The 72,089-nt window shown below is 35.2% G+C and overlaps 3 protein-coding genes and 3 long non-coding RNA genes across 9 annotated transcripts; 1 reads left to right on the top strand and 5 right to left on the bottom strand.

Annotated features, from left to right (window-relative positions):
* Nucleotides 1–32,557: 32,557 nt before the first annotated feature.
* Nucleotides 32,558–36,557, top strand: LOC114316523 (ACT domain-containing protein ACR10). The gene is made up of 6 exons (XM_028263177.2): nt 32,558–33,197; nt 33,490–33,708; nt 34,174–34,279; nt 34,908–35,241; nt 35,447–35,731; nt 36,065–36,557. The coding sequence occupies exons 1-6, from the start codon at nt 33,044–33,046 to the stop codon at nt 36,200–36,202; spliced, it is 1,236 nt and encodes a 411-aa protein (XP_028118978.1). The 5' UTR covers nt 32,558–33,043; the 3' UTR covers nt 36,203–36,557.
* Nucleotides 36,558–37,960: 1,403 nt separating this feature from the next.
* LOC145788910 (uncharacterized) lies at nt 37,961–38,917 on the bottom strand. The gene is made up of 3 exons (XR_014363676.1): nt 38,826–38,917; nt 38,592–38,735; nt 37,961–38,509 (listed from the first exon to the last, which is right to left on the bottom strand). It is a non-coding gene; the product is annotated as an uncharacterized LOC145788910 (long non-coding RNA).
* A 2,605-nt stretch (nt 38,918–41,522) lies between these two features.
* LOC145789078 (uncharacterized) lies at nt 41,523–42,628 on the bottom strand. Its single transcript, XR_014363677.1, has 2 exons — nt 41,940–42,628; nt 41,523–41,859 (listed from the first exon to the last, which is right to left on the bottom strand). It is a non-coding gene; the product is annotated as an uncharacterized LOC145789078 (long non-coding RNA).
* A 3,518-nt stretch (nt 42,629–46,146) lies between these two features.
* On the bottom strand, nt 46,147–48,057 carry LOC114316501 (uncharacterized). Its single transcript, XM_082917904.1, has 4 exons — nt 47,923–48,057; nt 46,893–46,974; nt 46,684–46,760; nt 46,147–46,266 (listed from the first exon to the last, which is right to left on the bottom strand). The coding sequence occupies exons 1-4, from the start codon at nt 48,055–48,057 to the stop codon at nt 46,147–46,149; spliced, it is 414 nt and encodes a 137-aa protein (XP_082774030.1).
* Nucleotides 48,058–48,794: 737 nt separating this feature from the next.
* LOC145820943 (putative LRR receptor-like serine/threonine-protein kinase At1g63430) lies at nt 48,795–52,773 on the bottom strand. 4 transcript variants are annotated; one of them, XM_082917611.1, is made up of 5 exons: nt 52,736–52,767; nt 52,030–52,235; nt 49,612–49,715; nt 49,195–49,243; nt 48,795–49,031 (listed from the first exon to the last, which is right to left on the bottom strand). In XM_082917611.1, the coding sequence occupies exons 1-4, from the start codon at nt 52,749–52,751 to the stop codon at nt 49,204–49,206; spliced, it is 366 nt and encodes a 121-aa protein (XP_082773737.1). In that variant the 5' UTR covers nt 52,752–52,767; the 3' UTR covers nt 48,795–49,031; nt 49,195–49,203. The 4 variants fall into 4 exon arrangements, 3 of the variants coding, with proteins under 3 accessions (XP_082773737.1, XP_082773736.1, XP_082773735.1); XM_082917610.1 differs by having other exon boundaries at nt 49,183–49,243; XR_014362988.1 differs by lacking the exon at nt 52,030–52,235 and having other exon boundaries at nt 49,183–49,243; nt 52,736–52,773.
* A 1,176-nt stretch (nt 52,774–53,949) lies between these two features.
* Nucleotides 53,950–55,646, bottom strand: LOC114314911 (uncharacterized). The gene is made up of 6 exons (XR_014363678.1): nt 55,385–55,646; nt 55,104–55,245; nt 54,542–54,723; nt 54,384–54,454; nt 54,160–54,271; nt 53,950–53,999 (listed from the first exon to the last, which is right to left on the bottom strand). It is a non-coding gene; the product is annotated as an uncharacterized LOC114314911 (long non-coding RNA).
* Between the last annotated feature and the right edge of the window lie 16,443 nt (nt 55,647–72,089).

Below are 72,089 nucleotides of genomic sequence, written 5' to 3' on the forward strand. Positions count from 1 at the left end.
GCTCGTGTGAGTGAGCCAATCTTGCCTGCTGACATCATCATCTGCTAATCATTATGACACAAACCATAATAGTGTCAACATTCCATCATCTCAAAATAAGTGATCGATTTTTAAAAAAAATTGACCACAGCTTGCGCAATTATGGATTCCAAATATAAACCTTATCAGCACCTCTTGCGATAAGTATACACAACGGAATCCACCATGTGCGCCTCACATGAAATGATTTAAGATCACTACCTCTTGCGCAATAACCTCTCTAAAGATATTTTTGGTGACCAATTTGCGTTTATTCTTAATGCGCCCAACTAGCGCAGATGCGCCCAACTAGCGCATTGAATTTTACAAGGAGCAAATTAAAATGCTTCTAATAAAGCATTTTATCCACAGTCTAATGAGCAAGGTCAATGTCTAAACAACTCAGTTGACCATTTACCAAAGATAACACTTATCATGCCGAATACGCCCACATAGCGTACTTTAGGCTCCCATTACAAAGAAAATCAAGGAATATAGGTCCTCCCAAAGACAATCCGAGGATTCACTCAATAGCTAAGGCTCTGGCTTTTACCGATAGGTAAGTCAATGGATTTGCAATTTTGCATCTAGAATCATTCTAGGATATTCTCTATGTAAGTCATCGAAGACAAACCGAGAATTTTCCTAAAACAATCCCTAAGGATCGTACATCCGAGCATATAAATTACATCACCCATGTCCATCATATCTAAAATAGAGGACTGCCCACCCTAGATGGCGACTACCTTATAAATTCCTGGCTCATAATGACTAAGTAAGGAAAAACTTCTTTTGGACCATTGATCATGCCTCAGTGGTCTTCATCGATCATCGTTGCCCTATCATGGCTTGACGAAATCTAAGAACCACTGTTTGGATAACTGCTTTAGGCTGTAAAAGATTTATTGGAACCAGCAACCTTTTTTTTTTGCGCTCCTAGCTTTTCACTATAAAAGCAGAAGGTAAATCCTTACGGATCTACTTATCCAATTCTCTAATGAGAAATCAGGTCACAATGTCCACAAATCAATGTTCCGAACTTATGTCAATTATAGCCTAAGTCAAAATAACCTCACTCCCCAGGAGGAAGTCTTCTCATGGTCTACACTTTCCTCAATAATGGTGCGACCATTCGGTATCTAGCGAGCCTTATGCCTCAAAAATGACTATCCAAATTACGCATAACTTTATAACAGTTTTGCGTCATAATGGAAAGTCAACCAAATTATAAAAAATGGTTAATCCTCAAAGACTTTGTCTTAAACTGCGCAACATTGATCCACTTTCTAAAAACAGGAGACTAGAGCCTTTGGCATTATCCTAGGCTCTTTATCATCTTGCGGAGCAATCATGAATGTTTCCCTCTCAATCACCCAGTGATGACGTGGAAAATTTTCACATTTGCTACCACGCAACTAAGAATGTAGAGTATTCTGTTCTAATGGAGTAATCCATTAGTAGACACATCGCTCCCACTGTCCCTAGGATATTGGAAATTTCTTTCCATTCTCAACTAGGCTACATAGAGCGCTATGCTTGGAATTCTCCATCTTATAGAGTTCCGAAAACTCTATTCACGTCACCTTTACTAATAAAACTTTATGTGACTTAGTTACACTACCACAAAGCTGCTTACCTATATGCACATGACCCGGAGGGTTTGCATGACCGCATACAATAATGCGCCACACGACCCTTTGTATTTACAAGACAGCATACAATAATGCGCTATAGAACCCTAGGTCTTAACTTCGCAATCTTATGAGAAGTAGAATAAAGATAAGCTGCTTAATGGTTACAGATCGCCCATAGATGGCTCTCTGCTAACCCATTACTCAAAATGGAGTGTAAAAACTGATATGGAGGGCACTTAGTTAGGGATATAGGCAACAAACTAGTGCAATTCCCAATTGGGAAACATTTTGCGCCATTATCTACCTAACATTAACAATATTTAATTCCTTATCTCTACTACACCAGTGTGTTGTTGAGTACTAGGAATAATCAATGTTCTAAGCATCCATCTCTCTTCACAGAGTTTTTCTGAAAAAATAACTCAAATAGATACTCGCCACCTTGGTCAAAACTAAAAGCACAAAAAACTCTTATCTAATTGATCTCGACCTCATATGTGCAATGTCAAAAAATCATCTCAAAACTTTTGACTTATGGGAGATCAAATAGTCTTGACTCAGATGCGTATCGTAATCTATAAATGTGTCGAGATTGAGGCTTAGCTATTGTACCCTCACACATATCTAGTCACAAAATATCATAGTGGACTAAATGCGCCAAAACAAATGACCTTCTGCGGCTTTCCTACTTACTTGTGCGCACCCATTGCGAACAAAGTTACACATTCACATGAGAGCAGGATGTCATAAGCGAGTGGGCCCGAGAAGGCCTACTCAAACCATCGTGTCATCATCTCATTAATGTGATTAAGTATAATAAGCCACTGGTTCATGACCAATGTCATAAACTAATTCCAATCATCTTAATGTGTGAGTTCTCGAAGACAAGTTTTAAAGGTTTAGGCCCAACTAGGTAATGACTCACGACTAAGTCATATTCACTAGATCATAAAAAGGATGTCATGGAGATATCAACTGCGCCTAAGTCGCAAATTTAACTAGTAAGTGCTAATCCCCTGCACCTTCAAGTCAATTTTATTCTCCATACACTTTAATACATCTAGTTGAAAGATGACGATACTCCTGTTGCCATCTCTATTTCTCGCTTCATAGTTACTTGCAATTAATTCTACTATCCACAAGAAGGAGAGAATAAGCTATCAACTATGATAGCTCCTGAAGTAACTTAAGCGCGAATTAGGCTAAAGAGTCTAATTCAACACAATGCTCATACAAGCGATGCGTTAAATTCTTAGAGTCATAACAACCTTGTCAGCCTTAACCTTTTCATTACTATGCTGCAACGTTTGCGCTTAGTGGTAAATGTTATTCAAAACGTTAGCCTAGTAAAGGAATCACACAAAGAAGCACCTCATCCATGTTTCACACTCAAGTGTGGAAACAGTAAGTGTCCACACTTAGACAAGTTGGCAATGCTAATAGATTTTGCAGCCACTAAGCGCTAATCTTTTCACTCAGTGTTAATAGATTTTGCAGCTTCTAAGCGCTAATCTTTTAACTTCACGTGATATTTCAACGCACACTATTATAGTGCATGAAATTTCGCTCAATCCTCTCCCAATAATTGGGTAGAGAGCAAAACACTGCTCGTACTGGCTACTCGTCTTACACTTAATGACTAATTTATTTAAGCTCGCATTTCTTGGATGACGTGACTCTTGAATGTTACTTCATCCAATGATGTAACATTATTTACAAGTCAAATTACAAAGTCAATCCGCGCAGCTCATTAGTCAAGATCATATACAGATCTATCGAGGGCTTACTAATTTCATAACTCCAAAACTCGCCAACCAAAACTATGTAGCGTGCCGCTAACTATAGCGCACACATTAGTTTTTATTGTGCCAAACAAGGCAACAAAAACACGGCGACTTTGAGTCATGTTTCCTTACTTTGGCTCAATTAAGGTTTGACCTAAAGTCTCCAAGACTTTTCTCATCTAAAGAATGGGATTAGTTTGTTCACATTTGAACATCTCTACTAAGTCTAGGTCAACCAAATTAACTTCCATAAGCTAAATCAATTTAGAGAGAAATTCGCATTGGGATTAATTTGATTAGCATAATATAATTTTGCCGCAAAAATCTAAATTAAATAGTGACAATATTACACAAGTCGCAAGATCGAAAATCCGCTATGCTCGTAATCATCTCTTGCACCACAAGTGACAATTATCCAAAATTTAGTTTAATTTATGCGCAAAATATTGGTTTTCGGGAGTTAATCTACAAAGATTTCTCTCAACCGAATAACCTCCCACTGACTATGGCATATACAAAGCATGATAAATTCCATACAATAGCATTTTAATGTAAATCTACAAATAACTCATGCTATATTTATTTAATAATGGAATTCTAATAAATAAATAAATAATCATGCTCTTCTAATTACAACATATTACAAACCCAAAAAAATATGCTGTATTCAATATTTAAATTATGCCATAACAGAAAGTACATCATCCTGAAATTTTCTGGAATTTTCTGGTATTTTCTGGAATTTTAAATAACTAATTAAACACACATAAAATTAGAAATAAAAAATCCAGAAACTAGTAAACAGAAACAATATTCAGATTATGCCATAATTAAAATGTACATTGTTCTGAAATATTCTGAAATTTTTCTGAAATATTCTGGAATTTTAAATGACTAATAAATACACATAAAATTAGAAATAAAAAATCCAGAAACTGATAAAATGAGACAATATTACCAGTAGATATTAAAACATTTCAGAAGTCCACAATAAAAATTTCAACCCCAGAAAATTAATCATGCAACACCAGATGCATTTTAAAGCAAAAAAAATGCATTATTAACACAGGAAAAATATTACATATTTTCGTAAAATTTTCAAAATTTTACATAATATATAAAAATTAATTCTGAGTCTAAGGGTACCAACCATGCTTAAAACAAAGCTATAACGAATAAATTATGGCCAATTAACGCAATTCAGAATTAAAAAACAAACAAACAGAGCCTTAGAGAAAAGCCAGCGCGGAAAAACGGCTCGGCTCGGCTCGGCGCCGCTCAGCGCAAGTCGGCTCAAGGATCGGCTCGGCGCGCGGCTCAGCCTCGGCTCGGCCCGCGGCTCAGCCTCGGCTCGGCGCTCGGCTCCGCACGCGGCGCGCGTGCGGGCGCGGACGGCGCGCGTGCGTAGACAGCACCGCCGACGCGCGCGTGATGGCGCGTGCAGGCGCGTCAGAAGGGCATCCGGCGCGTGTAGGCGCGTGGAAGCGCGTGGGCGCGCGTGGCTTCGGCGTGGTGGCGCGTGAATGCCACGCGCCGCCTTCCAGGGTACTGACAGTTCCGATTTTTGTACTGCCGGACTCCTTTTTCCAAAATAAAATCATTTATGCTCTAAAAAATGACATTAATGATCATAAAAATGAAATATTTTGGATCTCACTATCTTTTATAAATATACATATGATAAAAGAAAGCACGAAAATATCCATCAATGGCTCTGATACCAATGTAAATCAAAACACAAAATATGCAGCGGAATAAAATCATCAGATCATACCTTTTGATGATAAAACCTCGTGGATAAATCACGTGCTTCCAGAATCAGATCAATCAATCCCAGCAGTGGGGTGATATTACAATGGTGAATATCACCCACACAAACCACAGTGTCAAAGACTTGATCGTTGTGTTTTTGGGAGAGAGTCAGTGTATGGGTTGAAACAGACTCAACGTTGTTTGTCTCTTGGATTACCCATAACCATATAACAAATATTTAATATATTATAATATCTATCCATATCAGTTAAGATACAGATAATATCTAATATATATTATATCTATCTATATCAGTTCAAACTGATAACGTCTGTTTCAAGAGTGGTTATCCTAAATAGGTTTGATTTCAAAATCAAAACCTATTTGGATAAGGATTCAAAATCAAATTTAATGGTCATGCCACATGGGCGCCCATTACTAACAATAGATGAATTTACGGCTTATGTGATTTTTTTAATTTTATAATATGCATTGAATTGCAATTTTCTCATAAAGTTTAAGGTTATCATGCAGTTTTCATTGTCAATTCATGCTTATGTAAGAATTAAGATTGGTAACTTGAATCTGTGGCTCGAAAAATGGCTCGAATTCGAAGACAGAGACAGAGAGAAAGGAGAAAAGAGGAAGAGGGAAGAGGGAGAGAAGAGAGGAAGAAGAGAAAGAGGAGGAGAGAGGGAGAAAGAGAGGAGGAGAGGAGATCACCGCCGCCGTCGCCTCGCCGTCGCCGGTCGTCACAGCACCAGCGATCGTCGTAGCACCACCGTCGTCGCCTCTGGCCCCGCCTCCGCCTCCTCTTCCCCCTGTGAATATGCCCCCTCCAATCTTCCTCCTCCCTCCTCCCTCCTCCTCTTCTTCCATTCTCTTCTCCTTCTCTTCTTCTTCACCCTTCTTCTTCGTCTTCCTTCTGCAACAAAAACCAGAAAAAAGAAAAGAACAAAAAAAAAAAGACACCAAAACGATATTATTTTGATATCAAGCCACAGATTCAAGCTACGAAATAAGAGCTCCTTAGGTAATTAAGGGAAAACATGTCGTCATGGCGTGACATCACATGAGATCATCTCACTTTTAGTGGGCATATTTTAATTGTGGTGGTGGAATGCAACCCTTCTGCGTATCCCTATCCGACTGGTCGGCTTGTCTTAATCTCTCTCTTGCCCCCCTTGTTTCTTTTTAAGTGCACACAAAAGTCCATCAATTCATGATCATCAGCAACTTTTCTACAACAGTTTAAAAAAACCAAAAAACAAAGACTTTTCCGCAACTTTATCCTAAAGATTTTTACTTTTATATAACTAAATTGCCAATGAAATTTAGACTACAACAGTTATTTTTCATATGTACGCTTAGGAAAACGTTTGAAGTTCATAATTTCTCCTCTTTTTTTTTTCCCCTAAATTAAAAGCACACCTTCTGATATTTACTTAAATTATAAATTATTCTTATAATTTTAAAAATTATATTATAATCTCTAAAATTTATAATTTCATAATAAATAGGTCTTTTTATTAATAAATCATTAAGTTAATTAACAATTTTTAACAATGTTAAAATTTTATTTCAATTAATGATTCAGATAATTTCATTATTGTACAAGTGAACGGTTAGAAATTTCACTTTTTCAATTAATTCTATTAAATAAAAAATTATGACAGAGAGATATTTGTAATTTTTCAAGCTATAAGAAGCAATTTATATTTTAAGCAAATCTCACGGAACAAGTTCCATTTGGACAATCAACACTATAGAAGTTTTGGATTTTCTCTCATTTTGGAACAAGTTCCACATTATGACTCTAATGTAACACTCTAATAACATAACACTCTAATGTAACATATTAAAAAACTCTTTGGTACACTTTTTCCAAATATAACAACGTAACTCTCCTCATAAACGTAACATTCCAATGTAACAAAAAAAAAAAAAAAAACTTATTAGTATGTTTTTCTCAAACGTAACACTCTTATGTAACATACAAAAAAAATAAATAAATAAATAAAAATTTCTTAGTGTACTTTTTTCAAACATAACACTTCAATTAATGTAATCCCAAACGTAACGTAATACTCCAATATAACACACAAAAATACTAAAAAACTCTTTAATGTACTTTTTTGTAACGTAACACTCACAGTTTGAAATTATACATTTGATCAAAACTTACTAAGAAATTTTTGTGTTTCTCTTAGAATGGTTTGAAGAATCTCACATAATTTTCTTGGAATATTATATTGGAGTGTTACGTTTGAAAAAATACAATAAAGAGTTATTTTGTGTGTTACATTTGAATGCTATACTAAGAAGTTTTTTTAGAGTGCTATATTAGAGTGTTACGTTTGAGAAAAGTACACTAAGATTTTTTTTTTTTTGAGTGTTACATTGGAATGTTACGTTTGAGTGTTATATTGGAGTGTTACAGTTTGAAATTATACATTTGCCCAAAGTTCACTAATGCTGTGTTTGGTTAGGAGATTTGGGAAGGGATTTGAAAAAGAAAAGGGAAAAGATGTGTGAAATTAAGTAAAATGTAAGTATATTTTATTCACATTTTGCATTCTTTTTTCATTTTCCTTTCCAAATCCTTTCCCAAATTCCTCAACCAAACACAGTGTGAGGGGTTTTTGTACTCCTTTTGAAATGTTTGAAGAATCTTACATCCTTTTGAATGTTTGAAGGATCTCATATTTTAAGTCATTTTTATATTCTTTTTGAAAATTTTCCAAATAAAAAAGATTGCCATATAAAAATTCATGGCAAAGTTGACTCTCATAGATTGTGTACCTTATCTTTCTAGCAGGAAAAAAGAAGAAGAAGGAAACATAATAGAAATAAGGATATAATCGTAAATCTAATTTCTAAATAATATATTAAATATACCTTTCCAAATCAATGAGATTAATTGGTCTATAGAAAAATCTTTGAGATTAAATAGATCATCATTCCTTAAATTGAGATTTATAAGTAAATTTTTCATTATCCTATCTACTTTTTTATATATTTTTTCATAAATAATTTGAAGTCATTAAATTAACGAGTCCTGCTAGGTAACTTGAAAATTTTGAGGCTCGAATGGCTCGAAATCTCAAAATGACGTCGTTTTGGGTTTTTTTTTTTTTTTCATAACTCGCAGGAGAAGAAGAAGAAAGAAGAAAGAAGAGAAGAGGAGATCTGGAAAATCCATGAAACACACAAATCAAATCCCCCTCCCCACACACACAGATCTGGAAAATCAAAAGGCATCCACAAATCAAACCCCCCCCACACACATACAGATCTGGAAGCCAAATCCATGAAACACACACACACACACACACACACATAATGGTGGTCGTAGCAGTGGTGGCAATGGAGTGGTGTAGCGGCGACAGTGGTGGTTGTAGCAGTGACGGAAGAGAAAGAGGAAAAGGTGACGGAGGCGACGGTGGCGACGTCAACAGCGACGACGTGAGAAGATCGGCTCTCCGTCCCTCTTCTCTCTTTCTTCTCTCTTCTCTCTCATTCTCCCTCCTTCTGTTTCGTTTCACAGATAAGAGAGGAAAAAAAAAAATTCAAAATGACATCGTTTTGAATTTGAGCCACTCGAGCCTCTGGACTTTTGAGCTCTCAAGAATTTTTGTAAATTAACCAATTCCCAAACGAAAACATTTTGTCTATCCAAAGTACATAATAAAATATACCTTTTATTTTGCATATTCATTTTCCCATGAAATTGTTGGAACAATCTTCTGTGTAAATAAAATAAATTGAAACTAATACAAACAAAATAAATAAATAACGTACCGAATTTATTTATTGAACCGAATTAAAAATAAAAGACCAAGTCGAGTGTGTGACACTCTGTCCTTAAGACAGATTTGTCCCACTACGGTGCTGATGGTTGAGTGGCGTCTATCTCTCAGAATACAATGATCTTAACCAATTTGTAGTAGCACTCCAAAACAAATTGTTCGGCGAACCAAACCTGTGTTCTAACTTTCTGAATATTTATTCTAAGCTAAAATGAAGAATAATGCACAAAAGAAAAATTGGACAGCACAAAGAAACGTAATAGACTGTTTTTTCCGAATCAGAAATTGGGTACCAAGACTGCTGGAATTGATAGGTATATATAGGCACGAAACTTAAGACCCGAACAGGTTCCAATTTTGAAGTGAAAAGGTGCATCAATATGTTTGAACAGGAAAACCAACTTTTCAAAGTTAGTTTGACCGTTGCACATGGAATTGATTTCCTTCCAAACAATTTGAAAAGTAAACCGTAGTGGACCAAGTCAAACTTGTATCAACTTTATTTATTTAAACTATTGAAATATATATATATATATATATATATATTGAACTATTTGAATAGTTTAATAAATAAAGGAAGAGGTACAAATTTTAAGAAATTATTTAGGAATCTAAAATTAGAAATTAGAAATGAATTATATTCTCATAATTACAAATTTTAGAAAACCACTCAGGAACCCAAAATTTGAATTTAGAATTAAATTAAATTCCCACAATAATTTTTATTGAAAAAATTCAAATGAATTTTATCTAAAAAATTAATGTTAAACCCGAAAATGACGTCGACTTTCTATTCACTCATAAATGGTTTTGACGTTCCGTCTTCACTGTGTGACTTGCCATGCGGCAAGGAACACTTCACCTCTTCGGACCCACCCCAAAAGACGTTTGGGGCCCACTCAAATTTGGGCTCAAAGTTGGCCCAACATAAGCCATATAAAACACCATTTTTCCAACAATCCCTCACATGAATGGAATTTGACGGAGAGAAAATGCAACAACATGATCTATTACAGAGAATACAAAAATTGAAAATATACTGCAAAGGATAGGTAGCTTTTGGCTTTGAACCTTCCCTTGTGAGACACTATCGAATTTACTAGTTAACTAGTGAACATGATGTCTTGAACTGTTCAGCCATTTGTGTAAACCAAGACAATAGAACTCACACAGTATATTTCTAGACACAGTTTAGTTCTCACTATTGTATTCATTTTGGCCCTGAACAACCTGGTCTTTCATGAGTGCTCTAAAGAATTATAGCCCTTCACAAATCTCATAGAACCGGCCCAGTTCACACTCACATAAGTGATTCTTATGAAGAGTATCCTACCATACTCCACTAGGTTTACTTAGATATAAGAATCATTAAAATTTTACTTAACCTCAAACGCTGCAGACATCACTATTTCATCAAAGAAATTGGTAGGAGTAAGACTCCCCAGTGATCTTTCTGAGTCATACACAACTCGGTTATCCCTTTGAACCTAGATCTTGGGATCTCCAATCAACTAGGTTGGGTTGCCGTTATGGTAACTCTTATTTAATAGGCTTAAGTCTCATTCCCCTCGATGAGTTCTCAACTAACTCTTTTGCTAACACTTTGGTTAGTGGATCTGCTATGTAGTCTTTAGACTTAATATATTCTATGGAAATAATTCCATTATAGAGTAGTTGTCTCACGGTGTTATGTCGACGACGAATGTGTCATGACATACCGTTATACATATGACTCTGTGCTCTACCTATAGCTGATTGACTATCGCAATGTATGCATATAGCAGGCACCGATTTTGGCCATATTGGAATATCTTCAAGGAAGTGGCGAAGCCATTCTGCTTCTTCCCCAGCTTTGTTTAAAGCTATGAATTTAGATTCCATAGTAGACCTAGCAATGCAAGTTTGTTTGGAAGATTTCCAAGATACAGCCGCCCGACCAAAAGTAAAGACATACCCACTAGTGGACTTTAAGTCTCTTGTATCCGATATCCAATTTGCACCACAGTATTCTTCAAGTACTGCTGGATATCTAGTATAATTAAGCCCAATGTTACACGTAAATTAGAGATATCTAAGAACCCTTATAATTGCTTTCCAGTGTTCTACTCCCGAATTACTCGTATATCTACTTAATTTACTTACTGCATAAGCTATATCTGGGCGAGTGCAGTTCATCAAATACATTAAGTTTCTAATAATTTGGGTATACTCTAATTGAGAAATACTTTTCTGTACATTCTTAGAAAGATACAAATTAACATTTACAGGTGTTCTAGCAAGATGATTATCATCTTTGCTGAATTTGTCAAGTATTTTCTCAATGTAATGAGATTGTGACAAAGCATATCCTTCTGATGTTTTGGTAATTTTCATACCAAGAATTACATTAGCAATGCCCATGTCTTTCATGTCAAAATGTTTATTCAACATTTTCTTGGTAGTTTTAATCATGTCGTTATTACTACCTATGATGAGCATATCATCTACATAAAGACATACAATGACATAACCTTTGTCTGTGTTTTTAACATAAACACATTTGTCACACTCATTAATTTTGAATCCATTTGACATCATTGTCTTGTCAAATTTCTCATACCATTACTTCAGCACTTGTTTTAAACCATATAATGATTTAACCAATTTACACACTTTCTTTTCTTTTCCTGGAACAGAAAAACCTTCTGGTTGTTTTATGTAAATTTCTTCATTTAACTCACCATTTAAGAAAGCAATTTTCACATTCATTTGATGAATTTCTAGATTGTATAGAGATACAATAGCAATTAGCATTCTAATGGATGTTATTCTAGTAACCGGTGGGTATGTGTCAAAGTAATCAAGACCTTCTTTTTGTCTAAATCCTTTGACCACAAGTCTTGCATTGTATTTGTCAATTGATCCATCCGTTTTCAATTTTCTTTTGAAAATCCACTTGTACCCAAGAGGTTTACAACCTGGTGGCAAGTCCACTAATTTCCAAATGTAATTTTGCAAGATGGATTCAACTTGACTGTTGACAGCTTCTTTCCATAAAGGAGCTTCAGGACTAGACATAGCCTCTTTAAAAGTTAAAGGCTCATTTTCTAACAAAAATGTTAGGAAATTTGGACCAAAAGATTTTGAGGTTCTAACACGTTTATTATGCCTAGGTTCCTCTTCCTCATTTTGGTCTAACTCTGGTTCTTGTTCTTTATCATGTTCTTGATCCTGACTAGTAATAGCATCATAAGATCTTTTATTACTACTAGTCCCTAGTCCAGTCTTGTTTGGAAATACATGCTCAAAGAAAGATGCATTCCGAGACTCAATAATAGTATTTATATGCATTTCGGTATATTCTGATTTACGAATAAAAAACCGATATGCACTACTATTCTTAGCCTAACCAATGAAAATGTAATCAATGGTCTTAGGACCTATCTTAGTCTTTTTAGGACTAGGAATAACCACTTTAGCAAAACACCCCCACACTTTTAAGTATTTGTAGGATGGTACTCTTCTATGCCACAATTCATAAGGTGTTTGATTCACTTTCTTTCGGGGTACTTTATTAAGTATATAATTAGCAGAAAGTATTGCTTCCCCCCACAAGTTCTGAGGTAATCCAGAACTAATTAACAGGCATTCATCATTTCTTTTAAAGTCCTACTTTTTCTTTCAGCAATTCCATTTTGCTGAGGTGAGTAAGGAGCGGTGGTTTGATGAATTATTCTATGTTCTTTACAAAATTCACCAAAAGGTGATTCATATTTACCACCTTTATCACTTCTAAGTTTATTGATTTTTTTACTAAGTTGATTTTCAACTTCATTCTTATATTGAATGAAAGTTTCCAAAGTTTCATCATTAGTTCGAATTAAATAAACATAACTATATCTAGTATAGTCATCTATAAAAGTGATAAAATGCTTTTTCCCACCTCTAGTTTGAATTGATTTAAAATCACAAATGTCACTATGAATTAATTCAAGTGGTTTCATATTTCTTTCAAATGAATGAAAATGAGTTTTGGATAATTTTGCCTCAACACAAATTTCACATTTATGATTTGAATCAATTGTAAATTTAGGTAAACATTCCATATTAATTAATTTACGCAAAGATCCATAATTAATATGTCATAGTCTACCATGCCATAAATTTGAATACTCAAGCAAGTAAGAAGAAGATGTATTATTATTAATAACTGAGGGTTCAACGATCATTACATTTAATTTGAAAAGGCCATCAGACATGTAACCTTTTTCAACATACATTCTATTCTTTGTAAGTACAAATTTATCACTCTCAAATACTAGCCTAAACCCATTCTTACTCAACAAAGATTTCGGAAACAAGATTCTTGCGAATGTCCGGTACATGCAGCACATTGTTGAGAGTGAGTTCCTTTCTTGATGTCATCTTAAGAACAATCTTTCCTTGTCCTTTACCTTTGGAAGTTGAGGAGTTCTCCATAAAAATTTGTTCACCATTGTCCACTGTTGAATAAGATGTGAATATCTTTTTGTCGGCATATATATGACGAGTAGCATCAGTGTCCACTCACCATTCTTTAGGATTTCCGACAAGATTTGTCTTGGAAACAACTGCAGAAAGATTAATATCATCGACACCATTGAAAATATTGTCCACTTCGGTCATATGGGCTTGAGCAGGCTTTTTACTTGTTCTCTTTTTTGCTTTTACCTTTGCTACGACAATCTTTGCCCCGATGTCCCTCTTTGTCACAAATGTAACATTTGCCATTAAACTTGTACTTTTTATTTTTCCCCCCTTTAGAGCCTTGTGATGAACTTTCTCCAGAAGATTTTCGTTTCTTGGTTTTTGAAGCATGTTCCACCACATTTGCCTTAGACTCCATAGGATGCTTACCAGTCCACTTTTCAGAATTGCGCTTGTCCTCCTCAATCCTTAAACGCACAATTAACTCGTCCATAAAAATTTCTTTGCGCTTGTGTTTGAGGTAGTTCTTGAATTCCTTCTAGCCTTTTGGTAATTTTTTAATTAAGGCCACAACTTAGAAGGATTCACTAAGAAACATGCCTTCTGCTTGAATATCATGCAGAATGAGTTGGAAATCTTGAACTTGGCTAATCACAGTTTTTGAATCAACCATTACAAAATCCAAGAATCTGCCAATCATCTTCACGGAGGAAATGAGCCAGGTTCAAAGTCGTAAGATAGAACAACATTTTCTGTTGCCATCTTTTAAAGTCAGTTCCTGAGAACTTCTCTGGCTTTTCTCCATGATTTATTGGTACTGTCACCACAGGAGAGGGAGTTGGTGCAATTGCAGCCACCACAGTAGTACTTGTTTGGGCATTTGTTTCAGTAGCCATCAATTCTAATTTATAAAACAAAATTATAATTAGAATTTACACTACACAGAAAATTAAACCAAATTCATAAAATTAAATTTTGTAAAAAATAAAAGAAACAAAAATGTAATTTTTATTTTCCAATTAATTTGGAAATAAATTAAAATTTTATTTAACCAAATTAATTCCACACAAGAAGTTAAATTCTGTAAAATAAAAGAAATAAGAATATAACTTTTATTTTTCAATTAATTTGGAAATAAAATAAAATTTTGTTCAACCAAATTAATTCCACACAGGAAATTAAATTCTGTAAAATAAAAGAAATAAGAATATAACTTTTATTTTTCAATTAATTTGGAAATAAAATAAAATTTTATTCAACCAAATTAATTCCACACAGAAAATTTAATTTCTGTAAAATAAAAGAAATAAGAATATAACTTTTATTTTTCAATTAATTTGGAAATAAAATAAAATTTTATTCAACCAAATTAATTTCACACAGAAAATTAATTTCTGTAGTACTTCAATAATTAAAATACTAAAACAGAATTTTAAGTAATGAAAACTCAAAAAATGATTTCTAAGACCCAAAATTAATTTTTGAAAAAAATTCCACAAAAATATATTTTGAATTGTTAATGACACCAGTATTGTACTACTAGTTGTCAAAGAAAATAGACAGTATATTACGACTATATGTCAAACAACATATAATCACTATTTGTTTTTCCAACCAGAATATTATTTTGAAAATCCACAGAAAATAATTTTTCTTAAAAGAAGAAAGAGAAAAGGAAACAAACGAAAAATTATGTAAACAGAATAATTCGAATCTGTCTTAAGGTTGTTGGAACAATCTTCTGTGTAAATAAAATAAATTGAAACTAATACAAACAAAATAAATAAATAACGTACCGAATTTATTTATTGAACAGAATTAAAAATAAAAGACCAAGTCGAGTGTGTGATACTCTGTCCTTAAGACAGATTCGCCACCCTACGGTGCTTACGGTTGAGTGGCGTCTATCTCTCAGAATATAATGATTTTAACCAATTAGTAGTAGCACTCTAAAACAAATTGTTCGGCGAACCATACCTGTGTTCTAACTCTCTGAATATTTATTCTAAATTAAAATGAAGAATAATGCATAAAAGAAAATTTGGACAGCACAAAGAAACTTAACAGACTGTTTTTTTCGAATCAGAAATTGGGTACCAAGACTGCTGGAATTGATGGGTATATATAGGCACAAAACTTAAGACCCGAACAGGTTCCAATTTTGAAATAAAAAGGTGCCACTACAACATTTTCTTAGTTTAGTGACATTTGAAAGTGCCACAAAACTATTCTTTTAATGACATTTTTTGGTCTTGTGGCATTTTGAACAAGTGCCACTTCTATCGGTGCCACGGTAGATACTTGTAAGTGCCACTGCACCATCATGGCTGAAAACTTTCAATGACATTTTAATGTCATGGTATATACTATTTGTGGCACTATCAAGCGCCATTAAAAAAAGAGTTAGTGACACTTGTAAGTGTCATTACACCAACAAGACTAAAACCTTTCAGTGACACTTTAATGTCATGGTAGGCACTATTCGTGACGCTATCAAGTGCCATTCATGACGATAATTCGTTGTAGAACAATTTGATCCGCTCTTGCGGAGACTCGAACCGCCAACCTTCCGCACCATAAACCTTATACACCACACTTTTCCCACTACACCTCTATAGCACCACATAATTATATATGCAACATATATTATTTATATAGTACATACATCCATATTAATATAGAAGTATATGTATAAACATAATTATTTTATTGAACATAATTTATGTAAAATAAACTATTTACTACCAAAATAAAAAAAGACCACTTTTGGCGACTAAAAATATTTTTTAGTCGCCAATTCTATACTTTTGGCTACTAATTATTTTTTAGTTGCTAAAAAACTTAACTTTTGTCGACCAAAATCGGATTTGGTCGCCGAAGATGCACTTTCAGCTACCAAAATTTTGGTCACCAAAAAATTTTATTCCCACCTTAGGATTTTAGTTCTCTCGCGCTAAAAATGACCACTTTTGGCGACTAAACTTATTTTTTAGTCGCCAATTGTAGACTTTTGGCTACTAAAATTTTTTTTGGCACCAAAAAGCTTTACTTTTGGCTACTAAAATTTTTTTAGTCGGTAAAACCCATATAATCAGCGACCAAACTTATTTTTAGTCGCCAATTGTAGACTTTTGGCTACTAAATTTTTTTGGTCGCCAAAAAGCTTTACTTTGGGTTACTAAAAATTTTTTAGTCACTAAAACTCATATAATCAGCGACCAAGCTTAGTTTTAGTCGCCAATTGTAGCCTTTTGGCTACTAAAATTGTTTAGTCGCCAAAAAACTTTACTTTTGGCAACTAATGCTGTTTACTTTCAGCGACCAAATTTTTTTGGTCAGGAAATTTAGTCGCCGAATATGCTTTTTCCTGTAGTGTATATTGAGTTTAATTCATTTATTTTTAATCATTTACTGCATTTTAAAAATTTAGAAAATATATTGGCATTTTTTGTTTTTTCAAAAATGTCATTATAAGCTTAGAAAGTTTTTGGCTTAGTGGCATTTCTCAAAATGCTATAAAATATTTGTTTATGACACTTTTCACCTAAGTGCCATAAAAAGTAATTTGCACCTACCTAGTGTCCTGACATTTTTAAAAAAATGCCATTGCAAATATTCATAAAAAGTTTTTGTAGTGACATTTTTGTTGTAGTGAAGTGACACTTTTTTTAATTGAAATGCCACTTGTAACAACCCACATTTATGTCTTAGTCATGTTCATGAGCATTGGTACGATTATGACTCGTTAGGCTTGCATTTGTATGTTTATAACTTGTTTTGCCTAAGTAAGGTCCATGTCTCGTTTTGTGCTTATGTGATTTGCCTAAGCGTTGTGTGTATGTTTTGTTCCTTCCTTGGTGTTTCAAGCCTAAATTATGTTAAGCCTAGATCATTCCTAGCCGAGGTCATCTTCAGTCTAGAAGTATCTTGGAACCACTTTGTTTGACCTCCACTTTCGCCCTGACATATCGGCCGAGATGTCATTATCTAGGCCGAGGTGTTCATCACCAAGGCCGAGATGTGTACTATCTAGGCCGAGATGTTACCTTTGCACCTAAGAGATCTTGTCATGGAGTGGTATGACCTAGACCGAGGTGTGGCACATCTAGGCCAAGGTGTGGCATAGCTTAGTCAAGTGTTGTCCTTCCTAGTCGAGGTCATTGTCACCTTAGTTGTCGAAGCTTTGTCCTTAGCCGATGTCATCACTTGCCGGAGTGCCTTACCGAGTAGCTTGTTAGATACACTTTGTCATAGTCTTGTCTTGTCAATCTATCACCTTTTGGAGGAGAACCAACCAGTCGTTGCCACGTGTCCGAGCTGAGTGTTAAGTCAGCCGATAGAGAGAGAAAACCTATCATTTCTATATCTTGGTTTTGTAGAAGAGGGAGAGGAGTTCTTGAGAGGAGGTAGATTCCCAAGCTTGATCCCTAGAGATCGAACTGTTAGATCCGTGTTTTAAGGTTAGATTCTTGATCTGCTCATGTTGTTCCTTATGTTCATGTTATTGCATTGCATGATTGAATATGATTTTTAAGCCATACATTACTTTGAAGTTCGGTTTTAGAAAGAGAAAATAGTATTCATGTGTTCTTCAAGAAAAGTCATGTTTTGATCCGAAAGTTCATGCCAAGATCCATGTTTTGAATATGATTTTTAAGCCATGCATTACTTTGAAGTTCGGTTTTAGAAAGAGAAAATAGTATTCATGTGTTCTTCAAGAAAAGTCATGTTTTGATCCGAAAGTTCATGCCAAGATCCATGTTTTTGTGTTTTTTTTCACATGATCTTCAAGTATGGGTACCCAGGTCCATGTTTTCGAACTCATAGCATGAAATCCCAGATTTTGTAATAAAGAAGTTATGATTTTAGCATTCATATTCTTCATGATCTTCATGTTCATGTTCTTCATGTTCTTTACGGGTGGAAACCCAGATCTCCAGACCTCACTTCCCTAAGTGTAGTTGCGCAGATCACTCTTGCCTAGATCACACACTTAGGCCAAGCATCGTATCTCACCTTGGCCTGCCTTGCATGATCACTCACACCTTTAGTTTGCCTTGTGCACACCTCGGCATGCAGCCGCATGCCGAAGCCTAGGTAGCCACTCCTCGGCCAGGAGGTGTGGGACCTCGGTAAAGACCTGGTTGTTACCCAACATGTCTTCCTGACATGTAAAATAGTGTTTTGACTTCCAGCATGTTTTCCCGAGATCATTTGCATGCATGTAGGACTTGTTTTGAGTAGTGCATTCAGTAGACCTTGCGTAGTTTTGATAAAGCTTTGCCTTGTTTTGATAAAAGTATTTGTTAAGCATGAATGATATCCCTATTTTATGTATTAAGTATAAGCTTTGTTTTGGATGACATTCTTGGAACCGTCCTTTCGTGTTAGGAGACGTTAAGCCTAAGTAACACCGTCCTTTCGTGTTAGGGGACGTTAAGCCTAGGTAACATAGTCCGTATGTGCTAGGGGACTTTAAGCATTTGTAGCACAATCTTTGGAAGTCCGTACGTGCCAAGGGACTTTAATCATTTGTGGCACAAGTCCTTCCGTGCTAGGGGACTTTAAGCCTAAGTAGTATAGTCCTTCCGTGCTAGGGGACTTTAAGCCTATGTAGCACCGTCCTTTCGTGCTAGGGGACGTTAAGCCTAAGTAGCACCCTTGTTAAGATATCGGCCACCGACAGACTATGAACGGGTGTGCTCGATGCCGAGGTTATGCTTTCGTTTTGCCCGGAATGTCATCACCCCATGTTTTAAGTTGACGTATGTTAAGTAAGTAAGTAAGTTTTGAAAGACCAAGGTTCGATTGATGTTTTATTTCAAGCCAAGTTAAGCTATGTTATGTATGGTTTTGATAAAGATATACTATGTATTGTTTGAAAAGATCTCGGGTATCATTCATTTAACCCCTTTATTACTTGTACCATTCACTGAGTATCCAAGCTCACCCTCCCTATGTATATATGTAGGTAGCAAGCAAGAAGTCGGCTACGCCGAGATGTGTGTTTTGTATGCATGTTATGTCGGCAGTGAGGATGTCGGCAATTTTGAAGCTTATGTATTTTGAACATGTCGGCTCGAGAAGCCTTTTACCAAGATGTAATATGTATTTTGTACCCCATTTTATTTGTATTCAAGTTGTAAAGCTATGTAAAGTTGTATGCCATTCCATTTGACTTATGCACAGCTCTTATGGATTAACTAGATTTGTATATATTGTTTCCACACTTACGAGCCCCATATATTTATACTCTGACTGTGTGTGAAATTTTGAAAGTTGGCCTTCGGTAATCTCGGATTACTGGCCATCATGGCACCATCCTACTAGGGGCGGTTTGGGGTCGTGACACCACTAGAGCCTTGTATGTTTGTGGCTCCATGACATTTTTCTAAAAAATGCCACCAAATATTCTTTTTGCGACATTTTTTAAGAACATGCCACTACTATGGTGTCACTAAAATATGTTTTTGTTGTAGTGTTGTGACACTTGTTCATTGAAATGTCACTAGAGCCTTTTATGTTTGTCGTTTTGTGGCATTTTTAAAAAACGTGCTACTAAATATCATTTTTGTGGCATTTTCTAAAAATATGCCACTAGAGTAGTGCCACTAAAGTATGTTTTTGTTGTAGTTTTGTGACACTTGTTCATTGAAATGTCACTAGAGCCTTTTATGTTTGTCGTTTTGTGGCATTTTTCAAAAACGTGTCACTAAATATCATTTTTTGTGGCATTTTCTAAAAATATGCCACTAGTGTAGTGCCATTAAAGTATGTTTTTGTTGTAGTGTGCATTAATATGTTTGAACAGGAAAACCAACTTTTCAAAGTTAGTTTGACCGCTGCACATGGAATTGATTTCCTTCCAAACAATTTGAAAAGTAAACCGTAGTGGACCAAGTCAAACTTATAGCAACTTTATTTATTTAAACTATTGAAATATATATATATATTAAATATATATATATATATACATATATATTAAACTATTTGAATAGTTTAATAAATAAAGGAAGATGTACAAATTTTAGAAAATCACTTAGGAATCTAAAATTTGAAATTAGAAATAAATTAAATTCTCATAATTATAAATTTTAGGAAACCACTCAGGAACCCAAAATTTGAATTTAGAATTAAATTAAATTCCCATAATAATTTTTATTGAAAAAATTCAAATTAATTTTATCTACAAAATTAATGTTAGACCCGAAAACGACATCAACTTTTCATTCACTCATAAACGTTCCGTCTTCACTGTGTGACTTGTCACGCGGTAAGGAACACTTCACCTCTTCGAACCCACTCCAAAAGAAGTTTGAGGCCCACTCAAATTTGGGCTCAAAATTGACCCAACATAAGCCATATAAAACACAATTTTTCTAACAGAAATTTCAAGTCAACAATAAAGATGAAGTGAAAGAATTATAAGGGTTCAGTACATTTTAACTAGTCTTTAAAGACTACATTTAAGTAGTGAAATTGGATTGAAGCAAAATACATAATTGTATGCTTAAAGCGTTAAAGTTAACAATATATATATAAAAAAATTGAGTTATAATAACTATTTTAATTGATAAATATTATATGCCTAATAAGTTGAAAATGATCTGAAAATATGACACTTAGTAATAGAAGAATACTTCTTTCTGATGAAACTTAAAATGACCAATATTTATTAAATGCCAAAATTATAATTAATCATAGTGTATCTTCCATCCTGAGCATCATTATATATATAAGGATAAATTACAAATACACCTCTTGAGATTTGTTTAAAATACAGATTGTCCTTTGTAGTTTGAAAAATTACAAATACTCCTTTATTAGGATTTTTTATTTAATAGAATTAACTAAAAAAATAAAATTCATAATTGCTCTCCTATACAATAATAAAATTACCTAAATTATTAATTGAAACATATTTTCAACATCATTAAAAACTATTAATTGACTTGATAATTTATTAATAAAATGAACGATTTGTTATGAAATTAAAAATATCAGGAGATGGAATGAAAATTTTAAAATCACAGAGGGGCGATTCATATTTTAATCAAATCTCAGGAGGTGTATTTGTAATTTATCCTATATATAATTAATTAACTTCCCTTTCCTCTCACATGAAACATGAAAAAAATATGTAGAACAAAAACAGCAACAACTTCTATTTTTGTTTCAACTTTTATGCTAAAAAAAAGAAGGGATAACATGGTGCACGCAACATAACCTATCGAGTGGTCCAATTCATATTAAAATTTCTTAGATTTTTATTTTTATTTTTATTTTTTTTTAAGTTCAACAATCAAGAGTGTCTAGATAAATTAATATGCACTTTGACTAATTCTCTTTCCGGTCAGTCAACGACAGGCTACCTATGTTGGGATTAGAAAATTTAGGATAAATTACTTTCTTGCAACCTTCCCAAGAATCAAACCCTAAGCAATTTGAAGTTTCCTAGCTATTTGATATTTGGATTAATAATACAAACTTTCTAGGCTATATTTGGATGACGTGAATCTTGAGGTGGCACCGTAATTCTCTTACTGATAACAAAATTCTAGTGTCAATTCAATCGTTAAGTTTTGTTAGGCTAATCCTCAATGGAAAATTATTGTGGACTCAATTACTATTTTTTGCACTTAAATGACTAATAATTTTTTTAGGAATGTAAGGTTTTTGTTCGGAAATATGGTTCCTATTGAAAAAGATAAACAAGAATAATTTTTCTATTTCAATTTGTTCAAAATATTGAAATCATAGAGAACTGAAATCACATTCCTATTATAGGTCAATATTACGGTCATTCAAACATAACTTGAGGTTTTTGATAACATAATATATATTTTCTCCAACTTTTTGAATATGATTTTTTTTTTTTGAAAATGATTGATGATATGGTAATTTTGCTTAGTTCAATAATTGGCAAAGGGGCAAATTGTTAATTCAAAAACATGATGGGGTCTGTTTGTAATTTTGAAAAACTCAAAGGATCTTAGTGTAATATTGCCTTAGAATTATTATTATTATTATTATTATTATTTTGCGCCTTGTTCAATTAATATAATCCATTCCTACTAGCCGTATGTACTTTATTCACTTGTGACTGTGCACGTTGACCTCATTAACTTTAACAGAAAGTAATTTTGTATGCTTTTTTTCTTTATTCTAATTAATTTGTTGAACCTAATCTTTGATTATCAACTGAAGAAGTACTTAAATACCTTCATATATATATTTTTTAATATCTAAAAAGATAAAAGATAATTGACTACATTAGCCATATTTCTCCTTTGTTGTTGTTGTGCACAAAAAAAAAAAAAAAAAAAAAAATCCACATATGAAAAGCAAAATAGGCATTAATATTCCTATTAACAAACCTTGGCTATGAGAAAAAGCTTTAATGCCATGCATAAGGTCTTATTACTTGTTGGAACTCAATTCAGGATGAATAAGATAATTTGAACTAGAGATAGGGATTAGTTTGAGTTTAAATGAATTATTTTATATTTCAGATCAAACTTAACATTTTCAATCTGATCAAACTCATCTAAGTTACAACCCTAACATTTTCTGAATGTCAATATTCAATTGAGCCAAGCATACTTTTAGTACCTAAACAACCCTTATCATAGGCTGTAACATAAAAGTTGGTTTTAAATTAATAAAATAGGGATAGCTATACCTACATTTTTATGCACTTTTTCTTGAGTGAGAAACAAAGAAAGAGAGTAGCGAGATGTGCACTGCAGCTTCCCAACATTTTGCCCAATTGAGTTGAATATTTTACAAGTCTTTAAAAAAACAAAAAGATTGAATATTCTTCACCTTTTGATTGGGACTTTGTTTAATTGAGTTGAATCCCATCCGTCCAATTTTAGATTAAAATAATTAAATTATTGAAAATCTACATGGACTGGTGATCACATGAGACAACATGATGACCTCACTCCTTTTCTAGAAACCATATAAATATATATAGTAGAACCTTTTTATTTTTTATTTTTTTATATATATATATATATATATATTTATCAATATGCCTTCTCAATTGATTTAGGGGATTGAATATCATTGTGTTGTGGAAATGATAAGTGAGATAAATATGCATCATATGATTAATTGTATTATAATTATGATGAGATAAAGAATCAAATGTTGTGAGATGTTTATTTGTTTATTTATCTTTAGATGGGGAGGAAGAATAATCCCTGGAGAGGAAGGGCTTAACTAATCCTACATGGTGAGATGAGTTATCCCCCATTTAATTCATAGTATGAGAGATAATCTTCTTATTGCTGAATTAATAATGTTATAATGATGATAATATTTATCTAGCTTAAAATGTTTATTATCTCATGTATAGCTATTGTATTTATAATTATTAAGGATTCACATCGGGTTGGCCCTTCTTGCAAAATGGTGCCTAAGCCTATCCATAGGCTAAGCCTCATGTGCTTCTTTTTTGACGAGTTGGCCTAGGAAAAAAAACCTTAGGCTCAAGCACTGCCCAACGGACTAATTGATTGGTTCATAAGTTAAGTTGAACGACTAAGATTTGAGCCTCCTCTTACAAGCCAACTGCCTAAGCTAAGCTTCGACACCTAAGCTAAGTCTCAAACCAAGCCTTATTCAGGTCGTCTTGCAATACAAGCTTAGGCCGAGTAAAAGTCTATTAGGTTGAGCTGTAGGCCTTCAACTTAAATGATGACCCTTAGGGTTGTTTCGGCAAGATGGTAAAAAGTGATTTTTTGACTTTTAACCAAGCTTTTGGCTTTTTTAGACAAATGATTTGGGAAGTTAGTAAAAAGTGACTTTTGACTTTTTTGATTAATGTTTGTTTATGATGTCAAATCATAATAAAATGACCAAACTACCCTCATTTATTTAAAATATTTACAACTTCACCTATGTAACACATTTTGACCCATGAGGAGTAAAATTGTAATTTCACTGTTGGCTAAAAACCAACTTCTCAATTGAAAAAAAGGTCAAAAAAGCCAACTTTTGACTTTTGCTACTAACCAAAAAAAGTGGCTAAAAACTATGTTGTCAAAATAAGCCTTAGTATAAATCTTGGGTTGTGAACCTTTTAAACTAATACAATAATTATACATGAGATGATAAATATCATATAGTGTATAAATATAATCATTACAGTATTAGTCTCTAAATTAGCCAATTTGCAAATTACGATAGGAGGAAAGAGAGAGAACATATGAAGATCACAAGGTTTTTTTTTTTACATACTAATCCCTTTCTCCAATCCAGTTATCAAAGCCCATGATTAATTTGTTTTTGCTAAAAAAAATAAATATCATATGTAATGTGAAAAAAGAGAAGCTCAATGTAAAAAAAATAAAAAGAAGAAATTATTTATTGTTCGAGCAATTTCTATATGAAATTATGATGAGTATTGTTATAACATTAGAATCTTGTCATAATTCTAATATGTGATCTTTTGATTTCTCATAAAAATATTTGCTATTGTGGTTCATAATTTAAAAATACAATTTTCACGTAATTTTATATGTATTTTTGCATTTCCTAATTATGAATAAAACTTGTTAGGTGTCTGTTAAAAACTTTTCCTCCTATCATAATTTGAAAGGATTAAATTATAAAAAAAAGGAGTTAGTTTGAAAAAATTATTTTACAAGGAATTTTTTATTTTTTATTTTTTATAAAAAAACCCATTCTTGAAGAACAGCTTTTTGAGTTCTCTAAAATTAAGGGGATATTTGGGAATAAACTATTTTAGTCTAAATATTTAAAACTTAGTACAAATTATCACATTACTCTTTCTATTTTCGTACACATATTTTCATTAAAAAATAAAAAAATAAATTAAAATAGTTAATTCCCAAATCAACCCTAAATAAACAAAAGAATAGTTTGATTTTTTTTTTAAATTTTAAAATAGAATAAACAATAAAAGAAAAGTATAAAAAATAACACAATCCTAATTTTTTTATGAGTTAATTAATGATGTCCACTTGTGCCCTACCCTCTCAATAATTACGATTTAATGCGATTAAATAATAAATACATTTGGTTTTAGTCACATCAAAACCAAATTATGAAATATCACAAAAATCAATTGTAACTCAACTTATAACATGAGAAGTTCTTTTTATCTAAAATCTCATATTTTCGTATTTTTTTTTAAAAACCTATTTTTTTCTATAAAATTTTGTAATAATACTAGCTAATGCTATGTTCATATTTTTAATTAATTAAAAACTTATATTCAATTACCATACAAAAACTAAAATTTGAATTTGTTAAAAATTAAATCAATTCAATATTGGACAAATTAATAAATTTTGTCAAATTTAAGTATTTAATTTTGTAAAACAAAAAAAAAATATTAATATCACCAAATTGGATATTTTGGCTCCAAATTAGAGAGGAGTCACAATCTGTTTTTGGGAGTGTCCGTCAAGAGAAACATGTGAGGGAAGTACTGTCCACAAAATAAGACACGTGACGGCGGCACTGAAAAGTTCCTCAGCACGTGACCTAGTGGACTGTGACGACTTCTCACGAGGTGTGTTTGGTTACAGGTACACACTAATTTGTGTGGAGAGAAGAGACGAGATGAGAAGTGACGTGATATATACGTAGCCAATTTCTCGCTCACGGTACAAACAAGGTTGGTTTGTTGTTCCAAGTTCTCCGCAAGTGATAAATAATTGTATTTTTTTTTTAATATGGGAAATAAAAAATTGAATTTTAAACCTTAGATTTTTAGATGGTCACACCGACTTTTGTTCTTTTTGGTAAAAGCTCCAATAATGTGAGTCTTTTTAAAACCACACTTATTTATTTATTTTTAATTTGTATGATTGGGTGTTCGGTCAATTTATACGCACATCAACTAATCTCAAAACCCACAAAAAATACTTTCTCTATGTGAATCGAGCAAATCTCAGATAGAGTTCGCGGGCGTGGCCTAAAAAATTGATAACACTTAATGTGAGTTGAATTTAAAATCTGAAAAGAGCACATCCCAAATCCTGAGCTACAAATGAGTCTTTTTTTTTTTAAAGAAATTATTTGAATATGATTTTCCTTCATGTTAAAATAAAAATTACTATAATTATAGGATCGTTTGGGATGATTAAAATAAATATATTTTTTGATTTTTTATGAAAAGATATGTAGAAAAATAGAGAGATGATGTGATCCAAATAAGTGCACTTATCTAAATAAATGCACTTAGTTTGGGAAGACTAAATAAGTGCACTTTTTGACTTTTTATGAAATATGGGTTGGGTTTGGGTTGGGTTTGAAGTGATGTGTTAGAGAGGTGATGTGACTTAAATAAGATGATGTGACTTAAATAGGATAGTGACTTTTTGACTTTTTGTCTTTTTTCAAGTATGCCAAACTTGGCCTTAATTTATGCCAAATAGTGTCTATATTTAAATTTAAAACTTTCAAATAGTGTCTATATTTAAATTTAAACCAATAATGTAATCATTTAAAACTTTCTTATCTGTTAGTATGATTGCAAATTTATGTTTATAATATTAAAATAAATAATAATGTTGCCTTAGACAAAAAATTATTCGCTTGGCACTCGAGTCGCTTCTTACTTCTACCATGAGGATAACCATAATTAGGAGCTAACATGAAATGGTGACAAAAATCAAGCAACTTATAGCACTTTATATTTTGGTTGGGTTGAGAAAAAAATAGGAATATGGGGTCAACTCTCCTAGTTACACCTCTAACCTTATTATGTTACCCAATCAATTAATAAAAAGTCAAATTTAACGGGGCTGCAAGCACGAAATGTCAATTAAATTCATTAAAAGAAACTTAATTAAAGTTATTATGTTACCCAATCAATTAATAAAAAGTCAAATTTAACGGGACTGTAAGCACGAAATGTCAATCAAATTCATTAAAAGAAACTTAATTAAAGCTGACAAATAAGAAGATTTGGCGGACACTATAATATATAAGAGTTTTAGAGACAAATGTTTTGGTCTCTAAAAGTGAAAATTTTGTTATAAAAGACATTTAATAATCAATTTCTATCGTCATGAGCACAATTGCTAAAAGGTTGTCTTGAAAAGTAAAAAATAAAGCTTTTAGCAACAAAATTTTAAAAAAGTCACTAAATAGACTTTTAAGGACAGAGTAATTTGGTCTCAAAATGATTTATTTTTTGAGACAAAATTTGGTCCTTAAAGAATAATAATTCGTCACTAATGTCTAATTTTTATTACTAAAAATATAATGACGACACTTTTCGTAACAAAATTATTTGATTCTTAAAAAATAATTTTATTCTTAAATTTTGATTTTTAAAACTTTAATTTTTTTTGTAGTGTGAGTTGATGATGGGCTGGATTTCATTAGGCATAGTTGTGCAACTCCTTTTTCTCCTCATGTAAAGTTGCAAAAAAGGAAATGCAAAACAGTTCCATATTTGATAAGCCATTTTTAGGATTAGTCATGTCTTATTATCAAAGTAGAACAACAGATGCTACCCTTGGGCCAATATCACGTTTTATCATTTAAACAGCACAAAAGTTTGGAAACAAGAAAAATTGAAATTTACAAAATATTTATGTGTGCCTGAATTTAATTTTACATCGTAAGATCTACATTTAAAATGTATTTCAATCATGTAATATTTTTTCTAGATATTTTTCTCAATAAGTTTTTTGAATACCTAACATTGTTGTTTAGACAATTTGAGATACATTTCAAGTTTTGCTTTGCTAAAAATGTCTGGCTGGCGGTGACCAAATAAAATGGCATTGAAATGTCTAACAATGAAGGTTGTGAGCCGAACCTTTGTCTCTCTTTTGTGCAAGTTTTTATATGCAAGTGATACAATTGCTTTAGTTAAAGTTCAACATGGGTCAAAGAGAGTAGCGTGGATCAATCATTAAATCATTGAATCCGTCGTTGCTTATTGTTGAAAGTCTTAATTTTTCAAAGGCCTAGCAAGATAAGTCATCATTTTGATATTCAGCGATCTCACAAAAATTTTGAGACACTACCAAAAGAGAGTAAATATACTCAAGATTTTTTATACAAACATATTTTTTTTGTATAAAATTTCATTTAGATTGAGGTGGCAATAATGTTTTTGATATTATAAATCCAATGATGAATTTTTTTGCTTTAAAACGAGAAAATAATATTAAATTTTTTTTTTGGGATAGAAACCCCACTAGTTAGGAATTTTCTTTATTTGATTTACTGTGAGTTAAAAATGAGGAATTATTTTAAGGGTGTTCAACAAAGCGCAACAGTACCTAAAGTTGAAAAGAAGGGTAAGGGGTTTTTTTTCAAAAACATATTTAAAGACAATAACACCCCACCTTATCAATCATATCATAATACATAAAATAGATTTGTTAAAACAGCGTGGAACACATGTTTTGTACCTCTTCCTCAAAACCAATATATATTTCATGTCATATTTTCTTTCAACTGTTCAATGATATTATGATTTTGCTTATCAACAATTGCAATCGTGAGTTGAAACATTGCCATTCTCTTGATTCCATGTGGCACTTTGTTTTCAACAAAAATTTCCCCAACGTTTTGGCATTATTGCCTTAATTTTTACTTTGTCATTGTTGCAAGGGATCAACACAAATATGTGATCTCACATAGTATTGGGCCAATGTTATTAAATTATTTAATTTGTCATATGAACAAAGGGGGGGGGGGGAACTATTGCATTTAATTTTATTTTAAAATATAATTATGAGAGTCTACTTATTTTTTTCAAATTTCAGGAGATGTCAGTTTAATCAACAATGATAGAGACTACTAATTTTGGAACTCTAAAAAGACCACTAATGACATGTCACTCAATAAAAAAAGAAAAAAAATACAACACCAAGGCCAAAACATCAAATCATTTATGGTGAGGCCCACTGCCATATCATTAGTGATAGCACTAATTAGTGCTCTCACTCATTTTCCCAGTTTAATTTGAAAAAAGATTGGAAGCTCTAAAAGAAGAGCTCTAGAGAGCTCTAATGGTGTGTGTGGGCCCCATAATGATGTGATTTTTTTTTTTCATTGCAAAGTTATAGAGCTTCTAAATTAGAGGGATGTATCATTTTTGGTTTAATTTATCAAAAAAGAAAGGGTAAAATTCATTTCTCTCTTGTGGTATGACCCAATGACATTTTAACTCCTTATATCTTTTGAAAATAGCCACATGCCTCCCAAGTAGTATGACCCAATAGCACTTTAGCTCCCTGTACCTTTTAAAAATAGTCACATAGTAACATACCTCCTATGTAATTTTAGATTAAAATGCTACAGTTACATTTTTCATCCAAACTAGCAGAGAATGTATCTCGCATGCTTATTTTGAGAGTAAGAAAGAGAAAAAAAATTAGTCAAAGTTAAATTTTAATATAAGAAGACGAAGCTAACTTTGTTTTACCTTTTTTTTTTGGTTTTAATCTAAATTTCTTAGTTAATAACATTTTAAATTAAACATATATATTATATATATAATTAAATTAACCTAAATATCTTAATTTATTATTGTAAAAATTAATCATCAAACTACTTCAGCTTAAGTTTTTATTTAACAACATTTTAAATAAACATAAACATAGATACATATATATATATATATATAATTTAATCATAAATAAACACCCTATTTATTATCATAAAATTATCTTATTTATTAACAAAAATGTTAGAGACTTTAAAAATTTTACCAAAAGTTTTACCAAATGTCTCACATGGGTGTGAGACCCACATGGGACCCACATTGTATGAGTCCCACATCTATGTGAGACATTTGATAAAATTTTTGATAGAATATTTGGGATTTCTAACATTACTCCTTTATTAATGTGGTGTTGGTGACATTGAGATGAGAAGAGAAAATGAAACGAGAAATGAGAAATTAAAAATGAGAGAAAATGAGGGAGAGGAGGTGGAATGGAACTCGTAAGCCGCTGTGTAGGACTAGTCACGCCGTAAAAAAAATTAGTGGGAAAATGGGAAGGAAAGAAGCCGGAAAATCTTCCCACGCAAAAGCAGACGTATTGGTTTAAAAAAGAAAAAAAAGAAAAAAAAAAAGGCTTTTGAGCTTTAATATAAGAATTTTAATAACTTTAATGGGAAGTAAATCTTAATTTGATGTGCTATTTTAGTCTTATTTATTTTTATTTTTTATTTTTATTTTGTATCACATTAAAACTTAATTAAAACATTAAGGCTTGGTTTGGGAAGACTAAGGGTTGGTTTGACATAAATTAAATAATCTATACTATATATTAAGTAAAAGGGGATTTTTAACCCAAAGCCTGTGGGAGCTCCAATCTCCTAATCCTAATTTTCTAAATTTTTGATTTAAAAAAAAAAAAACCTCAGCATTTATTAACATCTCCCAACCCACAATCCCTTTTGACTTCTCTCATAATTATTGCAATACCCTTTTCAATTTCTCCCATACACTATGGTTACATACAAAAATAAAAAAAGATAAGAATTTAGCTATAAATCTCAAAAATATATAACATTTAAATTTAATTATGATTTAATAATATAATTATATATATATTTTTTATGTATATCTATCAAAATTTTAAATCACTTAATAAGAAAAATTAATCAATTTTCCAAAATTATTGATTTTTAATTTACAAAATAGATTAAAAAAAACTATTGACTGATTTATTTATTTAATAACAAAAATATTTCATAATCTCTCCCTCCTAATCTCTCTCACAAATTTAAAAAAAAAAATATTAAAACTTGCATTATTTTTCTCTTCCCCAAAAAATCAGATAATATTTTTTATTAAAGTTGTAGATATCTACCAATATTTTATATATTATATTATAACATAACAAAAAAAAATTAAAAAACTATTTTTTTTTACAGTTATCTAAATAAACTTTAAATCAATAAAACTCACATATCTATCATATATCTAACTCATATCATAACTTACCTAAATAATAATAATTAAAAACAAATGGAAATCACAGATAAATTAAATTTAAAAAAAAAGATACCCACAACTCCATCTTAAATAAATTAAAAAAAAAATCCATAGAAACCACACAAAAATAAAAATAAAAATAAAAATAAAAAGATATATCTATCTATCTATCTATCTATCTATTTATCTATACTATATATTAAGCAAAAGGGGTTTTTAACCCCAAGGCTTGTGGGAGCTCCAATATTCCAATCCTAATTTTCTATTTTTTTGATTTAAAAAAAAAACCTCAGTATTTATTAATTTCTCCTAATCCCTATGCCTTTTGGGAGATTTGGTCAAAACCCCCTAATAATTAAACTTTAATGCATTAAAGACCAGCATAAACAAAATTCTTGAAAATTTCAACACATCTATCTATATTATATTATCTATATCTATAGTTATACTATATATTAAGCAAAATGGGGTTTTTAACCCCCAATGCCTGTGGGAGTTTTAATATCCCAATCTGAATTTTCTAAATTTTTTATTTAAAAAAAAAACTCAGCATTTATTGATTTGGTCAAAATTTCCTGATTAGCATTTATTAACTTTTTTCAATCCACGTGCCTTTCCACATACTTGCATTTATTGATACAATCCCCTAATTAGCATTTAAAATTACCTCATACAAATAATTATAGATAAAATTCGTGTATAATTACTGCAGTACCCTTTTTAATTTCTCCCACACACTATAGCTAGTGATAAGATTGTTAAATTATTTTTATAAAAAATCTTAAAAGCATAATTTATATATTAAAAAAAATCTAAAATAAATATAAATATCTATAATTATCCCGTGCATAACACGAGTGATAGGTTAGTATAAAAGTTAAAAAGTCACTATCTTATTTAAGTCACATCATCTTATTTAAATCATATCACCTCTCTAACACATCACATCAAACTCAACTCAAACCTAATCCATATAAGCCAATAAGTCAAAAATAACACTTTTTTAGAACATTCCAAATCAACCCTAAATAAGTTCACATTTTTTATTTTTTTATCTTTTTTGAATCACATCAATCAATATTTTCTCTTTAAATTTATACATCTTTTTATAAAAAAAATAAAAAATACATTTATTTAAAATATCCTAAACCACTCTCCAAAGTCAATTAAAATTCTAATTTTAAAGTGATGAACTCTTATAGGTTGGTCTTTTATAAAGACTTCCAAAGCCGGCAAAGAGAAAAGGAGTTTTTAATAATCATCGCAAAACCGACAGCACACCAAACAACAACTACAACTACACCCCTCCCCCAACACCACACTACACCACACCTAGCTCAAATTGACTCACAAGAACCACCCATCTCTCTCTCTCTCTCTCTCTCTCTCTCTCTATTTGTGCTGTATATACAGGAGAGATAGAAAGAACGGTTAATAAAAAATCCCCCAAAAGATCCCAAATTTTTGGGGTTTTTTTTTTTTACTCTGTTCCAACTATTTTGTGGTTACATAGAACAGAGTGAAGAAAGGAGAGGAGTGTTTGAAAGAAGCCAAAAACAGAGTGAGTGGTGGCAAAGAGAAAAGTTCGGATCTTTTTTGTGTTTGAAGATTTGGGTTTGGTTTTGATTTGAAGAAGAAGAAGACGAAGATATGGGGATTCTATACGACGACGTGGTGATCTTGAGGCAGTCTGAGAAAGAAGGAGACCCAAGTGTGATCACTGTCAATTGCCCTGACAAAACTGGCTTGGGTTGTGATCTTTGCCGCCTCATCCTCTTCTTCGGTTTAAGCATTGTCAGAGTTGGTATGCTCTCTCTCTCTCTCTCTCTCTCTCTGCATATGAATCCTTAATTCCTATTAAGTTTTGGGTCTGTCTCAGTTTTGCGAACTAACCCATGGGTATTTGTGGTTCTTGTGAATTTTCCCCTTAATTTGGTTTTCAACCTGTTTGGCTAGTTGGAAATGATTTTTCTTTCTGATGGGTATTTTCTGAAACAGTAGAATTGTGCTAAGCAGTTTTCTCTTTGGCGTTTTCTCAAATAAGTGGTGGGTTTTGGATAGTTTTGTTTATTTGCTTCCTTAATTGTGTGTTGCAGATGTGTCTACTGACGGGAAATGGTGCTACATAGTGTTCTGGGTCATTGGAAAACCAAATACCAGATGGAGTTTGTTGAAGAAGAGAATGATGGGGGTATGCCCTTCTTGTTCTTCAGCTTCTGGGATTTACTTTTACCGATCCGAATTGCAGCCCCCCAAGCCTCCTGATGTTTTCCTCTTGAAGTTCTGTTGCCGCGATCGAAGAGGCCTTCTTCATGGTAATTTTCTTGTATCCACTGCTTATATCTGTGAAATTTTTGCTGGGTTTTAATTGAATTGCTTGTTCCACTAAACTGATCTTTATGCTCCTGTTGGTTCTATGATTTCGTAGCTAGTCTTTTGTCCAGATGAATTTGAAATCTAAGCATGTTTTCTAATCATGAATTTTTGATGTTGTAGTATCTTTGTTCTTTATCCTCCTTTATGTGCTGTTTGATTTCTGAGAAGCTGACTTGCTTGTTGTAAAGATAAAAGTTTTGAGGGCTTTTACCTAGGTTTCAAAGGAGCATTGTGGAATTACATGATTTTCCCTTCTTTTCTTTTTTTGTTTCAGATTATTTATTTAAATATTTTTGATTTTTTCCTTGTTCCTTTGTTCTGTTTGTGTGCTGATTGATTTTGTAAATTCTAGCATCATATCAGTAATTTAACTGTCACTGAGTTATGGAGAAAATTTTGGGCAGATGTGACGGTTGTTCTTTGCGATCTCGAGCTTACAATAAAGAGAGTGAAGGTGTCTACTACCCCGGATGGCAGAGTGATGGACTTATTTTTCATCACAGACACCAGGTTCTACAATCTAGACTCAGTCCATGCTCAGTTAACAATAAGTACTATTATTTCTAATTTTTTCCTGGGTAAGTGTTTATGGGGAGATTTTTAACTCGTATGTCAATGTTCCTACTATACACTGTCTTCACTATGTGGGATTGAGTTGATTACATGGAATATGATAAAAATTTATGGCAGCTTTCTTGTGGACGAGTTGGATCCACATATTTTTTAAATGGATATCTTGTCCCATTTATCCTTATCCTAAACTGAAACAGGGATAGTGAGGATACATGATGGTTTGATGCCTCTCTATTAGTGAAATTTCGTTACCAAGGCAACCGGGAATGTGCAATAGTTTGGTTTTGAACTATGGTCATGCATGGAGTAATCTGGTTGATTGACTTAAATTAAGACTATTTGTAAATAATTGTTTTCGTTTTTCCCATTTGTTTGTTTGCAGTCGTGGGACATCATAAATTGTATCAAAATTTTAAACCCCAAGGTGGAGAGCATCCGTTTATTGTATTATATAATTAAGTTTTGATAATGCCGTTAAGTTATAATTATCTAAGTCGTTGTAGTTGATGTGAATCCCCTTTGTGACCTTATGTTTGTGACCTTATGTTTCTTTCAATGTTGTCAGGGAACTTATGCATACCAAGAAGAGACAGGACGATACACACGACCATTTAAAAGATGTTTTAGGGGATGCCATGATTAGTTGTGAAATAGAAATGGTTGGCCCTGAAATTACCGCATGTTCACAAGGGCCCTCATTTCTTCCTCCTGCAATCACAGACGACAAGTTTAAGTTAGACGTAGATGAACACCAAAGTGGATCTCTCACCTCCAACAGTGTATCTATCACTATGGATAATGCTCTCAGTCCTGCTCACACGCTTGTCCAAATTGTCTGTAAAGATCACAAAGGTCTACTCTACGATATTATGAGAACTTTAAAGGATTACAATATCCAGGTAGATAATTTGGATTGATCTACTAGTTTTTTTTTTTTTTTTTTTTTTACAATAAAATTATTCTAATGTTGTTCATAATATAGCATGCTTGTTCAGTCACCATTTCTTTATTGGCTGCTTTGCTTTATATGTTTTAATATTGCAAAGTGCTATGACTTGTACTGGATTTGTGTTTTTAACATTAATATCCCGTTATGTTTACCAGATTTCTTATGGGCGATTCACCACAAAAGAGAATAGAAATTGTGAATTGGACTTGTTCATCATGCAAGCAGATGGGAAGAAGATAGTTGACCCTAGCAAGCAGAAAGCATTGCTTTTGCGTATTCGGATGGAACTACTGTGTCCTATTAGAGTAGCTCTGGTGAGCCGGGGTCCTGATACAGAACTTCTGGTAGCAAATCCCGTTGAGTTATCTGGCAAGGGCCGGCCTCTTGTTTTCCACGACATCACCCTTGCTCTCAAGATGCTCAACACTGGCATTTTTTCGGTATTTCCTGATCTCCATACTACATATAGTAGCTCAAAATGGGATTATTTCTTCCACCCATATGGATTCTCCCTCATCTCTTTGATGTGCAGTGTTAGAGTTCATGGCCAGAATTGTTTCCTTTACAATGTTTTATGATGAATACAGATTGTCTGTCCCCTTCAATGTACCATTCCTCTGTCTCCTTGAAGGGGGCATAGAAGGGAGTAGATGAGCTTCATTCTGTTATGATACATCATTGTCCTTCTCTAATGGGTTTTTGAGAGTCTTCTATAATTTGTTTTTTGTTTTTGCTCTTTTTCTCATTCCAAATTGGTCCAATTCCATTTGCAGGCTGAGATTGGGAGGCACATGATTGGGGATCGCGAATGGGAAGTGTACAGAGTTTTACTCGATGAAGGGGAGGGCTTGTTTGTTCCAAGGAACCAGATTGAGGAAGCAGTCTGGAAGATGTTAATGGGGTGGGAGTGAATATGTCTGACGATATACCGTTTCGTTCGGATTGCATATTTGCAACAAGCTTCCTTGCATCACTGAACAGCAATCTTCAATCAGGTTAAATATGTACTAGATGTAAATAAGGAGGTATGTTGTGAAAAAGCTGAGCTGTATGATATTCTAGTAAAAAAGATGAAGTAGAGTTGGTAGTGAGGAGATGAGAGGAGAGTTGAGGCACTCCCGTCATTGTGTATATGAAATCTGTAGAGGAGAAGAGCTACATGGTGTACCCTTGTATGGATGTTATAGCTATGTTATTTAGATTAAAACCATGCTCTCCTACCTAACTATTTTCCCCGGTTTTATGGAGTCAAATTATTCCAACAAATTACAATGACATGATTCTTCCAATCAATCCCGTGAATCACTCCATTCATGGGATTCTCTAATTAAAAGTATTGAGTAATTAATCAAAATAGTCTTATAGCGCCAACTAAGCATGCATATATGGTTGCTTCCTTCGGACCTATATAGAAGCAGTATTGGTATGATGCTGGTGGAGCTTGGCTTTGGATGTCCAGTAATTTTCTTGGGTAATAAGTGTATGTGCACCTAGTCGTGCCATGACTACTTCACTACCCACGTTCACTCTCAAAATTTGTCCCTATCAAGAGGGTCAAAATGTGATGCGCATTTTCATAATGCACTCCTTGAAAACTTGACATAATGTGGTGGAAATTAGAATTAACTGTAGTTGGATTGTGACAAAATATGATTTTCTAACAACATTGAGTTTCACATTGTCGTCGACAATCAAATTGTGTCGTAACCCTTCCAATGAGTAGTAATTTTTGAGGATATATGTATATCATAGAACTTTCCCATCAAGAGTCGGGAGTGATACTTTTCCTACCAAGACAACTTGGCAGGACTTGTTTAATAAACCATTTGTATTTCTTTTTTTTTACTTTTTCAATTATATTGGCTTGTCCCCTCTTATCTTCTTTATGCAGATATGACAAAAACCTAGTCAAAGTAAACCATATTTGACTGTCAATTTAATTTTTAAAAATAATTGGTAACTACATATGCCAAAATAGGATCGAACATGGAAAAAAATGTTGAATAACTAGATATATATAAAATTGATGACTCAACAATGATTTGAACGTTGTTGGTTCTTGCTTCTCATCTTCATTCATATCGGCCTAATAATTGCAGTTGTTTTTGTATTAACATGTTCCATATATGTATCCATTGTCTTTTTCATTACCCACATATTTATATGTATATATATATATATATATATCTGTCAACATATTACTATCCAAAGGAGTCAGATTTTGACATAATTTCAGTGGAGCCCCCATCTCTGTGACATTGAATTTGATCAGCATTAACTTTCAAACGTGTAAAGTGTTTTGTGGGGTTTCTTACAACTTTTTCTCTTTGTAATCCAGCTAATTAACCATTGAGTGATGTTGTAAAGTACAAAATAAATTAAGAAATCAAAACTTTCTCAAACAGTTTTGGCCAATCTGTAACCAAACATGACATCATGGAGTCAAAAAATATGTCACAAGATTTCTGTACAAAATGTCCATGCAAATGTAATGGTAAAAAAGAGTGATATAATCACTGTTTACAAAAATGTGAAGGGGGTAGAAGTCTTAAAATTAACATTGGAGGTTGTAATTACAAATGATATAAATTTATTTGAATTTAATTTTACTAATCATATAGCGATTGACAGAGCGGAATGGCCGTGAAACAATCAAGAAGATGCCATGTATAGTTTAAGCTTGCAATTGAAAATCTTATATTCCTTGATCACATATTCTTCCTTAGGCAATAAGGTTAAATACATCTTCTCTTTCTACAATGTCATTTTGACAACTAGAATGAGCATTGAGGAATGCTTGGCTAAATTGAAACACAAATAATGACTGAAACAAAAAAGTGCATAGTCCTCCATTTACTTTCTTACTTTTTTTTTAACCTCCCAATTTTATGGCGGCTGAGCCCAATGTCAAGGGTTTCCATTAGCATCTTTGGTAGCGTGGGTTCAAATCACAAAAATAGTTTCTTCAGAAATGAAGGACTGCATATATTTTTTCTTAACCATCCCTACTTTAGCAGGAATCTCGTGCAAGGATCACTTATTTTTTATTTATTTATTTTTTTTGTTGCTTCTCACAGTTTCCAATATATACCCAATTTGTGTAGGACACCAGCAACCACTCCCCAGAAGGTAATTTCAGCAAAAATCACATATAATAATGTCCCAACTCTCTGAGAGTTCCAAACATCAACAAAGACATGCTTTTGAATCCAATGGACCTGATCATTTCAATTTTTTCCACACCATTAGATGATAAAAAAAATTAAGACCAAAAAAAAAAAAAAAACTGTCATTACTTACTAGTGAATTGTTTGGAGTCTTGTAATACCATCCATTTATGAATGCTGCAAAGATACCTTGTGCTGCCATCACAAACACCAGCATTGCATTCATTCCTATCCATTCCAGGAATAAGAATGGAGTCCTCAGTCCCCACACATCAATCTGTTCATATTTATCAGAACAGGTTTAGATTATTCCTTGTTTTTTTCTGTCTAATACTAGAAGCGGATAGGGAAGATTCGATCTAATTACCAGTATGTACAATATAGAGAATACAATTCCTGCTGCACCAGCTGTGAAACAGACATAGCTGAAGCTGTACAGTTGTTTGTTTAGAGGAATAGCTACAAACCAGAGAAAAAAAACAAACATTAAGTTGATCTTGTTTCAAGTAAATGATGGTTAAGGTTGTTGTACTAAGTTATTACGATAAATTAGTTTGGAGTTATTATATACAAACATAAAAAATATATACAGAACTATTATATAGAATGATGTGGCAGATTGTGGTATCTTTTTTTCAAAACATGATGCCCTCCATTTTGATCATAATTTACTTGTCACATCGTTTTTATAGTAAATTAGGATAGTTTAGCATTTCCTGTTAGTTTATGTAAAGGAAAACTTTACATAGCTAGAAAAAGTAGTCCGAAAAGTGGCGAAAATCCATTTGGTTTAGTTTTGAAATTCATATTGAAAGATAAGTTTCTGAAAAAGACTTGTGAAAATTTAAAACTTGTTTAGTTATAGGTTTTGAAAATAAATTTTGAATTGTGTATTTTGAAAGTAGTTTTTAAAAATTTGTAAATTGAAAACTTATTTGATTAGGTATTCTCAAAATTAGTTTTTAATTAGAGTTGTTTTGGGTCTTGTATTTTTTTTTTTTTTTTTGTCTTGTAGTCAAAACTTTTTATAATATTATAGTCAATTTTATTTTTATTTTGTTTACTTCTTTTACGTACGTAATCTTTTACATAGATCTAATATAATTTATAGGGTAGAGTTTCATATGTATATATTAGTTCATAAGAACATTTTTAAAATTTTAAAGCTGCTTTTTTGATTTATATCTACTCAATCTACATAAATTTATAAGTTTCATATTTATTACATTTGTTTTTCATTTTTTCACATTTTGTTTACTATTTACGTATATTTTTTGGATCGCTCATACATATCTAAAACATAACAAATTATTTGGCTAATATTTAGATTTTTTTTTAAGAAAAACATTCAATCATCCAAAACTATTTCAATCACTTTTTCTCTTATACCTGTCTATTCAACTATAAAAAAAATATCAAATCATCAAAAACTCTAAAACTATTTTCAAAATATACAATCAAACAAAATTTTAAATTTTCTAAACTCTCTTCAAAAAATTAATTTTGACATAATAACTCAAAATACAAACCAAATAAGAACAAATTTAAAACTTATTTGGTTATGAATTTTGAAAAGAGTTTTCAAATAGTTGAGTTGAATATAGGTTTGAAAACCCAAAACCAAATAGGTTTTTGGGTTTTGGGCTGCGAAGTTATGATTTGAAAAGTAAACCAGATGGAGTCAAAGTGTATGGTGTAGATTCAAATTTAATAGGATGTGGACTATAGGGGTGGGTACGGGTCGGTTGCGGCCACGGAACCTCCAATCCGCCATCCGTCCGTCAGATTGGCGGATTGGAGAAAATCAATCCGCATCCATTCGCCAATCCGGCGGATATGGATTGAGCGGATTGACTGTTTGGCGGATGGATACGAATCGATTGGCGGTTTAAAATTTTATAAATTTTCAACATAATTCAACTTGTGCACTTCCTCAAAAAAAGAAAAAAGAAAAAAAAAAGTATTACAGTTAATGACTTAAAAAAATATTACAATCACTGCATGCCTCATCCAAAGTATGAAAGTTTAAAACTTTAGAATATCACAATCACTGCATGCCTTATCCACATACTACAAGCACAGCATGTCTCATCTACATAAAGTATTACAATCTGTGGTTCTTAAAATATAAAAACAATTCAAATCACCAAAACCATGAACATAGTAGTAGTAGAGATTGTATGTCTTTGTATTGTTACATCTATATCTGTTTTTTAAAACAAAAACCAACCAGCATATATCATATTTTCTATTTATTATTTTTAGAGATAGATTTAAAAACCAAAAAATATAAATAAATAATACGTTTATTTTTTTCAATTCAAAAAAAATATTCAAGTTGAAAACTTTTTTTCAACAGAATATTTAAACTCTTTTTTAATTGAAAACACAAACAGAATATTTAAACAAACTGAAAACACAAAGTCTTATAAATTACTAGGGGTGTTCGCAGTTTGGCGGTTCGGTTGCGGCCAAAGGAATCTCAAATCCGCCATCCGTCTGCCAGATTGGCAGATTGGAGAAAATCAATTCGCAATCGTCCGCTCGTCATCACGCATCCATCCAAAATGCGACGGATTGGTTCGGTTCAGTCGGTTTTGGCGGATTAGTATATTCGCTGCCCACCCCTAGTGGACTACATCCAGAATGAATTTGGTCCACACTTAATTTTTGACAACTTATCTAGTTAATTTTTCGAGCACCGGAACATTGTTGTTTTGTAAACCATTTCTAGATGAGTTTCATGAGACTCACCATCTGTAAAATGAAGAATGATGCCTACAATAAGTAAACCAAGCCCCATTGAGACCCATTGCTTGAACCTCTCAGAGTGACCCTACAAAACATTCCCACTTACATCAATCTTCATGAATTTTAAGTTTCGCCCTCACTAATGATTGATACTTGCAACTAAAAGATTGTAACTAACCTTAAAATGTATCAAGATGTGCCCATAATGGATGCCAATGATGCCTGACATGATAGCTGAGATCGAACTAAGCAAAAGTAGAAGAAAAAAAAATCCAAGTTTATCTCATAGTCATCATTTTCGAAAAAAGAAAAAGAAAAAAAACTATATTGTTGTTCTCATTTCTATTCATGGATCAACAAACCTCAACAAGCCTTCCGGTTCAAATGGAGCGCGACACCAATTTGGAGCATCTGCCCGAAGTGGGCCAGTATCAGGAGAACTGAATGTGCAAGCTTACAAGATCATCGAAAAGCACCAAAATATTGGTGACTTAATCATTAGCATATTAGGAAAAATTGATATTGGACCTAACCTTTAAGCGAATCCAGACGGGTTGCATGTAGAGATGATTGATGCCCCAAACTTGTTGATCCACATAACCAACAGCATTGCAAGTAGGTCCCAAGTGTCCTCTCATCCCACATTTTACCTGGAAAACAGAACAATATCAGTTTCATTGCGCTGCATGTGTGAGTTTGGCATAATCTTTATAATTTATTTGTTGCATACCGTGTATGTCTCTGTTCCTTGATCTTGGCGCACCATGAAACTCCAATCTGGCACGTATAGCGCATATGTTGTGATCATGTATGTTAAACCTACTCCACTAAACCTAACCCACTCCACCTACCACCTACCACTACCACTACCACCTACTCCACTACATCTCCTATATAAGGAGCCCCTCACCACCATTTGTAATATATAGTTGTAATATACAACATACATCAATCAATAATACATCAATTTTAACAGAAATCGTGGTCTCCGGACGCCTACCGCGACGAGGCGTGGCTGAGGCGGAAGGGAAACCACGACAGCCGCATACGGCGGAGCAAGAGCGTCACCGACGAGGACCTCGATGAGCTAAAGGCGTGTATTGAACTAGGGTTCGGGTTCGAATCGCCGGAGATCGATCAACGGTTGTCCGATACTTTGCCTGCTTTAGGGCTCTATTACACTGTTAATAAGCAGTTTTATGAGAATTCGAAGTCCTCCACGACGGCGTCCGAGTGTGACTCGCCGTCATCTTCCGTTGGTAACCACTCCATATTCGATCCCGGTGATAATCCTCAGACGGTGAAGACGAGGTTGAGACAATGGGCACAAGTGGTGGCTTGTTCGGTGCGTCAATCTTCTAGCTGATCAAGATCATCTCATCAATGGCTTCAATCAAAGCAAACCAACCATGGTTTATTTATTAAAAAAATAATCAAAAGACAACCAACTTGTTTGATTGATGCGAACCAACCATGTTTTGATGCGAATATGCTCCTCCTCATCCACCATCACCGCCGTCGTTACACTAGTGTTTTTTTTTTTTTTTTTATAATTTTATTTTATTTGGTATCTATAAATGTAATAGAATAAAAAATTAAAAAGGAAAAAAAAAAGAAAAAAAAAAAAGAGGAAAGATTGCAGTGGGGATTGACTTTTTGTTTGTTTGGATTTTTTTACCTAATTTGTATTTGCTGTTTGTGCTTTGCTTTCTTTATTTGGTTTTAGGTACAATTGGATATTTCATATCTGATCGAATCTCATGTAAAAAGGTCCAAATTTGTGCGATAAAAAAAATTAAAAATGGGATAGGAGACACTGTATGGTCGTGTCAGATCGTTGTAGAAGACATGGTATGGTCGTGTCGGACCGTTGTAGCAGGACAGTTTACGAGGTCATGTCGGACCGATGTAGCAGACACTGTGTGGTCGTGTCAGACCGGTGTAGAAGACAGTTTACGGGGTCATGTCGGACCGTTGTAGCAGACACTGTGTGGTCGTGTCAGACCGATGTAGAAGACAGTTTATGGGGTCATGTCAGATCGATGTAGAAGCTGACCGGAATCAATGTCGGGACAGTTTACGGGGTCATGTCGGACCGTTGTAGAAAATTGTGGTGGTGCACCAAGGGGGCGACTTAGGGAGTGCGCCATGGGCGACTTATACATGATACTGTGTATAACCCCCCCTCAAACTCAAATAGGTGTGAAGATAGAAACCTATTTGAGGTTGAAACAAAGGGATTGATAAAGCTGACCGGTGTAGAAGACACTGTATGAGTGTGTATATAGGCTGCCCAAAAGATATACATGGATATAGATATCGAGCCCTCAAAAGTCGTGCCCTCAAAAGGTGTGCCCAATCTTTCAAAAGGCGTGCCATCAAAAGGCGTGCCCAGTTTGTCGTCGAGCGCCGAGCGGCGCATGATCCGCGTGTCTGCCTTGGCTATTTAACCAAGACGGAGGCTGAGGCTGAGGCTGAGGCAGAGGCTGAGACAAAAAACCTGCGAAAATCCTTTGAAAAAACTCTTCCGTTGTTGAGAAAGAGATTCTGTAACACTCTGTTGCCCAGAAAATGGCTTCGTCGTCCCGTGGTCTGCTCACTCTCTTTCCCGACCTCAACGAGGCAACAAGAGAGATAACTGGTGCGGTGGCCAGTGAACCTCAACCAAACACCTCCGGTTTTGCTCCGTTGAACTTTCCGATGCGGTCTGTGGAGCAAAAAATGGCGGTACAAACTGATATTGAGGCCAATCAGTATACATTGAAGTCATGTGTGGAGACCATGACTGCGGTCACAAACTTGTCGCACCGGCTGCAGAGTAGGACAAATGAGGTGCAGCAGTTAAACGCCCAACTGGCTCTACTCCAACGCATGTATAAGGATGCGCGAGCAGAGACAAGTGTGCTAAAGGCGGAAAACAAGGAGCTGAAGCGGAAGGCCACCGTGATGTTCCGATTTGGAGGTCCACCATATGCTGTGGTGGAGGAGCAGGGGGGAGTGAACGTGCTCGGTGGCGTGGGAAACACGGAGGCAGCACCGTCAAGGGCCGCCCAGGACGGAGGCAAGAAGAAAAGACCGGCGGAAGAGGCGAAGAAGTGAGGTCGGTGGGTGGCCGTCTACAGAAAAGAAAACAAATCTTGTGTTGTTGTTGTTGGTGGTGGTTTTTTTTTTTTTTTTTTTTTTTTTTTTTTGTTTTGTTTTGTTTTGTTTTGTTTTGTTTTTTTTTTGTGGGTGTTTTGGTGTAGAACTGTGATCGGGGTGGATCCCTGTCAGAAATAAAATGAGTTGTTTTGTTTTGTTTTGTTTTTGTTTAAGGTGAAAGAAAAATAAATAAAGAAAGAAATAATATTAATATATTTGAAATAAAAAACGAGAGAGTGAGGGAAAAAGGAGATTGGTTCGCGTAGGTTTCTTGAGCCACGGTTTTGTTAAAACCTGCAATGGGTTTGGTATTTTTGTTTTTTTGTTTTTTTTTGTTTTTTTATTATTATTAAATAATAATAATAATAATAGATGAATGGCGAAAGCATGTGCCCGGTGGGTGGGAAAGTGAAAAAAATGAGAGAGAGAAAGTGGGGGACATGATGAGGAGGATGATAATGATAATAAAATGAATAAAAAAATTAGTTTTGGGTAATGTGGTGGCTTGATTCAAAAAATAAAAAAACTGGGTCCCTGAGTTGATAGAATGATGTATAGAGAGAGAAAGATGTTGCTTGAGCTCTCTAAGTCGAGGTAGTCTGGCGGGACGAGGGCACGGTGGGACCGTACTTAGCCCGGAGGGCTCGGAGGAGAAGAAGAGGACTCAAACCCCGAATCACATATACATATCACCGGCTCTGTATACAACTCCAGCACCAGCTCCGATCCCCGACTCTTCCTTTCCCCGCTCGCCCTCTCCTTACGTCGTCAACCACAAGCGGCGCGGCGGAGACGCCGTCGCTCATCGTGCCGGCGGATTTGATGAGACTCCGCAGCTCAAGTCTCCACCAGATGGTGAGACCGATTCGAATTCGAATGGTGATGTTGTTGTTGTTGTTGAAGAACTCGTGGATGATGGTGTTTGTGGTATGGAGACTGGTGGTGAGGACAGAGATGGAGGTTCTGTGGTGGCGGTGGTGGATGATTTCTTCGATCCTCGATGTGAGTCGGTGAGTGTTGGTAGCTCTGCTGGGGTTGATGATTTTGGGAAGCAAGGTGGGTGTCCGAGCTTTGTGTCTAATCAAGGCGAATTCTTTGATGCCAGTGAAGATTTCTCCACTGATGGATCTACTTCAAATTTTTTTTTTCTTCTTATGGACCAAGAATTGAATTGGAGCTGCATGCCATAAGACTCGGTCTTCTCGAGGAGATTGAGAAACGAAAGGCTGCAAAATATGAAGCTGTTAATCGTGAAATGTCCCAGAGGAACCAGGAAGTAATGGAGGTTGCACAGAGGCAGCGACAAAGGAGAAAAACCCAGAGGCAGAGGTGGTTATGGGGTTGTGTTGGGCTATCCGTGGCAATTGGGACTTCTGTGTTTGATGGAAGTAAGCGTGGGATAGAGCCATACTTTGTTGAAAAACTCCAGCGGGCAGCGAAGGCATGGTTGCCGGCCGGCTGCCCGCCGGAAAGAAAGGAATATAGGCCTAAATCTTATAGCTCTGATACCATGTTAAAACTGATGTATTATTGATAGATTGATATTTAATGTTGTGTATTGTATGTACATTATATAGGAGATGTGAAGTGAAGGTGGAGTGGTGTAGTGGAGGTGGTAGGTGGAGTAGGTGAAGTGGAGGTGGTTGGTAGAGTAGGTGGTTTACAATTTACATTTACAATTTACATTAACAATGTAAATGAGGAACACAACAAAGCCTCCTAACCTAGAACAATCAAAGCAAAGTTTAGAACCTTGAATGTGACATCGTTGTGTTTCAATAGAGTTTGTGTTTCACTTACCACTGCCATTTATAAGCAGTGAAAATGGAGAAATGACCGGGATCTAGGACAGTCGGTCTGAGCTTGGTGGTGAAGGTCTCTATTAGAGCTACAACCAAGTATACTAATGCTATTCTCTGTTTACACACACAACAAACCGGTATTGACATTAGTATTTACTTTATTTTAGAATTCACCCATTTGCAAATACTCTGAACAAATTTCAATTTTGTAATAACGATTTCAATTGAAATGAAAGTAAAATTAAGGGGGTTTATATTTTATTTTTATATTTTCCTTCTAACTTGCGAAGGCCGGATGACAATTCAGAATGAGAAAGCTCACTTTGACTGTTAATTCATTCCATAATCCATAGAACATCCATAAAATCATATCTTGGGCTTGAAAGATTTATCAATAAATTCTGATATCAAAATACAAATATTAGATGTCACATATTTAAAATCTTTACTAATTGGCTACTTGAAATCATTTTCAGGTTGCAACTATTTGTAACCTTTGTGAAAAGAATGACGGGTAAGAATATGCGTTACCTGGAGGATGCCACACCATCGGATTTGCTTCATGTCAACTCCATAAGACAGATCATCTGGTGCATGAGAGTATCCTCCTGCATCATGCAAATTTTCTAATTAGTCCTCGCTCGATCAATTTGGCCTGAATAGAAACTGATAGTTGACACCTTTTGCCTTTTAGTTTGTAGTCTACTTATCCCTAAAACTCATTCAATTGTTTTCAATACCTTGCAAGATAATTCCCCAAAAAAGAAGCTTTAATGTCCTTATGATTATTTTCTTGACTGCATCCTTCACCATTGGTATTTTCTGCAACATCAAGATCAAAATTCATTGCATATTTGGTTAGTCTATAAGCCAAATTTATGAGATCATAAGATAGATGAATGATGAGCTTGTTTTGCATATTTTTGTTTTTGTTTTTGGTCCGGGGTATTGGAGTAGCGGCCCCAAGATATGGTTACTTTTACACTGCACCAGACCATATGCTCACCTCTTCTTCTTGATTGTATCCATGTATTAGTTCTCTATGCCAATCAAACCATTAGAATTGGGCATTGACTTGATTGTAGTAGCATCCTGGTTCAAAGTTGAATTGGACAGTAAAGTTGACTTGGCTACATAGTTATGTCATAGTATTGAGTAATATGTGTTACATAAAATGCTCAATAAGTTTCCAAAATATCATGAATTAATACATTAATGAAGACATAAGATAAACAAAATGCTAAATATTAATCATTGTAGGCGCTACGGAATTTACTCTACTACAAGCTCACATGCAAATCTACTTAGATTAAAGATACAAAATAAGTCAAATATGTAATCTATTTAGATTATTATCTTCAACATTGTCATTAGATTAATATTTTTCTATCTTGACAATATCTGACACTCTGTCTAAATTTTTTAATTTGGTCCTTACAATTTTGATTGAGTCAAAATCCCCTAATTTAATTTCCGTCTAAATTATACAAGTGAATTAAAAATTGAACTATCAAATCAAAGTCAAGAACTAAAAAAAAATATTTAAACAAACTTGGATGACTAAAATAATACAATTGGGTTATATGATAGTCATAAATTTTATTTTCATTTAATTTATTGACAATCGCTCATAGATACATTGTAACTTTGTCAAAAGCACATGTTTTTTAATGTCACAATTGAAGATGTAATAATCAAAATAAAATTTGAGATAAATATATGAAAGTGATAAGTATAATTTATCTTAAAAAAATTATGAACAATATATACCTTGAGGGCAAATGCGATTGCGACACCTACTATGAAGAGAAAAAACGGCAACACAAAATCGGCCAATGTGCAACCATTCCATGGTGAGTGATCCATACGAGGATATGCTTCTCCAGCATCGTCTACTAGTATCATCACCTTCAAAACACATCTTGATAATGGTTAGAATGAAAATAAACATTAAAAACACTTTGTGATTTTTTCACTACAAGAATTAACACTTTTGGCAACAAAAAAATTGGTCGCTAAAAGTCTATTTTTGGTCGGCAAAAGTTATCCGCGACCAAATTTTTTGGTCGCTACTTTGGTCGCCAATTGAGGGTCGGCAAAAGTAATTCGCGACCAAAATTATGGTTGGTCGGCAAAAGTTGGATTTTGCCGACTAAATTTTTGGTCGCTAAATATTTAATTACCGCGACTAATTTATTTTGTCGCCAAAACACTTTGGTCGCGAAAAGTGATATTTTCCCGACCAAATTTCTTAGTCGCCAATTGTCACATTTGGCGACCAAAAAGTTTGGTCGCCAATTATTACATTTTGCGACCAAATTTTTTGGTCGCCATTTATCACATTTCGCGACCAAAAAAATTGGTCGCCATTTGTGTCTTTTCGCGACCAAAACTTTTGGTCGGCAAAAGTGAGATTCCACGACCAAGAACTGTTTTGGTCGGCAATACATGTATTTTTTGCGACCAAAACTCTTGGTCGGCAATTGTCATTTTTTGCGAAAAAAAATAATTTTGGATGTCGCGACTAATAAATTGGTCATCAAAGCAGGAAAACAATACACCTGTAATGATGTTATAATTCAATCAATCCATAATAAACTTATAATTTTAAAGCATCATTCAAATTAACTGAATTATTAACATTCGACACAATACAACTATTCTAAGTTTTCAATTCATATTCAACACAATACATTAAGTTGCCTTGATAGCCAATCAAAAAGATCCACTAAGTTTTAATTCATTAACTATTCAACACAATACATAATTCATATTCTAAGTTTTAATCCACTAAGTTGCCTTGATAGCCAATCAAAAAGATCCTTGCGCCCTTTTGTGCCAAGCTTCGCATCCATCAAAGCAGTAGTGATGTAAGGCACCTAATAAAGAAACAGAATTGGAAAATTTATCAGAGAAGCATGATAATGGCAGCAACATTGGATTGCAAACCCGTATCTTTGCAAAAATCAATTAAATCCTATAAACATGTACATCGTATTAAGACAACTAGCTGGCATAATAAAACTGTACCTGTTGTTGTACCTGCAAATTTCAATACACGATGATTAATAAGCTAACAGCCATAACAACCCTGCCAGTAAGATAAGCAAAAAAGTTAAATACCTGTGTCATTGTCAAATCCTACTCCAACACAAATAAAATTCAATGATTGCTAATTGGAGGTTGAGCAGTTCTATCAGACACTAATTACTTCTCTATGTAGCATATCTTACAAATGATGAGTTATTGAAGACCTAACATGAACTTATTCGGGCATAGTTAACTATCAAAGCTCCATTCCCTTTAAATGACCTAAAATTTGCAATTCACCTGAAGTGGGCCCTTCAGCACAATAAATATTTTCTTACTTTCCAATTTCCCAATAGGCAATAACATAGCACATAAATTCGAGGAATGGCAACCTAAATTGCATTTTAGACTAACAGCAGAAACACCAACCACTGAGGAAGCTTCCACAATTTCATCGTGCAGTCTTCGCTATATGTCGCGACAAGGTTTCTGTGGGAGTGATGTGTGATACCAATTACATCCTTCTCATGGACCTGCCAAATTATTAAGAAATAATAAGAGCACTTTCAAGCCAGAAATATTGGATTTCTGCATAATGCAAGCCAAATTAGTAAATAAATATAACTAACAATTAATACCACATCCTATTTATAAAACTAAGAATGAATCAAACTTCAAAACATAATTGCCGATTCTTGTAATGTAGAGATTGTGGCACTTGCTTGGCCTCCGAAAAAATAAAAGATTACCTTCATATGATGCAAAAATTATAACCATAGCTTTACAAAAATGACAAAGACCCGAAGCAAGGTCAATTGACAAGATCATGAAAGAAAAATACAAAAAAGGATAGAACTCAATTCCCCTAAAGCTACTGACATAAAGAAATTATATACCTAATAAGCACGGTTAACCTTTTAATAATTACCTAATAAGTTCATAAACTTCAATAATTAATAAGTTTTAAATTTGGTATTTTGGTGGACGATTAATAATTCAATTTCTAAGAGAATAATTTGTGTTGATAGACTGTTAGTGAAGCAAAAAGACAAAAGTTTGATTTTCAAGATAATTTTTACACATTTCTAAACACTTTTACATATTTCTATACACTTTTACCAATTTCAATACACTTTTTACGCATCTACCAACATTAATGACAACCCTATGGGCAGTCGTTAGCATTTTCCATTAATTATTTGTATAACCAAAATGTATACCACTATAAAGATGTATATGAAGATTTTTACTGTGTTTTCCAACAGGACACCTGGCCATTGAACCATTTCTACATCTAAAAGTATATTGAGATTGTATCAATCCTCTAATGTTATTAATATGAGTGTAGCCATCTCACACCACAAAGAATTAGTTTCCTAGATTGAAGTCCATTTTCCTTTTCTTTTTTTTTAACAGCAAAGATAAAGATTTATTGATGATAAAGCAAAAAACATGCAAAATTACATCAACAAATCGGAAAGTGCACAAAGATTGGAGAGAAGTCAATCGAGAGCAACCAAAAGATGAAAAATAGAACAATAACACAGCAAAAACAGCTTCGAACAGTAGGCCAAACAGAACAACTTCAAAGCAGAACAGAAACAACTTCAGCAACACAAAACAACCAAACAGTCCATCAACAAAACAGAACAATTTCAAAGCAGAACATCAGCAGACCAAATAGCAGCCTCAGAGCAGCAACATAGAGTAATAGCATACACCATTAAATAACCTTTGACGGGGTTCTAATTTGTTGGATATGGGAAACAACATCCTGTACTGAGTAGTAAAACCCTGCAGTGTTGCTTTTAATCCACAAAGCCACTCTGAGTTTAATCAATTCCTTAACATACTAGAACCTTAACCAAAACCAACTCAAGCTGCATAAGCCTGTGACTCCAGTCCACCCACACACAGCAAGGATCATACTAGCAGTGGCTTGGCCCACCCCCAGCTCACCTTAACACAGTAGCATTCACAGTCACTTGATCCACATTGCTACCCTCACCCACCCCCAAAGGTATTCCTAGAGCAGAATCACAGCAGAGAAAAAAAACAAAAAAAAAAAAAAAAAAAAACATACCAGCAGAACACACCTGGGACCATGTCAGCATCAACCACCATGCTCACAGAACAACAAGGCAGCCATGCTCACCCTCCAGTTCTGCTACAGTGCTTGACTTGAGGCAGATTAAAGACCAAGACAATAATAGAGTAGAAGTCCATTTTCCTGACTTAACATTCTATTCCTAAAGAGAGCCAAAGTTTTACTTTTACAATTCGACGATCAAATTCACAGGTGACTACTTATGTTACAGTTTCACTTCCATCTCCTAATACATACATACATACATCTAATACCATTAACTTATGTTGTGTAACGAGACTCTCCTTCCATTACTTTTACAATTCTTAAATTAAATGTTCTTTTATCAAGTATCCTAGTAAGAAAAGAAATCTATTCGACTAATTTTCACTCCACTTTCAAATGCAATTAATTATTAAATGTTTATCCCTCTTCTTAAAAGTATATGTTTGTAAAGAAAGAAGTATATCATTGCAAATCCTAAAAGCAATAGATTCATCATTGCTCTCTTACAATTATTAGAAATAACAAGCTTTACTCTTACAATGGAGGTGCTCATACAATGTCCCATTTGATGCATATTCAAAAACCAACATCCTTGTAAATGGTTTACTCTCTGTGCAATAACCCAGTAATATGTGACCTGTATTCTCATGATTTAATCTTGCCAAATCAGCTACCTAAATTGTAAAAATAAGTGAGATTTTAAAAGTCGTTTGTCACATATCTAATTACGTTCACCATCAATCTAATTACTTTACCTCTCTCTGGTAATAAAGCTCAAGATAGCCTGTCCAATGCTCTTCTTTAATGCAAAGCGATATTACAGCAATCTCAGGCCCACCTTTCATGGTCCCTTTGTAGACTAGACTGTCTGGAGAGGACCCAATAATGTTGCTGAAATCTTCACATGCTACTTCGAGTTCTTGTCTGCTAAATCTCAATACATCCTTCAACATCTCAGAATCTGTATAGACTCCACCAAAGTCAACATTAGATCTATCATATTTAAAGAGCACAACTTTGAATCTTAGATGTAACCTAAGAAGCACGGACACTTCTAAGAAGGTAACATGCCTTGTCCGACAGTGTAGGACATTGACACTCCATTCTACTTGTCAGACAGTTCCCAACATTTAGACACATGAAGCACATTACAAGTTTGAATCAAATAACTTAGAATCCAATGATAAAACAAAAATAAAATAAATCATATCTACCCTCATTTAAACTTAAAAATTATTATCTGATTTAAAAATTCATATATTGACATATAGTAATTATTTATCTTTATATATAACATATAATAAATATATAAATTATAAATATATATATAATAATACAAATAATATATTTTGTGTGTTTCCCATGTGTCATGTCATGGGAAACATTTGTGAAGATTTTCATGTTGACATGTCCGAATCCATGCTTCTTAAGATGCAATGTGGAAGATATAAAAGAGCTTACCTATGTATATCGTCATGTGATCCTTGTCACTCGAGGATACCTGAGTTATCCTGAGTTATCAAAAAAAATCATTCAAGTAAAGAGGCTGCAAGTTGAAGTATTGAGGCTAGTGGAAGAGATCAGGTAGTAGGTCAGGAGGGGCAGGTGGTCAGTTGTGGATTGGGGTGATAAGGTGCATAGAGGAGGGAAGAGAATAGGAGAGTAAAGGAAAGTGAAAGTTCTTATGGCACCATTATTAGAATTTGGACTAAAAATGGAGAAAATTTGACAATTTAGAGATCAAAGTAAAAGAATCTTTTATCAAGGGCCAAAGTGAGAAAAGAATCATACTCTATGGGGGAGAAAGTGTAATTTATCCTGTGTATATTTCCATTTTTCTTTCCCTTAATAATAAATTCACGATCCAATCCAAACATAAACATAGCTCCTCTCAGGAGCTTTTGGCAATTTTGTGCAAAATATCAGTTCTCTTAATGCGAAGGCACAATTAGGGAGCAAGTAGTGCTAAATTCAGAAAATGAAGGGAATGCCTCTCTATCTTTGATTGCACTACCAGTTGTCAAGCTAAATTTCCTTTTATCAAATTAGCATTGACCATTTCAATATACTTTATGCCCAAGCAAATAATAATATACTAGCAATTCAACTATCTTTCTTACTAACTAAATATATTAGGGAAAAGAAGTTATTCTGAGCATATTCTAAGCATCAAACTTTTGTTTTATTTCAAATTATAGAGGTGAGACCAAAACCCAGCCAACATACCCTCTTGCAGACACAAACATCAACTAAACTAGTAATATTCACAAGATTTATTTAAAAGGCATGAAGAACCAAAGCAAAAGCGCCCAGATCAAAACTGCATTGCAACCTTACAAACTTGACATATTATCACCTTTCTGAAGCTAGGAAAAATCTCAGGGCTCAAAAGTCATATTCTCTGCCTCACGCTTCAAGGAGTCAAACAGCACAGATGACAGATAATGCTCTCCAAAGCTGGGGAACACCACCTGTCAAAAACAAACAATAGAATATTTGTAGGTGGTTAAAATTCTGAGATTTGTCCAATGTTGTGTTCAGCCAAATTACCATGCAATATCTACTAGTACATTAAAATTTGCCCAATTGAGAACAAAATATACACAAATGACAGAACAAAACAGCAAAGCTGAACTTGTATGCAGAAAATCAAACTTACAACAATGAGTTTTCCATTAGCTATCTTAATTACAGCAGCCGCAGCAGCACCAGATGATATTCCTACCTACAATACATGTTACCACAAGCACCATCAAACTTGTGAACTAAAAATATAAAAAAACCTAAGACATGAACTTAAGAGTTCAGTAATTTTTAGAGAGGACAGTGATATAAAAATGCCTATAAGACCCGCAGTTGAATAATATGAAAAATTATGTTCTTACCAGCAAACCTTCTTTCAATGCAAGAAGCTTGGCAGTTTCAATAGCTTCCTCACTTGATATCGGCTGACATGTCAGATTTTCATGTGATCCTCGTCATGTGATCCTTGAAGTGCTAAAAAACATATCATTGAATGACGCAGGTTATCCTCACAAAGAGATATGAAATATGCCACCTAAACACCTAAACAGGATATGCCAGACCAGTCACAAGGATCTGCATCTACCTTATTCCAATTTGACAAAGCCATAAGTGGGTCCTCATTTATAGTTTCATTGAAGGCATAAAGAGCAGACACTGAACAAAACACAGAATTCCAAGTGAGACAAAAATTTAAAAATAAACAAATAATTAATTAAAATCCATAAAATCAACAGCGATCACCTATGCGAGAGGTGAGGCAAGCCTATGGTGCCTCAAAGGGGCTTAAGCAAGGTGAAGTAGAGAAGCATGGTGCAAGCAAGAAATGTGCTAGCCGCATCTTCGTCAGTTGAGAACTCAACCAAAGCAGTGCCACAAAATAACCTTTTGTCTACAATATGGCGAGGCATCCTCACATTATTAACCTGTTACGAGCAGAGTAAACTCAAATCAGGGCATCATCTGTGGATGGGAAAGAGCTAGTAAGAACGTCACAGGGACAAACTATAATTTGGTGTAATCCAAACTTGCTCTCACACAATCAACACCATCTGACTTTATACATGCATACTCCCTATTTCACTGTCTGTTATCCTCACTGGCACATATGTACATGAATATATATTTTGATGATTCCTTGTACTTAGTCACAATCATTATACACCAATGGAAACAAACTGAAAGCAAGACAGGTTTCAAAACCAAAAGTATTAGGAGATTCTACAAAAGGATAGGCATGCTCAAAAGTACTTAAATTATTGAGAAAAAGAAAAGAAAATGAAGGGGAAAGGGGTGAAACCAATACCTTGGCAAACTGACCAAAGAAGGATTCCACATGTTCAAGCTTGACATCATACTCTAGGGGTGATGCGGCAATTGTCCTACTGTTTGATTGTTCTATGACCTCATCTAGCGGCAAAGCTCAGTAGCCCTACCAATCTTCTTACCTAAAACGCACAACCAATATGTAATTCTGCTCAATATCAAAAGAAATAAAACCAGACACAAGCTACAATTCTTAATTTTCTTTTCCATATCTTCTCAGCATCCAAACAGGGCAGAAATATAAAAATTTTCAAAACTCACCATCTTCAGAAACCTTAAGAAAAGTAGAATTCTTTAAAGTAGCAGCCACAGCTTTCACTGTATCATCTGAAACCTCTTCTGGTTTGGAGATTCCTAAATTGAGATGACTCCTCATACGAGAGAACGAGCATATAAGGGCCAAACTGACCACTAAGGTTTTAGTCAAAGAACAACAGAGAACCAAACAACAACAGAAGATACTGACAGTGCAATAAACCTTTTAACAGTGCAACAAAACTTTGTAAAAAGAACTAAAACCCAACATCTTATGCTGTTTAGGTATCCAAATACAAAGCTCTATGACAACTTTTTCTCTTTTTTTTTTCTTCTTCACTTTTCAACATATACAAAGCTCTATCCAAATACAAACATGGTATATTTTTAACAAACATGGATCTGGCATTTTTAACCAAATGATAAGAACACTTACATTCCAGTTGGCATATAGGTTCTATTGTAGTCAACTTTCATATCATCCAAATTCACGTTACACCCTTCTAGCAAACTGATAATATCAATAGTAAAACCATGGATGATGAGAATGATCAGTGGATGTGCATAATCATGAACATCCACCAAAATGTCACAAAAACTATCAGAAACTGAATAAGATAGCTTAGCTCATTCACTCCTAAACCAGCCTTGGAGGCATTTCCTAGCTACTGGAAAAAGAACTAATATCTGTGCAACATACAGGAAAGAGAAGACAGAAGACAGTCGAAGTCTTTTAAGTCGGTGTTTACCTGTTCTTCACGTCAGATGTTGTCATATGAAAGTCCTTAAGTCGATGTTTACCTGTATGTAAGTCAGATGTAGTCACATGTTGGAAGGGAAACTTCCCATAATATGAAAACTCTTTCCAATCACAAAATCACTAAAAGGAGGAGGTTTAGTAGTATAAATGTTGCAGAAGATACAACCCAGTCTTGGACTTAAAATTATGCACGTCATGTGCTCGATCTAGCAATATTTGACAATTGTTTTGATGAACTGTCACTAAACTAAAAAAGAAGGAAGAGAAATAACTCAAAAACTTCCATTTCTGGGGTGGAAAAGACTCAACAGAGACATGCATCTAATAAACATCAACTGCCCAGAGAACATATATATGCCTGTGAATCACAATCCATGCAACTATGGTTCTGCTTGGTGCAATTATATTTGTGACACCACTTAGACGACAATCCTCTAACCAAATGACTCAATTTATAAAATTTCTGAACCAAACATAAACTTGCTTAAATAGTACGTTACCTTAACCAGGTATTAAGATATTGCTCCAACTCCATCATTATAAATTTATATCCATGGCGAGTCTAAATAGCAAGCCCATAAATCATCTCATGAACTATCCACAATAACATGTTTGATAGAAAAGTTCTGCATAAAATATATAAACTTCTAACAGTTACAAACAGACATTATAAAACTCAATGGACATAAACTTCTTCAGAGCAAGGTCACATAAAGGTTTTTCACCACAGTTCCAAACATTGATATTTATATCTTCAGCATCTTGATCCAGTCAACCACCAAGGTGATGCAAAAGTAAAAGCAAAAGCAAAAGCAGTCTTCAAATGGCATCCTACAAGCAATAGAAGGGGTTGCACTCTTTCATGAGAAGATTTATCCACCACATTAAGCTTGTTTTAGCTCAAAGACACTGTAATCTCCTTTTATGTTAAAAAATGAAGATAGAGAGATCAAGAACATTAGAAACAACCAATTAAAGGTGGTCATCATACAAAACCCATCAAAGGTAATTATGCCCTAAATATATCATTACAAACTTTTGAGTTCAAAAATTATGAAACAAACCTTAATCAGACGCACTTGAAACTCGTCGAGCAACAGCAGAGGAGCAGAAAGAAGGGCGAGAGCTCACGCACACGGTGAAGGCTTTTGCCCCATGCTCCTGCACCGGATCGGAGTAATAGTTTATTGATTGCTAATTAGAGTCTTCATAAACTTCTCCATCATCAGAAAGTTCATCGAATGATCGAATATCAAGCTGATAACGGAGGATTCCTCCGATTCCTCCAAAACCTCTGCAGAACTGAGATCCCTCCTGCGATTTATTGGTGACAAACTCCAAGGTGCATCCAAACTTTTTGTACTCATTAGCAAACCATTCAAGAAGTGTAGTCTTATCCTGAACCTCCAATTCACCAGCGGTTCCAGCATCTCGAAAGTTACTTTGATCAGCCATAGCAGCGTAATCCAATCATTTCCATCTCCATAAATAACCCACATAAAAAATCAAATTTCTCAGAAAACCCATCATCACAATCGAATTTCCCCACAAAACCCTTACCATACGATGCGAGATTACGGTGAGCTAGAGAGAGTGGACACCGATTGAGGGCACCAACACAGAGAGGGAGAGGACGGACCGAGACACAGAGCGAGATAGAGACAATGGAGATTAGGGCTCTTTTTTTTTCTTTTTTTTTTTTCTATTTTCCTGGTACAAAACGACGTCGTTTTAAAAATGGCGACCAAATTTTTTTTGTCGCAAAAAAAATTCAATTCGCGTCTCTATAAAAATCAAATTTCCCTCCCAAACTTTTGGCGACCAAAATACCATATTAGTCGCAGAAAAGGTACCTTCGCCAACCAAAAATTTTAGTCGCCAAATCTCAATCAACGGCGACTAAAATATTAGTCGCTAAAAATACAAATTTGGCGACTAATTTTTTTTGGTGGCTGAAAATAAGTTTTTGGCGATCAAATTTTTGGTCGCCAAAAAATATGTGACCTTCTGCGACCAAATTTGTGGTTGGTCGGCAAAAGCATACCACTTTCTGCGACCAACTCATTTTTTGGTCGCCAAAATATAACCTTCTGCGACCAATAAAATTTGGTCGCCAAAAATAATGATAATTCGCGACTAATTAATATTTGGTCGCCAAATATCATTTTTTTGCGACCAAATTTTTTTTGGTCGGTAAAAGTGGTCGCAAAATGTGTAAATTCTTGTAGTGTTTATTTGGCCAAATTATACCATTGGTCCTTATATTTTATTCCTTACGTCATTTTGGTTTATATATTTTCAATTGGTTCAATTTTGATATTTAATTTTAGATTTTGTGTCAATTTGGTCTAATTGATAATATTGTTAGTGTTTTTTAATAAAAATTATCATTAAATTGGTTGAGGTTAACTCACTGAGTTGAGTAAGTTTATAATTTTGTTTTTAAAAATATAACACATAATACTTATGTGCATATTTTTTATACAAAAAAGTTAAGAGTTGTAATTAATTGAATCAAATTGAAACAATGTCATAAATTCAGAGTCAAAATTAAGCTACTTAAAATTACAAAGACTAACAAAACTAAAATGACAACAGTCAAAGTACAGAATTACCTGGAATTTACCCTTTTTTATTTTTAAGGATGAACCTACATGTTTTAACATCAATCTGTTGGCTTTTTGGCTTTCGAAGGTTATTTTTGTAATTATGAGCGTGCCAGCAAGGATCAATCAGTCCTTATAGAATTGTGATTGCCAACCAATTATTCAGACGATTGTGTTATGGTTCTTTCAGCCTCAATGAAAAGGACTTTTACTGGTGGCTTACTGGTAGCTTGACTTAGGAGAATTTAAGCATAAGAACAGTTAAATAAATTGAAGCATTTCATTAGTAAGAAAAACTTACAACGATCTCAGTCTCGTAGAGATTTACAGTGGCAATATACTCGAAAACTACTCCTACAAATGAAGTGCAGTGCAGGAATTTAAAGTACAGAAATGTAAAGAACAGGAAGGGAATAAAATTGGAATATGTAAAGTAAGATTGGTTTTCTTTGGATTTTTTGCCTCCCCTTCTCTGAAGTCCTTCCTGCTATTTATACTCTCCAAAAATAACCATCGAACTGCACTTCAAACCGTCGAACTGCTCCTCCGTGATCGCTGATCATGCTACCTTATAAGTAGTTCCACTACGCCTTCACTTGCAGTTAGGCTTCCCTCCTATATTTGAATTTGAATGTGAGCAACCGTTGAAGCCACGTCACCTTACATCTCTTTGTTGATCCGCTGCTACTCAGATCTTATAACAACCAATATTAACTGCCACGCGTATGATCAGGATCGAAGACTTGACTGGTCTCCCCATATTACCCTTACTTTGCCACGCGTCGAATTGTCATTGGCTAGCACAAAATATGTAGCCAACATTACCCCCTACACTAATATGCCTAAGACTTGGTGATATTAGTGGATCAGGGTCCTTTTCCCACGTCTTAGAACGTGCATGGGTTTTGCATCTTCCCAGAAATGCAACTGTCACTCACCATCTGTATTAATACTCTCGTTTAATCCTTTAAGCACTTCCACTGTCTTAGTATTCGAACAGACTGATATATTTCATGGCCGAATTAATTTTTTCCTCCAGCGATCAAGCATACGAAGAGTCATATGTCGATGCTGTTCCTTATCGAAAGAACGTCCATGTATTTATTAGCCACCTTTACCCACCTTTCTATATTCAGGTCATGGATGCCTTTGAAAATTACCAATCTTTGGATTACGAACACATTGCTTTTAATCCTTCGATTCAGAAAGTTGCAGATATTGACATAAGAAGTTCTTCCTTTAACTCACCCTTACAGTTCGAACAAACTGCTCTCAAACCTTTGATTCGAAAAGTTGCAAATATGGACTTGAGAAACTCTTCTTCACAAATCTCTGTATGGGATAAAGCTGCAACTTCTTCCTCTTCTGGGGGTTCTGACTGGACAAGCTGGTCCACACCTAAGACCTATGATTTGAAGGAGCGAATTAACCATCATTTTGTTGAGTTCACTGACCCTTTAGAGTTTCCTTCCTATGCTCGAAGTTCAATGGTCTATCCCTATGTGCCCATTGACCATCGGCATAGTCTAGAGGAGAATCTTCTTGTAGCATGGTATACATCCTCCATGCCTACAAAGATAGTGCACGCTGCCCTCCGCCCAGAAGAAGCACAAGGGTACAACCCATTATTCTTAGCCCAGAAGGCGAAGATTTGTTCTTCTGACTGGCTTGATTATATTAATGCCTTTGTTCCTTCTGCTCCCGTGTCATCTCTGAAAATAGAAGCGTCCACACCTTCTTCCTCGTCTCCCGAAATTGAAGTATTCATACCTTCTTCCCCACCAATTCTTTCCTGGACAGAGAGACTGAAGCTTGCCCTATCCATGGAAAATGTCTTCCCACCTTATAAACCTCTACCTTCTCCTACTCCAGCTGAGCGGAAACAAGCTCAACTTCTGCTTGCAGCTTTCTCTCACTTGCCTTTTAATGTTCTTGAGGACGAAGTCCCTCTCAAGAACCTTCGATGGGCTTGTGATATTCTGACTAGGGGCCATGTCCTTAATCCCTTTGCTCAGGCAGAACTTCATATGTTTTTGGACCAACTTCCATTGCTCCTTTACTGGCATCGAAATTCTGTGGCTACTACACAATCTTTAGACCAGTTTTCGTCTCTTCGAATTCATGCTCAGTACGAAGCAGAGAACTTCATTGAAGAATTCGGTGATTTCAAAAATAAAGATTCTGCGTATTGGGATGACTTAGACATTGACGAATTGGAACAAGGATTAAGAGAGGTGGCTTTCGAAATAAAGGCTGAAGAGCTCTACTATGAAGTGAGAGCACATCAACTTATGCAGCCAATGCTAGAAAATTTGGAGGATAGAATAAGGAAAGAACAAAAGTTTATTGATCATTGTTGGACTAAATTTCATGATCTTGTTATTTATTCCATTCCTTATTTTTATGAGCTCGAGTTCATACTGAGATAGGGTCATCTGATGTAATCGCTTTGGTTTTAATATAAACAAAATTCTTCTTCATTTGTCATTGTTTGACCATGCTTTCACTTGTGTTTCAAAAGTCAATTCAGAGCTTTGAACTTTGAACAATTTCATCCTTTGAATCTGGACTTAATTGTTTTTAAATGAAACACTAAATGAGCCAATTATAAACCTTTCCAATTTGTGGAATAAAGTTGATAGTTTTGGCTGATTTTCAATTAGAAACAGTGCTTCGAATCTAGCAATCTTATACTTAAAGTCTGTTTTGACCATAGTCAACATCTAGTCATTGTCATTATTGCTTTTGATGTTTCAAACACCAAATCCCATCATTAAAGAATCTCAAGTTTTGCCTCGAAGGACATTACCTTTGTTAAAAACCTAAAAACAGGTCTTTAAACTCTTTTAAGTGAAATAAACACTCGAGTATTTTTATATTTTGGGTATAGCAACCTGCTTCGAAGCCGTTTGACTGGCTTCGAAGCCAAATATCTTACTTCGAAGCTAGCCTCAACAACTGGGCTTTGTTTTTCCCTCAAAAAGCATCAATACTGAAGGAAGCTTTTGTATTCGCACTTCTAATACTTAACAGCTCATGTAATATATTTTCAGATACGAGGGCTTTAAAAACCCTTTTATTTCGTGCTCTGAAATCACTTCCTCTTTTAACGCACAAACCCCTCTTTCTACCGATCTTCGGCTTCTCTCTACTTTCTTTCTCAGTTTCACTTTCAAGAAAAGCATACTGTCAATGGCTTCTCCTTTAGTATCAGTCGTAGAGCGTACGAGCCCATCTGTGGTCCTGAAGAGGATCATTGATGCAGAATGTGAGAAGTACAAAGCTGGGGAGAAAAGCGCTATTGATGGACGCATCTTTGTCCCTCGTCGCCATGTGCAGCTAGACTACGTGCTTGGCCCCATATTCAAAGAGATCCCTACTGAGCTCCCAGCCCTATATCCCCGTCTGGAAGACCAATGTCTCCTTTACGAAGATGGTCTTGACTGGGGGAACTGGAGGTAAATCGCCCCCACCGATGCTGGCCCACGGTGAGACTAGAGTGGCAAGAATGGTATGATCGGGTTATTCCCGCTAGAACCCTGGACCTTCAGGAGCTCTGCCTTCTCGATGCTCTTAGACTATCCAGGGTAACTATCTCAGAGGACCCTTTCCTTATTCCTGCTGCCTTGTGTTTTTGGAATCCTATCTTTAACTTTTTCCAATTTAGATGTGGGATGATGGCCCCTATTGTTCTTGATATTTGCCATTTACTGGGACTATCCCCCATTGGTACCCCTTTTGGACTGGATTATCCTGATTTAGCAGTCCCTTTCTCTCTCCCCTCCCTTAACTCATCTTATAGTGATTTCGCTAGGGCTGAGAATAAAAGAGAGGGCCCTGTGACTGATAGGGAATTCTTTTCTTTCTTATTGTATTGGCTTTGCAAATTCCTTTTCTGCACCTCCTCTCAGAGAATCATGCCTGAATTTGCCCCTCTTGCCAAAGCCTTTGTTTTACAGAAAAAGGTGGCCTTCGCCCCACATGTTCTAGGTCACGTATATAGAGTCTGCTCCCTTTTCTGTGAGAAACCCTTAGATGCTAATCAAGGGGGGCCATTCTGGATTCTTCAGTTTTGGCTTTTCGCCTATTTTACTGAGTTACAATCCAAATGCCTTAAATTTTCTGAACCAAACCCTCTTACTTATGGCATAAGGTTAGCCAATGCTTCACTTTACCCCTCTACCTTTGTTTTTTACTTCTCTTTCTTCCACCAACTCCCAGCCTCCCTTCCTACTTACCGTTTTCGTCCCTTCGAACCCACTATTGGTCCATCTTGGTTGAGGAATTTCCTAAGTGACCAGTCCTGTACTTCACCTATTCACAAAGATATATGGGCTTCCATTCTGATTCCCAGAGAGTTATTTATCGGGACTTTGAACTCGAAGGCCTATAAATGCATTGCTGAACCTTACTGTCCTGCTCAATTTGCTAGACAATTTGGCCTTACACAAGGGGTCCCAATACCTCTCTGTAGCAACACAAATCTCAGCCTTACAAAAAGGGATCTGAAAGTCCGGAAGTCCAGGCTAGAAGAAGCAACTTTTAAATTTGTAGACGACTTGGTCAATTTCGAGTATATCCCTTTCATTCCTCAAGGTACTGTATTGAAGAGATACCAAAACTGGTGGGTGACTAACACGGAGATCTACTTGGCCATTTCACCTTCAAACCTACTAACGGTGTTAGATGTGACCAAGCCCAAAGAAGCTGGGGTTGTAACTTCTTCCACTGTTTCAGTTATAGCACATGCTACAACACAACCTGCTCCTGCTGCTTCAATTTCTCCTAGAGTTACTCGGGCTGCCTCAAAGAAAGGTATACCCTTGTCCCTTCTCCTTTTGTCTTTTATAATGCATTTTGCCTTATCTTTAATTCTTCTTTTGTAGAGGTGGCCAATCACAAAAGAAAAGGAGGCTCTTTGAACTTGAGAAGGAAACATCCGATATTCAAGGAGAAGAAAAAGAAGAAACAGATCAAGAGGAAGAGTTACTCTTGAAAAGAAAGAAGAAAGCGATCGTCTTTTCATCTGACTTGGTTAGGGATGAGACAACTGCCAGAGAGATGGAAGATGAATTCATCTCTTCGGAATCCAGATCGCAGCTTGAAGAAGTTGAGAAGGAAATTGAGAAGGAACAGACCCTGCCAATACAGAGGAAAAGGAAAAGAAAGGTGACTGTCTCTCCTTCTGATATGGTCGAAGACTCTGATTTCGAGACAATTGCCAAAGCAATGGAAAAGAGAAAAAAGATGTCTGCTTCCGCTCCTATCTTAGTTGAAGATACCATCCATGAAGCAGCCGTCAAGACAGTAGAACAAGAACATTCTAAAGCCATGATTGTCTTCAAGAGAGCTGAGAAGAGACGGCAACAACAATTTCTGAGAGATGAAGCTGCCGCTGCTGACATACTACAAAGGGAAACTGCAAGAAGGCAACGAACTGCCAGATATTACACCCTTCGTAGTTCTCCCATCATTGCCAACACTTCTAGAGCAGGTAATTTTTTATGCTTCTGCGATTTTTCCTCTGTCAGCCTTTGGTATTGAGGTTTTAACATTGCCTTACATTTCTTCCTCTTGCAGCAGCAACTTCTGAGTTCATCTTTCCAATGAGACCTCTCTCAGTTTCACTCGAGGTTGATTAGATGCAGGATGTAAGGACTATTCAGACCATACTTCCACTTCCAGGGTCTACATTTCCTGCACTTTTCTTGAGGCCAAACATTCCTGCACTTCTTTCTCTTGGTTTGACTCGTCTTTCTTACTTGACTTTTGACTTTCCTCAATTTACTTCTTTGCCGAGTCTTGCTCCTCTTTCTCCTTCCATGGGGATTCCAACTGCTACCTTATCTTTGATGGCGATTGATTCCCCTATTGAGGGTGCTGGCAGCTCTCCAACTCGTGACTTATCACCTTTACCTAGCTCCAGCCCTCCTTCACTTGATTCATTGGTGGCTAGGACCATGGAGACCATTAAAGATGCTCCATCCATTTCTCCTATCCCTATGCAGTCTTCTGTGTCTCCCATGGCAACTCTCTCTGCGCCCCCCATGTCTAATGATGAGATTGATGTCTTCGAAGCAAGGTTAGATAGTCTTTTTGACATCACCTCTACTTCTCCGACATTCGATGAGGAGGCTGAGCCATTAGTTTTGGCTGATTCTTTGCTGGAAATTTTTGAGAGCTTTCCTTCCTCCAGCGGCCAGCCTTCTGTGCCTTTGATAGACTTAGACACCTGTCTGGACTTGTTAATTTCTTTTTCGAGGATTTCTTTCGAGGCTCTACAAAGGCCTATAATTAAAAAGGGTTTCTTCAGTGCTGCAAACTTGCTGAGCAGTCTAGTATGGATGTCTCAAATCACCTATCCCAGGCAGCAGCTACTATCGACTTCTACATCAGCATCTGTCATGCTGCCAAGGCTGCAGATGAGAAATTGGTTAGAGACCAAAGTTTTGTTTCTTAAGTGCATACTGAAGTATCGAAGCTTAAGGAACAACACTCCTCTGCCTCTCACTTTTGAACTCAACTACTGGAGAGGAAAGCTCAACTCGAAGAGGAGCTTTCTGCAGTGAATCAGGCCTTACTCTGAACTGACATCAAACTGCAAATTACCAATCAAGGGCTGACCGATCAAAAGAGAGACATGGCTACAACTATTCAACTATTTTCGTCGTTTACCAATAGGAAATCTGTTGTACAAAAACAACTAAAACATTGTAATGGTTTTTGGGCCAATTTGTGGCACGATGTACTTGACTCTTTATAAAACATTTCCTTGTTTATCATCTTTATGTTCTTGTACCCAGTGTTTATTTTATTCCTTGTGTTTCCCAAATAGTTAGAAAATAAGGCTTTAAATATCTGCCATTAATCTTTTTGGGATGAACATAATCATTCAAATTTTTCAAATGGTATGCTCCAAAAGGCAAAACTCTATGAATTTGATATGGTCCTTCCCAGTTAGGTGACCATTTGCCAAATCTATGACTTTTAATTCCTATTGGAAGTATTGTCTTCCATACCAAATCACCTTCATCAAAGCCAACGTGTTTGAATTTCTTATTATAATTTTTGGCTGCTTTCTTCTTCTGAAAGAGAATGCTATTTAATGCCAGAATTCTAGCTTCATCTATGTCTTCTAACTCCAAGCACATACTCTGATAATACCGCTCAGGATCCAACTGGTCTTGGCATCTTACCCTTAGGGATTTAACATTGATCTCCACAGGTAATACTGCATCATGCCCATAAACTAAGGCATAAGGAGTGACTCCTGTGCTTGACCTTGGGGAAGTTCTATAAGCCCACAATACATCTAACAATAAGTTATGCCAATCCCTAGGATTATCTTCCACAACCTTTTGTATTCCTTTTTTTAAGGACTTGTTGGATGATTCAGCTTGACCATTGGCTTGTGCATAATATGGAGTGGAATTAACAAGGCTAATTCCAAACTCAGACACAAAAGACTTTACCATTTTCCCATAAAAAACAGTCCCATTATCAACCGTTATCGTTTGTGGGATGCCAAATCTATGGATCAAATCTTTAATGAACCCAATAACCTCCGTCTGATCTACAGCTTTGTATGGCTTAGCTTCGACCCATTTGGTGAAATAATCAGTAGCTACCAAAATGAAACAATGATGCTTCGAAGAGGGAGGATGTATTTTCCCCATCATATCCATGGCCTATCCTCTGAACGGCCAAGGCTTTACTACTGCATGCAGATCAGTTATGGGCACATGCCTTATTGTACCATGCTTTTGACATGCCTGGCAGCCCTTTGCATATTCTATGCAGTCTTTAAGGATAGTTGGCCAATAATAGGAATGTCTTCGGAGCAGCCATCTCATCTTTACACCAGGCTGATGTGCACTACAGATGCCTTCATGAACCTCAGCCATAGCTGTTAATGCTTCTTTTGGCCCTAAACATTCCAACAATAGACCGTCTCCCCCCATTTTGTAGAGATCATTGTTATATATGATGTATTGCATAGATTGCAATTTAACTCTTCTGCTGGCCTTTGAGGATGGGCCAGCTAAGTACTGTATTATTGGATGCCTCCAATCTTGTTCCTGCAGATCATTATGATTGATTTTCAGGACCACATTCCTTTTATTTAAGGGTGGTATAGATTTTTGGTATGTTGTTTGGCTTACATCCCATTGGGCATCATCCTTTCTCTTGAAATTCGAAACTTTCTGAGCCACATCATTAGCTCTATTATTCAAGAATCTCGGAACATGAGTTACATTTGCTATTTCAAATTGAGAGAGCAAATGTAATGCGACAACATAATATGGCAGCATACTTATACGTTGACACTTGAAAATCCCTTTTACTTGGTTAACGACCAATTGGGAATCTCCAAATATGTCAACTGCATGTACAATCCCACTATCAAAGCTTCATATTCAGCTTGATTATTAGAACAAGCAGTTTCATCCACTCTGAAACCATGTGTGGTTTCTATTCCCTGCGGTGACTTGATCACTATACCAATTCCAGTTAGGCCGTTGGCTTTTGATCCATCGAACCACATTTGCCATGGCTCGACATTAGCCATGCTAAGTTCCATTATCTCTTGATTCTCTGTTTGAGATGGATGGTCTATCAAAAAATTGGCTAAAACTTGTCCTTTCACTGCCTTTGGGGGCACATATTCTAAGTGAAATTCTGACAAGGCTAATACCCATTTGCCAATTCTTCCCCTCAACATAGGTCTAGATAACATATATTTAACCAAATCTGTGGTTGCAATTACCAAGACAGTCGTAGGCAAAAGGTAATATCTTAATTTCATTACAGCAAAATACAGTGCAAGGCAAAGCTTTTCTACAACTGAATATTTACATTCACAAGAATTTAAAAACTTACTAAGGTAATAAACAGCTTGCTCCCTACCTTCCTCATTGTCTTGGGCTAAGAAAGCTCCTAATGAATCTTCTGCTGCAGCTATGTACAACTTCAAAGGCTTAACGCCATTTGTGGCATCAATACTGGAGGGTTGGCCAAGTAGGCTTTGATTCTGTCGAAAGCACTTTGATGCTCCGTTGTCCACACAAATTCCTCTTCATCTTTCAGCCTTAATAAGGAAGAAAAAATTTTAGTTTTCCCTGCAGTGTTAGAAATGAATCTTCGAAAAAAATTAACCTGTCCAAGGAACTTTTGTAATTCTTTCTTACTTGATGGAGGTTTGGCTTCAATGATGGCTTTGGCTTTATTCTGGTCGATCTGTATTCCTTTCTTGTGTACTACATAGCCTAAGAAGTTTCCAGATGATACGCCAAAAGCACACTTAAGAGGATTAAGCTTCAATTTGAACTTTCTCATTCTTTCAAAGGCTGCCTCTAGGTGACATAGATGTTCCTTCATGGATTGGGATTTAACCACAATGTCGTCAATATAACATTCTAAATACCCACCAATAAGGTCATGAAAGATAGTGTTCATAGCCCTCTGATATGTGGCCCCGACATTCTTTAGGCCAAACGACATTTTAACCCATTTGAAGGTCCCGATATTCCCAGGGCATCTAAATGCTGTCTTGTGAACATATTCCTCCGCAATGCAGATTTGGTTATAACCAGAGTGCCCATCCATCATTGATAAAATTTGATGTCCTGCTGAGCTATCCACCAGCAAATCTACTATAGGCATAGGATATTCATCTTTTGGAGTTGCCAGATTTAGGTTTCTAAAATCGATGCATACCCTCATTTTGCCATTCTTCTTGACTACAGGTACAATATTAGATAGCCACTCAACATACCTGGCTGTCCTAATAAAGCCTGCCTTGAGTAGTCTAAGAATTTCTTCCTTAACTTTCTGGATCACTTCCGAACCCATCCTTCTTGGTTTTTGTTTGTATGGCTTGAAGTTAGGCTTCATGGGAAGCCTATGTTCCACTAATGACCTATCCAATCCTGGTAGTTCATTGTATGACCATGCAAAACAATCTTTATATCTTCTTAGAATAACCAACAACTGGTCCCTATCAAGAGAATTCAACCAAGCACTTATATAAATGGGTTGTTGTATAGAATCTTCCCCTAAATTTATTTCTTCTAAGGGGTCTTGTATCTGAATACTTACTGGAACTCCTTCTTTGATCCTTTCTGACTTCGAAGAAGTCTCATTGCTGTGTTCTGTTTCCAGGCTCTTTGATTCCTCCTCTTTATTCTCCTCCTCATAGACAAAGTCTGTCCACAAGGTTTCTTCTTCCTGTATTTCTTGGACTTTCGTTTCTATGTCCAATGCACAGTATTTATCAAGGGTCAAAACTCTGGCTTGTTGCTGCTCCCGCTTGTAGCCAATTGTCATGACTTCTTTCTCTTGCTCTCGTACTTTCTGGACTATTGACTTTATATCCAATATTGAAAACTTAATTAAAGCCAAAGACCTGGCTTCTGGTGCTTCTTCTTGCTGTCTATAACCAGGCATCATTGTCATCTTTAACAACTAGCTCTTCATCAGCACTCTCTTGGACTAAGTGCTTCAGGTGTGTTACTTCCTCATCTGCCGGTACTTCGGCTGAGCCATCGAATTCCATCAGTATACTGAGCGGTGCCACGCCATCAATATACAACTTGGCTTCTGCGAAATCTGCACAGGCTATGAAAGGTTGAGGATCTGCATTAATTTCCCCCGTCTCCCCATTGCCTAGAGCTATTATCATTTTCTGATGCAAAGAGGAAGGCACACATTTATTAGTGTGGATCCAATCTCTACCAAGTAAAGCATTGTACTTCGCATTGCTGTCGATGACGAAAAACGCCATCATGCAGTCCTTGGTTCCCACACTCAGGTTGATGGGTATAATTCCCTGGGCCATCTGCTTGTCTCCAGCAAATCCAGCGATGGTTGTACTGGTTGGGATCAACCTGGGATTCTTTTTTCCTAATTTCTTCAAGGAAGATTTCGGTAGCAAGTTCACCGCTGCCCCATTATCCACCAAGACTCGGTTTAACTGTATCCAATCGAAGAAGGCCTTAATGTACAAAGGCTTAACATGCTGCGTCATGGAATTCGAGGGATATTCAAATGAATACGAGAGGTTAATACTTACCACTTCTTCGCTCCCATATTCAGCTTCCATTGGGGTAACCATTCCGAAATTATCTTGTAGCATACTCTCTTGTGAATCTTCACTAGAGATTGGAATTGGATCAACTTCTTGCCCCTCTTGATTCTCATCTCCAGCTTGGAATTCCTGCGGTAGTATGTGTACCATGTTCACTGATACTGGGGAAAACGAGCCAAACTGGATGGCTGGCTGTACCTGTTTCCCCTCTTGGTCACCTTGGTCAATTACCTCAGAAACATCCTGCATGCTGCATTCTGGTATTTCATTGCTAACAGGTTCCTTCGAATGATTTTCCTCGGCTGGTTTTCCAACCAAAAATGTTTGCTCGGCCATGAAAGCTTCGAACATTTCTTCTTCCACCATTTCTTTCTTTTGGCTCATGCCAATTTCTTCTTCCGTTTCGCTACCACTCTCCATCAGAGCTTTCTCCAACCCTGCTAGGCTATCCTTCTCTCTGACTTTTAGTTCAGAATGAACCTTGGCCAACTGTTCTCGGCTGCAATCCACCTCATTTTGTAGAACTGGCTTTGGATTATGGTCTGACTTTTGATTATTCTTTTCTCCAGTCTGGATCAATGAAGAACTTTCTCCACTTTCTTTCAGGTCTTTCTGATATTGGGTGTACCTACGCTGAATTTTCCTCCTTTGTGATCTGGACATAACGGGGACCATATCTGGTTCCTTCGTTCTTGGGTGTTTCAGCAATACCCAGTTATTGGGGGCCACCAAAGGAGGCTTAACCATCCTACTTTGATTTCCAACATTCCTTTGGGTAGGCATTTCCCTAGGTTTGTTTTGCATCACAAACCAATCTGGGACTCTAGGTACCCACGAACTTACTGACCCAGACGTTGAACTGCCTTTTTCTTCCTTCGAGGTCACCTTCGAGGCTGGCTGTGAAGACAATTGTTTGGCCCTATCTCCAAGCTTTGAGCCTGATTCAGGATCTCGATGATGGTGATCATTTTCTGTCCTTCGTGAAGTTGGCCCAGGGGGCCAATTCCTGGCTTTGATCCTAAAACCTGAACTCTTCTCCAATCTTCTTTCAGAATGACTACTCTCCATTCTGTAATAGTTAGGTGACCTGGTCTCATATAAGGGCCTCTTGCCTTTAGCATGCATTCTATCAACTGCAGGCTCAACCACTAATGGCTGCCGCCTAACATTAGCCGGATACGACCTTTTATTATAAGCATTGGTTGGTTTGGAACGCCTCTGCACATCCTTGTAATATTGCTTCCCATCAACTGGAAGGCCTTTCAACCACTTATAACTCAGTCTGCACCTGGGACACATCCTTTGCATTAGGGCTGCCTCTAAGGAGTCATCATCCAGTGCTTCTTCATCAGAGTCTTCCCTCTGATGTGAGAAATCTCGTCCAATAGCTGGTGGATTTCTAATGTCTTTTCTGATTGCTGTCTGGTTGGCCACATGCATCTGTACATTGACTTCTTCCAATTCTTTCAAAGACAGGTTCTGAAAGTCTGACATAATGACATTGGCTGCCACCTCTCCAATTTCTGGAAATGGATTGCTATCGATCCCCATGGCTTTTTCAGCTTTGGCTGGGAACTTCAAACTCCCTTTCCGAATTTGTTCTTGGATCCTGTCTCGAAAAACAACACAGTTTTTAGTCGAGTGAGACCAAGAATTATGCCATTTACAATATACTTTTCCTTTAAGTTCATCAAGAGATGGAATTTTAACCCCTTTTGGTAACTTAAGGAAGTTAGCCGCAAGCAAATGATCAAAAATGTCATCTGCCTTAGTTAAATCGAAAGAATATTTCCTGTGGAGATCTTTCTTTTTAAACTGCTGGTCAATTGTCGTATCTTTATGAATTAATGCTTCACAGATCATAGGCTCTTTTCCCACAATCTCTGCTGCATCAATCTCATAATTAGGATCTTTGTAGTATGTCCTATATGATGCATTATTTCGATCTTGTTCCTCTTCTAGTAATGCTTCATATCTAGATACTTTGTAAGTCAGTTCCACTAAATCTCTAAACTCTGTTGAATCAAACTTCTTTTGAAGCCTGAACTCTAAGCCATTTTGGGCCAATCTTACGAATTCTGTTTCTGGCAAGATTACTCTACATTTATTTCGAGCCCTCTTAAATCTGGAAATAAATTGAGTAGCCTTCTCTTCAGGCCTTTGACTCAATCTTGCCAAGTCTGCCATGGAAACTTCTGGCTCTGATTGGAAGAATTGGGCATGAAATGCCTCTTCCATTTGCTGCCAAGTCTGGATGGA

The sequence above is a fragment of the Camellia sinensis genome, chromosome 3 (assembly GCF_055761805.1).
Source record: "Camellia sinensis isolate YWXY chromosome 3, ASM5576180v1, whole genome shotgun sequence".
NCBI lineage: Eukaryota > Viridiplantae > Streptophyta > Magnoliopsida > Ericales > Theaceae > Camellia > Camellia sinensis.

Excerpts from the sequence above, each read along its gene's own strand:
- LOC114316523 (XM_028263177.2), top strand. The coding sequence starts at position 33,044 with ATGGGGATTCTATACGACGACGTGGTGATCTTGAGGCAGTCTGAGAAA. Across the intron at positions 33,198-33,489 it reads TTTAAGCATTGTCAGAGTTG|ATGTGTCTACTGACGGGAAA; the intron begins GTATGCTCTCTC and ends TGTGTGTTGCAG. Across the intron at positions 33,709-34,173 it reads TCGAAGAGGCCTTCTTCATG|ATGTGACGGTTGTTCTTTGC; the intron begins GTAATTTTCTTG and ends AATTTTGGGCAG.
- LOC114316501 (XM_082917904.1), bottom strand. The coding sequence starts at position 48,057 with ATGATACTAGTAGACGATGCTGGAGAAGCATATCCTCGTATGGATCAC. Across the intron at positions 46,975-47,922 it reads CAATCGCATTTGCCCTCAAG|AAAATACCAATGGTGAAGGA; the intron begins GTATATATTGTT and ends TTGATGTTGCAG. Across the intron at positions 46,761-46,892 it reads TTGGGGAATTATCTTGCAAG|GAGGATACTCTCATGCACCA; the intron begins GTATTGAAAACA and ends TGCATGATGCAG.
- LOC145820943 (XM_082917609.1), bottom strand. Across the intron at positions 51,949-52,029 it reads AGCTTTATTACCAGAGAGAG|GTAGCTGATTTGGCAAGATT; the intron begins GTAAAGTAATTA and ends TTTACAATTTAG.